Consider the following 65,746-nt stretch of genomic DNA (forward strand, 5'->3'; position numbering starts at 1 on the left):
CTGAGAAATGTTTAAGCCAAACATAAATTCTACTTACAAACATAACCGTAATCATAATCCTCATTTAAAGCTAAATCGTAAACCCTGATCAAAATCCTAACCAAGATCCTGAGAGAAAATGAGCAATTGTCGCAGGAGCTAATGTCGTGTTATCCAACTCGGCACACCGTTCTGAGAAATAGGAAAATGAATGAGTAATTAGGTCCTACGATCCAACCAAGTACGTTCACATTTTTATGGCATGAACATCGCATTTTAGAAATCGAGGTTCGATTGAATACAGGAATGAATGAATGAATGAATGAATGAATGAATGAATGTATGAATGACTGAATGGATGCCTGAATGAGTGAATATATAATTATTAATGAATGAATGAATGAATGAATGAATGAATGAATGAATAATGAATGGATGAATTAGTGAGTGAATGTATGAATGAATCAATGAATCAATGAATAAATGAATGAATCAATCAATCAATCAATCAATCAATCAATCAATCAATAAGTGAATGAGTGAGTGAATGAATGAGTGAATTATTTCAGTTTTACGAAATACATTCTTGGATGAAGTGCGCATGTGTTGGCAAAAACTGCTTAGAGCACAAACGTCATCTCATGCTATAGTGGGCCTGCTTTGTTTGGTAGAATCAGTAAAAATAAAAATCAAGTATAATCTTAGAATTTAGAATCCTGAAAGAAGAGAAATGCATCCATATCTTGACTCAAGTGTGCAGACTCATATCCAGTCCCTTTGCCAAGACATCGGAGCACCACACTACCTCATTTAAAAACAATTAGTATCCATATCATAATCAAATTAGACGGATGTCACAGACTGGGAACAGCTCAAGGTCGAATGTTCAAAGCCACTTGAAAAGGTAATGTAAGCTGGTAATGTAAACTAGCGCAATGCCATTATTAAAAAGGGGACAAACTTTAGATTGCGTGCTAGTCCAGGAAACGGATGTTCAAAAAGTGAACCTGCGTAGTAAGTCCTAACGTTTTAACTATTAACGAGTTTTCGAGGGCAGGGAATCATAAAGAAGGGGAAAGTGTCGCCCTTTCGGAGTGCGTTCCTGGTTGAAAGAATGAAATGACTGTGTAATTTACACTGTTTCAACTTTGCAGGTTTTTAATGTGTAATCTTATTGTTTTCCGTGAACAGAATATATTGTTTACCAACTAAAAATAATGAGAATCAAGTATACCAGAGGTCTATAATTGGTCTATGTGAAGATTGGGAAAATAATTTATGATTTTAAAACCCCAACAGTCTATTAATGTTGACCTTATAGAAAGTAAAGTACTTCAACGCTTTCACTGGGCTACCGTGTCATAATCTGACTTTTACCTTGGGCATTGTTGGGGTACATGAAGGACGCGTCAGGGATCCAAATGGATTTTCACCTTGATTTTTTTTTTTTTTTTTTGTCTCTGTGGGATTCGACGGGGAATATCCCTGAATGGTATCAGGCAAATACAGGGAAAATTGCGAGAAATTATAGTTTTTGGTTGACAAATCAATGGAAAATCCCTGATTTAGTGGCTTGATGTGTTAGATATGCCCTCTGGATAATATAGATGATGACTTAATTATAATTTTTGGTTGACAAATCAATGGAAAATTCCTGATTTAGTGGCTTGATGTGTTAGATATGCCCTCTGGATAATATAGATGATGACTTAAATTCATGTATTAGTGTATACTGCATTTTATTTCCTATATGAATTTGTCATTATCGAAGCAATACATTCAAAGATGTGTAATTCACGATGTCGCAAGTTTGCTTTCAATTATTTCACCTCATTGTCTTCTGTGAGCATACTGCATTATATACCAATAAAAAATTATGAGAATCAGGTAATATACCAGAGGTCTATCTCATCATAAGGGCAATAATGAAAATACTTTCTGATTTAAAAAGAATACCAGAAAAGCCTTCATACAGTATGACATCGATTTCGTCAATCCAATATAACTTCACGTTTTTCCCCCTTATCACCATTATTATCACTGTCATTATTACTATTTTCATTAAGAAAACAAACATCACTATCATCACCATTTCAAAGTGATTCTTGTTACCTCTGGCATAATCACCATCAATGTGACATCGAACAAATCGATAAAACCAGGAATGACGATCTGTGTATATAATCTCAATCTCAAATACACCATGTTTAGATTTTTTTCGACCTTGTAAATACATAACTAATAAAGAATTCTACAAAGGAGTACCAGACAAAACGGTCATTACATGGCAATTATTCCTTCGTTTGCATGTCTCTTGATATAGTCGGTTTGGAAATCAGTGTCCTTCCCTTATGATAAAAGGTAAAAGTCAGGCAAAAGAAAAAAAAACATTTCTTCTTCTTTTTGTTTTGTTATATAAGAGATCGGCCTTTTTTGAGCCAAGGGCATTACTTGCCGGAAATGAAGAGTCTGCTTATATTTTTGGTCTTTTAAGACATGCAAGAAATAAGCCTAGAATCCATCGTTTACGGAAGAAAACTATAGAACTTCCCACTTCCTCGATTAAAATCAAGCAGAAGGAAAATCAATATACATGGCATCTACCGACAATGACTGTGCAACTTTTGGCGCCCCTCAAGGTCACAAGGAAACAGACCCAAGATTTTGACGATGGAAGAATTTAATTCATCTCAAAATTCTGAACGATGCGTGATATTGTAATATCGTGATATGGCGAAATCTTAATCGGCTGGTATGTTGTTTTATCTAAAAGACACTTGGTGATGTTGATGACAGAAGTAAATCGACTTTATCATAGAAAGTGTAAAATGTGTGTAAAGCTATAGTTTGTGTGATATGGTAATTTTGTTAATAGTAACAGGAAAGAACACGGGCTAGTTTTTCATTACTAGTTCTACGAAGAATGGTATACTTACTCCTCTTTAGAAGATAGCCACATAATATGTCGATCTTCGATCAGTTTTCAAAATCAATGACAAGGGGGGATTAACCTGATGGCAAAGGGGCGAAGCTATAGTGGCCGAGTTGGGGGAGGATTACTCCCCATCCAACTGTACGGAATCTGTCAACATTTTTTTGTACCGGTATCGCATTCCTTTTTTTTTAATTATTATTTGCATACACATTATACACTACATCATCATCACACACACATATACCCATATAAGATAGATTAATGAATAATAAGTAAATAAATGAAAGAATGAATGAATGAATGGATGAATAATATATATATATATATATATATATATGTATATATATATATATATACATACATATACATGTATACATACATATATCCGCTGGGTATACATCGATTGGGTATATCCCTTGGGTATAGTAGTATCTCTCTCTCTCTCTCTCTTTTTATATATATATATATATATATATATATATATATATATATATATACTTATACACCATTGTCTGCAAAAATTATTCATACCTTTGAACATTTTCCTTGCTTTTTCTAGTAAGATAATGATGGAATGGTCATGCTCCGGTGTCACTTTGATGTATTCAGTTGTCATATACCAATTAAATTTAGATTTGACTTCATTCCCATAGCAATAGAAATATTGAGAATTCTTGGTTTTTGACTATCTTTAATTACTCTATTATTATTTATTTGTTTGTTGTTGTTTTTTACGTAAGAATTGCTGGAAACAATTCAGTGCATTGAATGCCGGTATTACAAACAAATGGTTTGTGATCAATATTGATGACTATTGATCGATTTTAGATAAAGAATGTAATGCCTTTAAAATGATGCACTTCGTTTGTATGCTAAGTAAATGAAATATAATGATTTTTTATTTGACATTGTGTAAGGTATCAAAGCAATCCCGAGTGACAATGTTAATCTCTTGTTTTATTAGAAATTGGCAAAATAAAAAAAAAAGGTATGAATAACTTTGCAAAAAATTTGTTTTTGTACGTTATAAACCTCCCATTTACCACCCATCATGAGACAATGAATTGATCAACTTGAATTTGTTATCATCTGGCCACAATGATTAACATCTTCTTTAAAAGATAATCATAATGACATAACTAATGTTAACATGACGAACTTAAGGTTTGGCTTGAAATATTGCTGGCAATATTGCAGAATATCACTCAAATGGCCAAGTTTTTACCCCTCTTTCACCTTCTTATATGATGAGGTGAGACGATTGACTACTAACCAGTTGCTAACGGCCAAATTTTACGACCTTAGGAAGTTAAGTACCTTCGATCTTTCACTCGGCTTGTGAGAATATTGCTGACAATAATTGTAGAATATTGCTTAAATAGTCTGGTTTTCCCGCTCCTTTGTGATGGGGTGAGACGCTAGACCACTAACGGCCGAATTTTGTTGACCATGGGAAGTTAAGTACTTCCAAGTTTTCATTTGGCTTGTGAGAATATTGCTGGCAATATTGTGAAATATCACTCAAATGGCCTGATTTTTCCCCTCTTTCACCTTCTTGTGAGATGAAGTGGGACGATGGACCACTAACGGCTAAATTTCTCGACCTTGGGAAGTTCAGTACTTAAAATCTTTCGCTCGGCTTGTGAGAACATTGCTGACAATAATTGTAGAATGTTGCTTAGATAGTCTGGTTTTCCCCCTCCTTTGTGATGGGGTGAGACGCTAGACTACTAACGGCCGAATTTTGTTGACCATGGGAAGTTAAGTACTTTCAAGTTTTCATTTGGCCTGTGAGAATATTGCTGGCAATATTGTGAAATATCGGTTAAATGGCCTGGTTTTCCCCTCTTTCAACTACTTTCGTGATGAGGTGAGAACACTAGCAACCGAATTTTGTTGACCTTGTGAGGATATTGCTGGCAACATTGTAGAATATCGCTTAAGTGTTTTGGTTTTCCCCCCTCTTTTTAAACTACTTTTGTGATGAGGTGAAACGCTAGACCACTAACAGGTGAATTTTGTTGACCTTGGGAAGTTAAGCTCTTCCAATCTTTCACTTCGGCTTGTGAGGACATTGCTGGCAATATTGTGGAATATCGGTAAAATGTTTTGGTTTTCCCCCTCTTTTTAAACTACTTTTGTGATGAGGTGAGACGCTAGACCACTAACAGGTGAATTTTGTTGACCTTGGGAAGTTAAGTACTTCCAATCTTTCACTTCGTCTTGTGAGGAGAGTGCTGGGAATATTGTAGAATATTGCTTTAATGCTTTGGTTTTCCTCCCTCTTTTTAAACTACTTTTTTGATGAGGTGAAACGCTAGACCACTTACAGGTGAATTTTGTTGACCTTGGGAAGTTAAGTACTTCCAATCTTTCACTTCGGCTTGTGAGGATATTGCTGGCAATATTGTAGAATATCGCTTAAATGCTTTGGTCTTCCCCCTCTTTTAAACTTTTTTTTTGTGATGAGGTGAGACGCTAGACCACTAACAGGTGAATTTTGTTGACCTTGGAAAGTTAAGTACTTCCGATCTTTCACTCGGCTTCCGTATCGACTTTAAACAAATGTTAGACGAGGAACATGACAGGAAATCAATACAGGTCTTCACTGACAGGGGATTTTAACACACATGTTAATTTTTTAATTCTTTTTGATCTGCGAAATCGAGGGGGATATCCCTGAATCCTATGAACGTAATCTTCCATTATAATTCGTTTCGGATGTTTGAAAAAGGTAACGATGTCGTTAGTGTGACTTTTAATATTGATCCAAATATCTATTGTATCGTCAAGTGATCGTCACATCCATTTCTGATTTATGATGAATTAGTAATTTTTCCCTCAAAATGGGAGTTTCCATGTAATCAAATCAACATCAAATTAGAGACATTGAAAAACGTAACCGTATCATCATTTTTTTTTCATTCCCTGCATGTTTTCTTGGACAGGACTATTGGATTTCCATCCCCAAAACTCCAATGCGCGTTCTTCCAACGTGTGATAAGGTTATTCTCGAAGACACCAATTCATGGAATGTAAAGGTGAAAAAAAAAAAGGTCGAGACTACAGGCATCTGTAATTTCTCGCACTGGTGATTTCATCTTTCAAAGATTGCTATGATGTTTAATAAAATTTCCATTTTGCTTGCGTTACTATGCAACTATAATATAAACAGTTTGGAGAGGTTTGCAGCCATCGAAGCCACGGTTTTAAGAACACAGAAAGACAACATGGACCAACTCAAAATTATGATCTTATTCCATAAAGTCTTTTCCAAACTTGTCCATTCGTAATTGTAATCATGAAATTAGATTTCATTGAATCCGAGCAAGCTGTTTCTCCGCGAATCTCTGGCACGCTTCTTCGTTCTAAGATAGCGGCAGTTCCGCAACTCGTCCCAACTGTACACCTCCGACGTCTCCTCCGAGGTTTCCAAGTCGACGGCCTGCCGAACCATCCGCATCGATTCGTCGCGTCTCCGCTGAAGCAGGCGACCGCTTGGGTCCAGGACCGGAAGCCGTTCCAGATTGTCGGAGGACGGAAGGAGTTTCTGGCTCTTGTTGAGACCCGGAGCGGAAAGGGACGCGGCAGCTGCTGCGATGAACCTGGTTTTAGAAGCGATGCAGAAAAGTATTTAGACATCAATTACAAAGATCGTGGTACATTGAACAAACGAATGTAGTATAATGAAAAAAAAAAGAAGTACTGATGATAACTTTTCATTATATTAATGTTCATTCACAGCGGATACCGTAGTCCCTTGTGCGTGGACAAGATTCTCCACGAAGGCCTTGCCATCGTTAATACTTTAGCATTGTTGCACCTGGGTTGAAAGGGGCATCATATCATAGATCAAACATCATAGTAACGTTACCACTAGACAGGACTAGAACAGAGTCTGTCAAGAGGCCTCCGCAATCTAACACGGAAACAGCAACTGCCCGATTTTTGCTATGGCGCGCCATAAGGAGCCATGTCTGGTTCTGTTAAAAATCAATAATTTTGATGCAAAATCACCAAAAATTGTACCCATATTTAAGATTAAGTGCAGCACATTCAGCATTTGAAGATTTATTTTGTAACAAAATTATGAGCGGGGAGGTGATATTGTAACCGACCATTGCTGTCACCGTGTTCGGTGTGCAGATGCCTTTATAATGAACATAGCATGTTCATTATATCAGAGTGGTTCCATACCCCTATGATTGCACAATACCTGTGAATAGCACATGAAAATCGTGTTGTAGAATGCACCTATCTTCGTGTCATAGGAAAGAAAAACCAAAAGAGTTCACAATAAGGCCTCTCCTGTTTATTTTCTTACGAAGAGTGGTGTATTGAACGTAATCAATTGCAAACAGGATTTGGGCGTATTATTATCTCAATGTGATAAGTTCAGAGAACAAATTAAAGGATATTCCTGGGTATCTAAAATCCTTCATGAGACTTACTTTGAGATCTGGCCTGCAGTTTTCATGTTGATTTTTGGGATGGAGCTTTGATTGGTCTTTGAGAAACCAGCTGCGTGGTTTTTTATCGGTTGGTCACCAGTCGTTTTCCGCCTGGCTTTCTCCTGAGAAATTTCAGCTTCATTTTTTGAACAGTCTCTTTCCATCAAGGGTGGATGTACGCTGGACTGGCGAGATTTGATTGCGCTTCGATCCCTTTGAACTCTCGTCGATCTATCGCTTTGTAGATTATCAACGCTGTCGGATTCGCTCCAAGAACGTGCGACCGATCCAGATTGACAACTCCGCGGCGATAAGAGGACTTTTGAGGGATTGTCCTCCGCATTGATGTAGAGAATTGGTGGTTTGCTCCTAATATTGCGAGGGGTACCGCCTCGAACGTTCTTCAATGGATTCTTTTTAGATGTGCTGAACTTATTCATTTTGTCGGCATCATTGGTGCTCTGTTGGGTTTCCTGTGCTTTAGTCCTGGCCTGAGAGTTGTCAAGCGTTTCTAGCTCTATATCCATGCCCATATCACGAGGATCCTCCTCTTCGATGGTGACTTCAGATAGCAGTCCTGTTACTGCGAGAGAGGAGCGCCTCACCATCAAATCTCCTGGACTCTGGAGGTCCAGGGATGATGTTGGACGATCGTGAAGGTCAGTCAACACTTGTCTGAAGATGGTGGAAGACGAGGGGAGTGGGTTTTGATGGTTTGCGAAAAAAATTGTGTCGTCTTCGCTGCCATCAAAGTCATCTTTGTCGTCGTGATGGTTGTCGCTGCTTTGAGAAGTGGTCGTTGATGGGGTGTCCTCCGACTGAGACCGACTGATAGGCTTCAGGCGTCGTGGAATTCGAGGACTTCGAGGGCTAATCATTGATGGCGTGAATCCAGGACTCATGAGGCTACTAGTAGAAGACGTTCGCTGTAGATCGTTGGAATCATCGTTGGGATGTTCTTTCATCGACAACTTCATCGTCGTCGCAGACATCGAGGATGATGACGCCAACGATGACGATGTCCGAAATTGGTTATCTTCGTAACACTCAGTCCTTGGCATTTCAATCTGTGCAGGCCGATATGACCTACCTGGTCTTCTAGATTTCGGAAGACGGCTCGACAAGAATTCGACATCGTCTGTCGCATTATGGCATACATTTTGTCCTTTGTTAAGAGAACACAATGTCATATCAGTTACCTGTCCTTCAAGATTATCTGAGATTTGTGTGCCCCATCTGTCTCCAAGCTCAGTCATGTCAACATCAAAATCTGCTTTCATTGCCATCGTGGCTTCTAGCAATACGAGTATAAGCAGTAACAAGCAGGAGGCCTACATGGAATAGTAGCAAGTCCTTTGGCACTTTAACCGTTCCTTTATTAGGGGGCAATCGTAAAGATCATCACAGGACCTATTTGTGAGGGGAGGTCCACAGATCCCATGGCTGTTATTTATCCTGTTTTCGCCAAAGACGGCTCAAGATCCAGGCTGCTTAATCCAATAGAGCCACTTGTAAACCTGCATTAATGATGAATGAAGGAAAATTCATTTTTACTTCTAAGCTACAGAACTTGGATTGAAGCGTCCTACAACAAATTAGTCATGGAATCGCTGAACAGCAAAATAGATGGCCATAAGCACAAGGTTGAGAGAAAAGAATACTGTTGGTTTCGAGGTAATTGACAAGACACGAAGAATAGAGCATTTTAGAATTGCTTATAATAACTACACAGTTAAATCAACGTTTCGTTTTCAAGATGAATTTCATTCGACACGTCCAACATACAGGGTGCGTGAATGCATAAACAGTACTACTCAGTTGAGAAACTACTGCCATGGTTCCATTGTCAATTATTTGTCCAGTACTCTGTTGATGTTTTTCCAAAATTGATACAACGGTATATGAATAAAGAACAAACAAACAAACAAACAGAAGATTGCATATTTCAACAAAGCGAAAGATGAAGACACGGCAGCCACAAGAAATGTGTGTGATTCCACATCGCCATATCTAGTTACAATCAAGTTCTCGTATTTCGACTGTCTTTTGATGGCATGATCGCTTCTGTGTATGGACAGAAAGATGCACAATGAGGTTGCAAATTTAGAATCTAAGTTGGGGATCATAATAATCAAATCGTGCACATTGAAACAAACAGCATGTATTACAATTGTAGTACATAAATTCTACTGATTTTATCAAAACGCATACCAATTCGAGTAAAATGTTCACTATGGGACAATGACAAACTATCTCAGCTTATTTCCACGACTAAGGAACACATTTTCAGAATTCGCTCCTATACAGTGACGGTTTTTATTCAGGCGGACACTATCCATTTAGAACAGGTGTATATACGGTCTGCTGAAAGCAACCCAAAAATAATGATGATAAATAAACAAGTGGCACCTCTTTATCTGTTTTAGTTGCAATGAGTGGTGATAATTCCAATGAGGGAGAATCAAACAATCTTATTGTACAAAACAAAAACTAATTATGCATGCGCCGACAATTAAAGAATGTAAATCCATCCATCGTGCAAGTAAATTCCCTTACATTCAAACCAACAGATCGGCAGGCGCTTACTCATCATCGAAATCGGACCTATAATAAGAAATTTACACAGATTTACTCGTTCTCAGAACACGGTGAAATTAGTGTAGGAATGAAATGTGCACATGAGAATAAGGTGATAATGTGACCCTGCGTCACAAATCTTCCATAAAATACCTTCACGCTAAATTTCATTTTTCTTTTACCTTTGTAAATCATCCTTCATATTAAGGTCTTGTAGCAATGAAGATTGTTACTTGACTTGTACCTTCTCTTCAAGTGTTTGCCTCACCTTACATCATGTATGTACGCCCTTCGACTGTACCTCTATAAGCACACGAGGACATCGCGTACAATTGGCAAGCTAATTTTGTCACATTACGAATAGCTATCGCCTGATAATTGAAAATGCATTCTTTGTATTAATGTTGTGTAGCAATAAGGATTGTTAATTGACTTGTAGGCCCACCTTCTCTTCCAGTGCCTGCCTCATGACATCCTTCCTGACGGGAAGATTTAACACAACGGACCCCCCCCCTTTTTTTTTCTTTTTTCTTTTTTTGGAGGGGGGATCATAACAGTAGTAAACTCCTGCGGCGAGCAGATGAGTATCTTATTCATGATATACCCAAAGTTTATTCAAATTCCTGCAAAACTTCACAAAATATTCACCTCACCTTGTTACCTAGTCGACGGCAGTTCAGAGGAAGGATTCAGAGATGAGGACATTCCACTGCGGCGTAAAGCACAGTACCACTGTGAGACTTCGTGATTTCTTGCTGCAAGCGAAGTCAAGAGAGTTGTATGTTTGCCCGGCGCAAACACCAAATAGGCGAGCTCCTGTTTGTCATTGCCGTAAAGGATGATTGTTCTCATGGATTTAGAGGTCCTGGTCCTATAGAAGGCGAAAGTGGCAAGAACTTAGAAGCCTCTCGTTGATCTGTTACGCGAGGATTACAGCTCAGAGAATCATTTTTCTCCTTGCCAGCATAGCACGGCTAGTTGACGTTCACTCTTCAAGACTTGTTTTTCTTCTCCCGAGCGATTCGCTGAGGCGATCTTCTCATTACATAAGAAATACCCTGCCTTCTCAGCAGACAGCCTTGCGCCACGAGGTTTTAACGTTTAAACGACAATTGCAGTACTTAAAAAAAAAGTCTGAATATTTTGCTGGATGGACGCTTCAAAAGAGAAGGCTGAAGGCTGATGCAGTGTCCATAGAAAAGATGATACTGCAACAAGATAATTTGAGTGAGGTCTACTCGGTGGCGTCTTACAATAAACAAGCTACATGTCCCGTTTGCCAGACACTTTCACGACTTCACGCCTTTTACACAGACCGCATCATCTTCTGCCTTGAGTGGATCAATATATGGGAGCAAAGTCAGGGTCCAGTGCAACGAATCGATGCTTTACTGGACAGCTCCTACCGGCTAGGGGCACTCTATCGTGTATTGAATTCGAGAGAAGGGTGTACAAAACGCCCCCTAATCCCTATGACGTTTTCATGGGACACGACCGAATGGAAACGGGTGTGAGCGCCGGACAATAGGGGAGGCGCGCCCCGGGACCTTTATGTGTTGTCACCGATCGATATCTCGAACAGCTTCTTCTTTTTCCATCCTTGTACATTCGGGTAACTTTGAATGCACCGGCAGAAGAAGTAGATACCAAGAAAGTGAGAAAAGGGATACCAGGGTTGTCCCTGGGAGAGGTGTAAAGGAGCCGCTCCCTGCATAAAGCATTCAATCACATGTCACACCCTTGATATGAGATGATTAGATTGAGATACAGACGCCAGACAACTTCTCCGAACTAATATTGATCAGTTCGGCATTGACTCAAAGGAAGTAAACAAAACAAGCAATAGAATGACGCAGTATATCATGTATCAACGTATCAGTTTTAAAGTCTTTTCTCAGATGAACATAGGCCCTAGTAAGGTTTTACATGTTTACTAATTTACGAATGATAAGCACAGGTAATGGATTGACGTGCATTGTGGTTAAAAACAACACAGTCTCTCCGTAATTGACATATTCAATGTGCATTATGTGTTGTTTGTAAAAAAAAAAAAAAAAACCCCGAAGTAAACAAAACAAGCAACAGAGTGAAGTATACAGTAATATTTCATATGTCATCTGTTTTAAATTCTCTTCTCAAACGAACATTGTAAGATTTTACATGTTTACTAAGTTACGAATGATAAGCACAGCTAACTAATATGGATTGACGTGCATTATGGTTAAAGACAACATAGTCTCTCCGTAATTGACCTATTTAGTGTACATTACGTTTTGTTTGTAAAACAAAAACAAAAACAAATCTGTTCTATTTTGCTATTCCTCAACTTGAACAAGCCGACAGAAAGCATAATGACTCTTATGTGTCAAAACTATACATGTGTGTGGTTAATTTAACCCTGCGTCATCGCAAGAATCAAAGAGATGTACTCTTAGAGAGAAGCTCGTCTGGACACCCAAGGTCTGGACTTAAAGCCAGAGTGATGTAACAGTAAATCTGGCCTCCGCGAGAGTGTAAATGTTACAAGCTTTATTGCATCCTACATAAGTAATATGAAGACCATGCAAGAGTGACGTAATATGGATTCTTATGATTGAGAATAATTCGGACTCGTCTTAAGAATAAATCTAATTTTTGAAACCACTGGCAAAACACAATACAGGGGCGTCACCAGCTTTTTTTCAAGGGGGGTGCGTTTTGACCCTAATGTAACGAGATTTTTTGGGGGGACAGACATTTGGAATATAGGAAGCTCTCAATCCCTAGACTTTCACTGTTGTTGAGGGAAACCAAGCGGGGAAACGGCACCGGCGTAGCTAGGATTTCATCTTTTACAGTAAAAAACTACCATTTGGAGCTATATTTTTTCGCTTTGGAAATAAAGGGGGGAGGGCGCACCGGGCGCAGCTGCCTGCAATTAATGGCAGCAACATCATGAGAAAGGCATAACAATTAAATGCGAGCGAGCGGAGCGAGCGAGCTTGAATATTTTGACATTTTACAATAAAAAAAAAAACCTGCCGTTTGTTGGTATATTTTTTCGCTTTGGAAATAAAGGGAGGGGGCGCACCGGGCGGAACTGCAGGCATTTACTGGCAGCATTATCAGGTGAATTGCATAACGATTAAATGCGAGCGAGCTTGAAAATTTTACATTTTACAGTCAAAAAGCTGCCGTTCTTAGCCATATTTTTTCGCTTTGGAAATCAAGGGAGGGGGGCGCACCGGGCGGAACTGCTGGCAATTACTAGCAGCAACATCAGGTGAATTGCATAACGATTAAATGCGAGCGAGCAAAGAGAGCGAGCTTGAAAATTTTACATTTTACAGTCCCAAAACTGCCGTTCTTAGCCATATTTTTTCGCTTTGGAAATTAAGGGGGGGAGCGCATGCCACGGAGCGCAACTGCTGGCAATTACTGGCACTGGCAGCAACATCAGGTGAATTGAATAACGATTCAATGCGAGCGAGCGAAGAGAGCGAGCTTGAAAATTTGGACATTTTACAGTAGAAAAACTGCCGTTTGTAGCTATATTTTTTCGCTTTGGAAATTAAGGGGGGGGCGCACCGGGCGCAACTGCAGACAATTACTGGCAGTAACATCAGGGGAATTGCATAAAGATTAAATGCAAGCGAGCGAAGAGAGCGAGCTTGAAAATTTTATATCTTACAGTCCAAAAACTGCCGTTCTTAGCTATATTTTTTTCGCTTTGGAAATTAAGGGAGGGGGCGCACCGGGCGGAACTGCTGGCAATTACTGGCAGCAACATCAGGTGAATTGCATAACGATTAAATGCGAGCGAGCTTGAAAATTTTACATTTTACAGTCCAAAAACTGCCGTTCCTAGCCATATTTTTTCGCTTTGGAAATTAAGGGGGGGTGGAGCGCATGCCACCGGGCGCAACTGCTGGCAATTACTGGCAGCAACATAAGGTGAATTGCATAACGAGTCAATGCGAGCGAGCGAAGAGAGCGAGCTTGAAAATTTTACATTTTACAGTCCCAAAACTGCCGTTCTTAGCCATATTTTTTCGCTTTGGAAATTAAGGGGGGGGGGAGCGCATGCCACCGAGCGCAACTGCTGGCAATTACTGGCACTGGCAGCAACATCAGGTGAATTGAATAACGATTCAATGCGAGCGAGCGATGAGAGCGAGCTTGAAAATTTGGACATTTTACAGTAGAAAAACTGCCGTTTGTAGCTATATTTTTTCGCTTTGGAAATTAAGGGGGGGGCGCACCGGGCGCAACTGCAGACAATTACTGGCAGTAACATCAGGGGAATTGCATAAAGATTAAATGCGAGCGAGTGAAGAGAGCGAGCTTGAAAATTTCACATTTTACAGTCCAAAAACTGCCGTTCTTAGCCATATTTTTTTCGCTTTGGAAATTAAGGGAGAGGGCGCACCGGGCGGAACTGCTGGCAATTACTGGCAGCAACATCAGGTGAATTGCATAACGATTAAATGCGAGCGAGCTTGAAAATTTTACATTTTACAGTCCAAAAACTGCCATTCTTAGCCATATTTTTTCGCTTTGGAAATTAAGGGGGGGGTGGAGCGCATGCCACCGGGCGCAACTGCTGGCAATTACTGGCAGCAACATCAGGTGAATTGCATAACGATCCAATGCGAGCGAGCAAAGAGAGCGAGCTTAAAATTTTTGACATTTTACAGTAGAAAAACTGCCGTTTGTAGCTATATTTTTTCGCTTTGGAAATTAAGGGGGGGGGCCGCGCCGGGCGCAACTGCAGACAATTACTGGCAGTAACATCAGGGGAATTGCATAAAGATTAAATGCGAGCGAGCTTGAAAATTTTGACATTTTACAGTCCCAAAACTGCCGTTTGATGCTATATCTTTTTTTGCTTTCGAAATTGAGGGGGCGCACCGGACGCAACTGCTGGCAATTACTGGCAGCAATATTAGGAGAATTTAAATGCGAGCGAGCGGAGCGAGCGAGCTTGAAAATTGTGACATTTTACAGTCCCAAAACTGCCGTTTGTAGCTATATTTTTTGCAGTAAGGGGGGGGGGGGGGCACCGGGTGGAACTGCCGGCAATTACTGGCAGCAACTTCAGGAGAATGGCATTACGACTAAATGCCAGCGAGCAAGCTTGAAAATTTTGACATTTTACAGTCAAAAAACTGCCGTTTGTATATAGCTATACTTTTTCGCTTTGGAAATTAAGAGGGGGCGGAGACGGCCGGTGCGCCCCTCCCCCTGGATCCGCCACTGGTAATCAAGGGTGTCGGTTTATGTTCATGACTGGGGGAGGTATGACCAGCGAGGTGGCGTCGAAGTGACCAAGTATGGGAAGGATGTCCAAAATCTACGTATATAGTCAACACTGTATAGAATACACTTGCACTAGTAGATAATTATGTATAAAATCAGTGCTGCCAGAACCAGGGGTGCGAATTGCTTTTGCCCACGATTTTTTCTTTTTTTTTTTGTTTTTGTCCCCGATACAAAATTTCAAAAAAATAAATAAATAGATAAAAAATAATAAGCATTTAGTGTCCGGCGTTGAGGTCGCTCGGAGACTGAAGTTTTTTTTTTTTTTTTTTTTTTTTTTTTTTTAAGGGTCTGAAGGGGGGTGCGTTCGCACCCAACGCACCCCCCCTGGTGACGCCCATGCAATAATAGAGAAATCACACAGGCTTACTTCAGTCATAATAATCCTGGCAACAAAATTGTGCGTCTTACATTGAACCCCTCGAGATATTTCCCCTAGTCATTTGAGTCGCGTATAGACTAACTCTTTCAATCTCATGAGCAAAATACTAACATACATTATGAAGAGGATTTTGGGATAATGGTAGTGAAGGGATTCACTAAATCGAAGTCAGTCTGGGTCAGCAGGCGAAAGGGATGGTAAAGGAACCTCTACTCTGTTCAAACCCGCGGGGAATCTCATTTCCTGCTTGAATCAAAACTGGTATCAAAAGACCCGAAAATGATCTTCAGACTCGGTACGTAAAAACGTTCAATGGTTTTGGCTACTGTAGCAGTTCGATATAACTAAACTTACCTTTTTCTTGAGGATTTAATCTCATGTCATATCGATCTAAAAAGTATTTCGCAGTCTGACAAGAGGAGTTGTCTGTCTGGGCTGACAGAGTTTTTCTAAGATTCTTATGTCACTACTGATCGATTGTCTTATTCACCAATCCTTTTCACTTCTGTTGCAGTCGTGAGTTAGATGATATTGATGAATCAAGAAGAAAGGAATACGAGGAAGTAAAACTCTAAGCAAAAATTATTCATCTTCCCCCCCCCCCCCTCTTGTATATTTATATGCATTGTATTATGTTTATTATACCAGGGCTTTCTATAGCTCAGTCGGTTGAGAACCAATCCAGCAGCCCGGAGTTCTCGGGTTCGAATCCCGATGGAAGCCCATTTTCCCTGCTCAAAATGTTCACTATCAAATCATATTTTTGTTCATGGTCAGTTTCCCCTTTGTTCGCTTTGTTTTTATATAGATACAATATTTGTATAATTATTATACATTCATACACATTATGTTTAGAGTAATCTACAATTGTATGTACAGAGAGAAATGAATAATGTACATATGTATATTATACGACATTATCGAAGCTGTTATTTTGATTGAGAGGGGACACGAGACACAGAAAAATAGTACAAGAAGAATACAGAGCGAAATACCTTCATCGATGAACAGATTAAGAATGCTATAACTGATCTTGATAAGACATCGAAACCGTCGAACTGTGGATATCCGCAATGTACAAACTGTTGCACACATTTACATTCTTTGTGTATTTCTATGACGTTTTGTCAATTCAAAGCTTGGTCTACTAAAATAGTATATCCTTTCTTGTTCTCTTCTCTGATCGCTCTGATTTATCTCACTCCCTCATCTCACTCTCTTTCTTTCTCTATCTCCATCTATTCTTCCTCTTCTCCCTCTTATTATCTTCCCTGCTCTCTCATTCTTCTCTCCTTCCTTGCATCTCTCACCTATACCTTCTTCAAGATTTACTGATTTTAAGAATCGCTGTGGCCCGCGTCGTCGACGATTTGATCAAGAGGAAAGGAGACATAAATAATGTTTACTTTGGGGTCACTTCAATGCCACGTTATAGCAGAATCACTTGACCACGGCGCGCCGCGGCGTAATCTTGAAGGATCTTTTCTTTTCATAATCTGTCATTACGTTTAATGCAATATAACTTCCTCCACGTACTCCTACGTCACAATCAAAAGCCGTGACGTAGTAAACTGCAATTACGCGATTAGGAATTGAAAAGTCGGTGAAACCTTTGTCGATGTTCTCTTAGGAAATAATCGCTTCGAGTTTGTAAAGCGCCGCGTGAAATCAATATTTCTACAAAGGCATCTCTCAATTAAGTAGCCAAACTGCGCACACTGAACAGCTCTCTTTCAAATAAAGTTGTTTTTTTTTATTCGTGTGTGTGCGTGTATGTGTGTGCACGTGTGCTGAGCCCATCTGATTATTATCTTATTTGTCCGTTTTGTTTTGAAAGGGTTGATTTAGCCAAATGCATGTATGTAAACAGCTCTATTATAAGATGCTAGATAAAACAAAAATAATTTCGATTTCACAACCTAACGGAAATATTTTTTTCTTTAATACCAAACACAATATCTCTGTACAATCTTCAGTAACCACAAAATGTAAATTCCTTTAAATTGGAGTTATACGTATAAATCAAGCTGACTTTACTGGATAGAGTAAAATTGGAACATGGGAACGGAAGAAGTTTCAATAGAATAGAACATAGAATAAAGAAAGTTTTAGGGGTTTTCAATTTCATGTAGTATTTCTTCCCAAAACAGTGGTCTTGGTCTAAGTCAAATAATGCGAACTTGGGGAAGTCATAATATCATCATCATTTGTGGTTATTTTGACATTAGTGGTCGATTTTGACATTTGCGGGCTCTACAGCCTCCAATTTACCTGTACACAAGTTTTCAATTAATTCATTTTCCTGACATGATTATGGAAAAAAAAAACAGCAAACAAAGTTACATTCTCCGCATCAAACTATTGTGGCGTCGTACTAACACAATTAGTGGCAATGAAAACAATGAAAACATGATTCAAATAAGATTATTTCACAAATTAATGAGTGATTATTAAAGTGAGGTTAAAGTATCATTGCTCATTTTGATTCGTTTATGTCATTATGAGGCGTTTCGCTGTCTGTTTGTTTGTTTGTTGCTGTTTTTTTAAGTCGAGGGGATGAATCAAAATGTTCTTGTTTTATATGCTGGATTTTAATGGAACTTCTAGCATTCAATTTTTTTTTTCTTTTCTTTTTGATTCCTAGTCAAATTAAAGTGGAGTGGCGTCCCTTTACGTCATGATTCTTTTACGTCAGGGAGAATAACATGCTTCGAGGTGTTTTTTTTTTTTCTGCTGTATCTAAATAACAAAGAACGATCACTCATCTGTACAGTCAGTACTAAATCTAAGTCCTGTCATGATCTCCAAATCTATTCTATCGGTTGATGGGTAATCTTTTAGAAACTTTGAACTCCAATATGAAAAATGTCTGCATTACTTTGGAAATTTTCCACTCGAATTAACTATTATTCTGGCAGAGTCAAGGGGGAGGTGCTTTCCACGAACCTATGTAAGGACACACACACACACACACACACACACACACACACACACACACACACACACACACACACACACACACACAAATGGGCCAATGACGAAGACATGGTATTACCCGATAACAGCATTCAGAGTTGTTGTTGTTGTTGTTGTAGACTGGTCTGGTTTCCGTTTTGAAGCGTCTGCCAAGGTTTCTCATATTGATATCTTTACCAGAACCAGTTATAACGAACACAACCTTTGTATGTGTATGTGTATGTGTGTGTGTGTGCGTGTGTGTGAATGTTTGTCCTTTTTGTCCCGCTTATGTCTGAATTGGTATATCCTCCATTCTTGCCTGATATTCGAAGGTTTCCTGGCTTTTGGTCATGTAGAGACACTGAGAAGAGCATGGAGACATCCAGCAGTAAATCGAACAAACAAACAAACAAAACTCAACATAAATAGTTGTTATTATGCCTATCTTTTTCTATCTCTCTCTTTTACTCATTGACTTTATTTCAGGAGTCCGAAGGTATACAGGCCTATCTGATATGCGCGGCTGAACGATTACCAGTATATTACAGTGCACTCCAGGGGTGGTGATAACGATAACACCAGTATAATAATGGTAGTGACAGTAATCATGATGATGGTGGTGATGATGGTGACAATTAGAATGATGATAATAATGACAATAATCATGATAATGATAATAATAATAATAATAATAATAATAATAATAATAATAATGATAATAATAATAATAATGATAATAATGATAATGACAATAATAAAGGTGATGAGAATGACCATGATTATGATGATGACAATAAAGCTTGTATTGATTATCGTCAATCAATCGATTATTTTCATACTCTGAAGTTATGAAACAGAGGTTTACTTACGTATATCCTATCAGGCCCGCGCCAGAAATGTCCAAAAAGCCTATGTTCTGTCACTATCAGTGTGCATGCATGTAATAATGACAGAAATACAAATAAATACACAAATATACATTACAAATCAAACAATCGAACTCTTTCATAACGTTTTTTGTACTTATGTATAAATTTAAGATATACAAATCAATTATATGCGTGACTATAAAATCGGGAAGTGTGTAATGATTATAAGGATAGTTTTTTGTTAATATTTGTTTTCAATCATAGCTCATTGATAATGACAGCTGTGTTACAATCATACCAAACGATAATGATGCTAAAATAATGTAAAACTCTTAACGACAAAAGATATAATAGGTAAAGATAATACTGTTTAAATACATAAAACGCCTTAGATTTCTGACTACGTCAACGGGCTAGTTCTCCCACCCTTTCCTTGCTTACCAACATAAATTACGACTAGTTCTTCCGTTTTTTGCATCCGCTTGTCCAAATCCTTATCTTCTCTACTTCTTGTTCGGTTGAATCTGTCTCACTTCATTTCCCCTCCGGTGTGTTGTGGTAATCAGAAGGGCAACGAATGGGCAAAAAACTCTTTACCTCTTGAAAGCAGAAGAAAAAAGGACAAACATTCACACGCACGCACACACAAACACACACACACGCACACACACACACACACACACACACACACACACACACACAAACACACACATACACACACGCACACATACACACATACAAACAGAAATTGTTGAATTATTGAATGACAGAAGATAAAGCAGTCGACAAGTATTAGTGTTAATCTGTTACTAATTAACTAACCTACCATTTCATTTCATTTCTGTTCATTTCATTTACAACACAGAATGATTACAACTTCTGAGTACACATGAAAACAAAACAATGCAATGAAAAACAAACTATGAACACTGTTCATTAGTAAATTTCGAGACAAATATAATAACCTCTAAAAATGTTGGAAATGGAGGGGACTACTACAATAAATAAACAAACGACAAACATGCCATGAATGAACAAGACATAAATGCAACTGATCGGCAAGTCAGATCACACAGACTCCGTCAACAAAAAGTGATATTGATTTTTACACTTCAAACCTTTGTTGTCGTTTATATGCTCATGTAAGTATGCGACAGTATTTTTATTTGGTTGGACCCGTTCTGAAAAGCAGCCATTTGCCACAAAAAGGGTAAAACCTTGTCGTTCTTCTCAGTCAGCAGCATCTAGTCTGTGAAATAATTTGACTTTAATAAGTGTGGCAAACTTGTCGATAATCATACAGTTACAGCAAATGATACAAAATACAACAATCGTGTCTTTGCCTGCCCTGATTCAGTCATTCTGTTGTTCTGAATTCCCGGCCATGTCTTCCATTTTAACTTTCCCTTCTTATTCTCAATTATTTACCTCTTCCATCTTTTACCCATCTACGTGTATTTATTTCAGGAGTCCGAACGTATAACTCTAATACGCGTGGCTAAAAGAATGCATTGCACCGGTATAGTACAGTGCCCTTCACTAATATATCGAACATGGTTATAGCGAAAAACCGGTTACAACGAAGTAGAACTTCAGGCCACAGCTTTATCCCTTCTGTATGTATGTTTGTTTGTTTGTTTGATTGATTTTCCTTTTTATTGTTTTTGCGGTGTTCACGAAATTTCGATAAGCCCGACAGAAAACTGTCGGGCTTATATTTTACTCCTATTTTATGTAAACAAATATATTTCTTGAGATGATTTGATTTGATTTTGACTGATTGTATTTTGATGAGTAAACAAGTGTGTAGATTTTAATGTTTACTGTTCAATGATGTATGAATGTTATTTTTGAGTTAAGATGAATATTTATGTATCTTTATCATGGGTAGGGCTCTCTGGAAGAGCAGCACCTGCTGGTCTTGATGAGACTACCTTGTGGAAATAAAACCGAAATAAAATAAAATAAGATAAAAACTGTCGCTCGATTCAGGGGACTTCGTTCTAACGGGAATCGGTTGTATGACTGATACGGCAGTAACATATATTCATAAGCGTTTTTCGTTTATCATGGCTTCGAAGGGTTTAATTCCTTACTCACCACCTCTCAGGTTAATCAATACAGTAGACAATTAACATGACGTGAAGAAATTTACAAGGTCTACATAGGGGGAGGAAAATCAGAGGTGGAATTAGTGAGAAAGAGAGAGAGACAGAAAAGATAGGCAGATATATAACGGAAGGGATGACAAGGAGAAACTGGAGGTAACAAAAACAGCTATAATGTTGAGTTTTGTTTTGTTTGCTGTTTGTTTGTTTGTTCGATTTACTGCTGGATGTCTCCATGCTCTTCTCAGTGTCTCTACATGACCAAAAGCCAGGAAACCTTCGAATATCAGGCAAGAATGTAGGATATACCAATTCAGACATAAGCGGGACAAAAAGGCACGCTTTCGCTGCCTCGAATTCAGAAGCCAGACTCGTGGGCCGAGCTCCTGCGCAGTGAATGGATCATAAAGGAGCGTCATTGATTTTTGTTTATCTATACAATTTGGCACAATTACGAAGAAGCATTTGTTATCCTGCCAGTAGTGATGCCAGACGCAATGGAAGAAAGACTCAAAGGGGGGGGGGGGGGGGGGGGGGGTAGGGAGGGAGGGAGGATCGAGGCGGCAGGGGGGGGGGGGTAAGAATTCGGTACATCTGTATGATCTCTGCTAGTTTCTTTCTGCGTACAGGTGTGTGTAGAAGTTCCCAAATTAATGAAATTCTTGCGTCGAGTTGTTTTTAGTGCTTCTGATTGACAAATTTCATTAAAGGACAAGTTCACCTTCATAGACATGTGGATTGAGTGAATGCAGCGATATTAATAGAACACATCAGCAAGAGTTTGAGGAAAATCAGACAATCCGCTTAAAAGTTATGAATTTTTGAAGTTTCTGCTTAGTCACTGCTGAATGAGAAGACTACTACAGCTTGTGATGTCACATGTGTACAACGATATATGAAGATTCAAGATATTTTCACTTTTCTCGCATTATAAAAGAACACATGACTTCACTCTTTCAGAAGGCAGGGGGAATAATATTACCCGTAACACATGTCAGTGACCAGTCGAGGAAATGTGCACTTTTTTTTCAAAAAGTGCAAAAAGTAAAATTTTGTGAAATTCTAGCTCTTTATATTTTCCTTTTATCGTTGTACGCATGTGACATCATACACTGTAGTAGTCTTCTCATCCAGCAGTGACTGTGCAGACACATTAAAAATTCATAACTTTTTGAACTAATAGTTCGATTTTCCCCAAACTTTCCCTGATGTGTTCCTCTGATATGTCTGCATTTACGCAATCCATATGTATATGAAGGGGGACTTGTCCTTTAAATTGAATGAACACGCAGTACCAGGTGCATGCTACAAGGATTTAGAACCAGAGCTGGCTGTCGGGCTGAAGCTCGGTGGTTTATGATCTATATAGTGGCTAAGACGCCTGTCCGGTGATCAGGAGGTCGTTGGTTCGAAACCAGCCCGAGTAAGTATGCCCATAATCTTTTATCATGGCTACTAGTAAAACAGTGACAAATTCGGTGCTTACTTTATACGTCGGTGTAGGGCAATTTGTAAGTTCATGCATAGAAGTGTGTTTTGTGTGTTAAAGAAGGTACACAGTATGGGTATATATTGTATTCTAATAATCATTTGGCGCAGAACAAGCTATTGCAGTACTCTACACGTTTCACAAAGCTTTAACTCCTTTATCCAATGCGTTTAAAGCATACATGTACGTCCCGACGGTGAACGAGAAGAAAAGAAAGTGAAATATTATGAAGGCGAAGTCTCCACCGGCAGCACTGGCATACATCCGTGGGTCAATTGACTCAAAGATATACACACGAAACAACCAGCCTATTATCAAACCTAGATCTTATATTTCAAAGGAAATTGGCAATCTGAAGGACAGAAGATCAAATAAACAGAGACAGACGGACAGACAGACAGACAGACATAAAGCGGGTAAAGACAGAAAGAGAGAAAGAAAAAAAAAGATGGACAAAATGGTGAACGATGAGGAGTAATTAATGACTAATAATGAACGAGGAAGGGAGAAGTGTTTCGTTCTACACGCTGTAGTTTTCCAGGTGACTCACACACTGCTCATTTTATAAGAGGTCACATATCAACAACTAGACAAACACACATTAATACACACACAGAAAACACGTCTTCTGTCACAGGCTTGTCATTTTGTTTGATGTGATCAGATAATTATTTATGAGAAGTACGTGAGACACACTTAAAATGGCAAAACAACCTTGGCACAGAAAAAACAAAAGAACCTACAAGCTCCGTGTTTCTTTGTTATTTTCCTCCTTAAGGTCACATATCAACGACAATGAAAACACACATTAACACACAGAGAAAACACATCGTCTGTCACAGGCTTTTCATTTTATTTGATGTGATCAGATATTCATGAAAAGTACGTGAGACACAATTAAAATGCCAAAACAACCTTGGTACAGAAAAACAAAAGAACCTATAAGCTCCATGTTTCTTTGTTATTTCCTCTTTGAGACGCATCATGAAAATGGCCATACTGCAATGGTGGAGTTATGGCTAATAGGAGAAAATCATTCACATGTTGAAACAATTCATATTTGTTGAAACATACAGTACCTTGTACGTGAACCCTTTGACTAGTTTACTTTCAACACTGTGAATATTCTCACGCGATTTCATTCTTTTTTTTCCACAGAATATCTACCATCAGGGACCAAGTGATCTGAAACTTTCACATGCAGATTTATAATCATGGAAACTGCTTATCGAGTGAAAAAAAATAAACACACAATAAAACTCATCTTTCCTCTTTGAAGGTGAAATATCTCACACACTTCTCTCAAATGTGATTTTACAAGCTACATCTGGAGGAAGACCAGAAATGATGTGTCTCCACCCAACTTAAAAAATGGAATATTTCATTATTGAAGAGCGAAACAAAATGAAATGAAACTGACGTGGGGAAAATGAAAGCCCTTTCTGGGAATTTCCCCCGCCCTCTTCCCACCATATACCAAATGAAAATATCATTCGGGATCAGAACAGGATGTCTGTATATTTAATAGATCAAGAAAAAAAGAATATGGATCCAGTTTCCTGTGACCTGGGGATAAGGTGATTTAAAGTGTTACTATCATTGAAACACAACCACAAACAGAATGGAAAGACACATTCATGAAAAGTTTGATTTGTTAATCATCTCTTCTGGCTAATCTTGCTAGATCCATTTCTTTAATAGACACAATACATTGGCAATCTTTGCATACGAATACAACTGTATCACTCTAAGAAATAACATTAAAAATGCACCATTCTTATCCTCACCATACCACAAGAGGACAATTGTAGAGCTACTTTATTTCTTTTTTAATGCCCACTTCAATCTTTGCACACAACTTCATAGTGTTCAGGGTGGTATCAAGATAATTGAAAGCTACCATTACATTCAAGATCAGACACGATATCTCCTCCAATTCAATAATCTCATTGGTGGGTGGGGTGATTACACTACTTAATGAACAAAACACAATAATAAGTTAATATATATGTTCGTCTCTGTGTTTGTGCAACTACTTTGGTTAATTTTTTTTTTCAAGAGAAGATTTAAGCATTTGCAATGACTGCACTTAGTCACAATCATAGACAGGACACTCTCTAATGATTAAATATATGAATTGAAGACTACAAAGGAACATAAAATGTAAACAAATTCTGCCGTGAGTTGTAGATCAAACAATAGATTGCACGTGATTGAATATACTTTGATTGAAGGAAAATATTTTCCACCTCATCTTTCTCCCACTCTTTCTTCTGATGTAAAAAAAAATTGGAAATTGATAATGATTAAATCAAATTGAAATCACTGAAAATGGTAACAGAAACCCAGACATTTTAAAATGAAATTAGAAAAAAAAAAGTACAGAATGTTGTCATTACAAAATCATACCAATATAAAAATTGAACAATTCCACTGGTATGAACGTACATGTATATACCATATTATCTTTGAGCCCACTACTATGGCAATGTGGTGGCTGAAGTTACCCAGAAATTAAATTAAAACTGTCACATGTCCTTTAACATTCCATACACTACCACTGAGGAAATGCACAGTGCATATTAAAAGGAAATATCTCAAAAAGGGTGCTAGAGGCGTTCAGGTGAAGTCTAAACATTACTCAGGAAGTGATCCAGAACAGATACGTTACTACCAGCTTTAATGACCTCATTGCATTTCAGACTACCAGAAATTTTACAAATTGCGCCAGGTGTCGCAAACGACTCTGCCAATCATGCGATGCACATCATGTGACACAGATATCTACGATTAGACATGATCACAGCAGCACCATTTGGCAATATTTCTGATGCCAGATGTACGGAGTAGCAGTGACAAACTGATGATTAAAAGAAAGGTGGTCCATCCATTGAGTGGGGATGGACAGGACCCTACTTTTTTTTATTCCATTCACAGAAATACTGATACACTGAGAAATAAACATTTCCTCTTGTTTTTACCTAGACCATTTCATGTTTACCACACTACACTTACTTCCTCCAACACCTCCACGCCCCCCCACTACCATCAATACATGAAGGAATTACAAGTGTATTGAGACTCTCATTAGTTCTGCGGTCACAGGACCAGTTAAATATGACGTAATGTGACAGGGAGTGCTGCTTCCACACGGGAAGTACTCTGGTGCTCTTGACAGGCTGGCGACAAATGTTCTGCCAAACTAAACCACATGTGACCTTGCATCACAAAAACACACACAAAAAAGAAGAAGAAAAAGGATACTCACACAGGATACTCAATAGGGAGTTTGATAACACACATTTGGGGCTCATTGATGTTGGTTTTCAATAATTTTGTTTTGATTTGTTTTGTTTTATTCATTGAGAATGTTATGTATTTCCTATCTGAATCTAAAAATCTGAAGCATAAACTTACGAGTGAAAGGAGAGTGCTTTTTTTTCCCCCTTAATTTATGAACATCCAATATTTTTTTTTTTCTTTGAGATACACTTATTTGCCCATATTCCACTCATGAGCAGCATGACAGAGTACATAAAAACAAAACAAAAAAATACAACACAGTCAGCAGCAGCATTGATACTTTGAAAAAATAAAAAAAAGAGGAAAAAAAACATAACAGAATGTGCTAAGTGAGTACTGGGTTTGCTTAGTGTCAAGGCAATTTGATAATCATTACATGCTGTTGCTTTGGAGTTTCCACTCTTTTAATATACATGTATTACACATATTTGTGAGTGTGTGTGTGCATGTGCATATGTGGCTACGACAGAGACTTTTTGATGCTACAATAGTCGACTGACATCAAAGCCTTTCTTGCACTCTCACAAATTGATTCTTATCACTAATTTCAGTTACAAACTTCCAGTGTTAATGAGTTGTGCATCATTTTCACACAGGAATATTGTGCTTTCAAACATAATGCAAATTTAAACTTCTCTACTAGTAAATCATTATTGGTTTTCTAATGCACAGTTCCATACATTCCATCCATTTTCAGAGCAGCACCACAGTAACTCTGATTAGAAGAGATGGGCTCAGTAAACACCAATCATTATCTTGGGAAAACTCATGACTTTTTCTTCTTCTTATACCACACTCAACAAAATACTTCATAAAACGGTTTCAACAATTCTACACTTTTTATCCACAATGTGAGCTAGCAGTTTACCACATACACATGGTGTACGTGTATGCTGATGCAAAGGCCTAACTGGTACACAGCACATTCATTTGAATGCACTTTTTTTTTGCACATATTTCATGTAAGTAATTCTACCTGTGTCATGTACATAAATCATGCACAAAATAGTCGCTGTTTTAACAGCTCTTTACAGTATATGATGCTCGTTTTGAGCATATAATGATAAATTTGACTTCTTTTCTTGTCACACCTGACATTGAATCAAATTCTCAAAAAACAAATGGTAAAATCTATTTTTTTGTTCAATTTTCTTGAAAATAGTTGTTCATACAAAAATTGCATTGTTTCTTCTCTATTACCCCACTGAGGACAAGTTGACTTACAGTAGCTTTAACACAATCATGAACATCACAAAAACCTCAAACACACACACACAAGGCAGCAAAAAGCTGTGACCACATCCACCTATCAGTGAAGGCTACAAAACACTGGCTGATTTGGCATGACAACAGGAAAATGGATCCATCACATCAGAATATAACAAGCTCCTCTCTACAAGGTGCACTCATAAATAATATCTATACCTGTGACTCTTAACAAAATGACTTGAAGATTGGCACAACTCCACGTGTCATATCATAAAATGTGCATCAGACACATCCAACATGATGCATGTGAAAAGTAGAATGTCATCCAGGGTGAAATCTGTTCCAGATTCAGTCACTTATCAAGTCCATGCAACTGCAAAAAGAGTGACATCAGAGTGACCATACTCTCTGTGGGTCTCTCTCTGCGGTCTCTCGTGTCTGCAGTCATCTTCCGTTGACCTTGGCATTCTCTATCGGTCACTCTACATGTCCAACTCACTGTACAGAGAGTGATATCAGAGTGACCACTCTCATATTGTCTTGTGTCTGCGGTCATCTTCCTCTGACTTTGGCATCCTCATCATTTACTGTATTCTGAACGTTCAACTCGCTCCACGCAGAGTGATATCAGAGTGACCGCTCCCTCATGCCTGCGGTCATCTTTTCCTGACCTTAGCATCCTCCTTGACCTTCCAGATCATGAGCTCCATGCAGCTCTTGGCGTCTTCCAAGCTGTCGTGGCCACCAACTGAACGGAGGAAAGAGGGAAGCCATTTTATGTCACATGGCAATGCATCAAAGCAAGTGCATCCCATTCTGCAATGGTGTTCTGAGTGTGCAATTCAACACAAAGTTCAAGTAGACTACACAGTGAATAGAGTAAAATCAGATAAGGAGAATAATGCAAGACTCATCAAAATCACCCTAAAACTAAAGAAGTTATGTAATGTTGGAACTCTTACGTGACTTCACAAAACGATGATTTTGATTGCAACCACAAATAAGCCGAGGTCATGAAGTCATCAACTCACAATTTTCCCATTCCATTTGGTTTGTGCACGCCAATACGACAAAAATTACATTTTGGGTTGATTTTCAAAATTTCCTATTTCTAATCTTCTTACCAGATAATGTTACCACTTGACATTCCTAGCTGCAGTTATGGCTTGAAAATGACATCAGTAACAAAATTACATAGACCATTGATTTTTGACCTCTGACATCCTATGACCATCAAGTACAGGCAAGTAACTGTCAACTAATTTTTACCCTGTGTACCTACTTATATCATCCATGAACATTCCTGGCTGATGCTATGGCTTGAAATGTCTTTTTTGTTCATTTGGTTATCTTGAAGGAAAAGTGACCTTTGACCTTGAACTTCAACCTTTCATCACTACAACTATTATGCAAGTGGTGATCAATTTATTTCTACCCTTTCCATAAACTTACATCACTACTGGACATTCCAAGGTAAAGTAATGGATGGGGATTACTTCTTGTTCCTTTCTTTAATGCAAAAGTACAGTGACCATTGACTCATATAATTTTACAAATAGCTGTCTATTAATTTCTACCCTATCTACAAAATTGCATCACAAGTAGTCATTTCTAGGTGAAGATACTGCTGAAAAAGAAAAGAATAACCAAGGTACAGCACCCTTTAATTACTTTGATGGATTTCCCCAAGATACAATCTGGACTTAAAATGGTATACATGGGCTAGGAACAATTGCACCACAAAAAAATGAGTCAAGCAGTTGTCCTTAAATCGCTGTGGAATGATGTGTGAGACAGATACATAGACAGACAATCCAAACACATAAAGCTCCCCTCACCCTAAACAGAGGCATAAAAAAAAAAAAATGTTTTGTTTAGACAAGGAAGAAGATAGGTACCAAGGTTCCATTGTCACTTTCTGGGAAACAAAATCACAATGTGGGATTTCTCAAACACATTTCACAATCTTTAAAAATAAACAGACACTGGGGTAATACCTTCTGCAAAAGTGCATTCAAGAGCACAGTACTTTTAAAAGTTAGACCTAAACAACGCGAACGCCAAGCAGTGTCTTACAGCAATGTCATATCATGGAATTTCTTAGACACATTTCACAATCTGTAAAGATAAACAGACAGGTAAAAAAAGATCTTCTGCAAAAGTGTACCCACTACTAAGAGCACAGTATACAGCGCACTCCCCTTATAACGAACACAGTTATTCCAGTTACAATTAAGTAAAAATTCAGGGCGTAGCATTATCCAATCCATGTAATTTTATTGTTTATTTGTTCGGTTATATAACAAAATTTTGATATAATGAAAGAAAACTACCGGTCCCAAGGACTTTGCTATAACGGGGGTCCACTGTACTTTGGATTTTAAAGTTAGACCTAACAAGAGAGCTCACATGTAAAAAGACACACAAAAAAAGCAAATAATTGTAATCTCAACTGTACTCTGATAATCTTCTCAGAGTCTTTTATCCTAAAATCATTGTCAATATTGTATGTGAACTTCAACTCGATGAAATTAATCTCCATGAATGTACAGAGCAGAGGGAGATCTACGGCCCATTTCGTAAAACTTGTCATCAGTGACAACTGCCACATTTCTATGACAAATTTGCTCTCAGCCAATCAGATGCAAGGATTTCAGTAGCTTGTCACATCTATGACAACTTGTCACTGATGACAAGTTTTATGAAACGGGCCCCAGATCATTAATATTGCTGTAATAAATATTCATGACTACTGCACTTGGAAAGCTTGATGTGTGACACTACAGGACAGAGGTGTGTTTTAACCCGTTGAGGACGAGTCCCGAGTATACTCGGGCAGGTGTCTATGGGAAATGCGTGTTGTAGCAAAATCAGTCCGTCTTCAACGGGTTAAATGGACTCGTACACCTGACTTCTCGAAGGTGGTTTAACCCATTCCTTACAGGAACCTGGTGGTCTGTGTATTAAAGTTTATGGGGATTTTAGAATTCAGTAGGGAATGGGTTTAATCTATTGAAATTTACCATCATCCTGGATCAACCTCTTGAGGAACTCAGCCATGAGCGTCTTCAGGGCCCGCTTGAAGGGCGGCCCTCGTCGGTGGGGGAACACCACGGACGTGTCCACCACGGTACTGTGCAGCAGCTGTGATGGTAGAGATAATGAGATGACACCGGAGGATAAAATGAACCAGTTCTTTTGAGAATGATCTTGTAAAACTGCCTCTCACCTAGCAGTTTGGTGAAGTAGTTGTGGGAATGGACAGAGAGAAAGAGGATTGACATATGTACAGGAGGAAAGGGATAAAAGATGGTAGGGGTTAAGGAGAGGAAATTTGGTAGGAATAGAATATAGAAGGGGTAGGATGTAAGCATAATGGCAAAGGTGGAGATGGGATACTGATGGTGTAGGGTATACAGGGTAAGGGGGTTGGTTAGGAATGGACTGAGGAAGGTGTACAGTGTAGGCCAAGGGCATACAACTTTTGATAGGAATGTAATATGGCAGCAGTCAGGTGTATGGATAATGAAGTTCAGGTTGAGTTGAAATACTACAGGTGCAGGGTGTAAAGGGGGCAAAGATGGGTTAAGAACTACAGGTATAGGGTGTAACGGGAAAAGATGGGTTAAGAACAGACTAGGGTAGGTGTAAGGTGTAAGGTGTAGAGGGCTAGAAGGGGAATAGGAAAAGACTGGGGATAGGGTGAAAGTGAAACTGGGATGAATGTGGGGTAGGAATGGAACAGGAAAGGTGTAGGGTGTATAATTTATGTAAGGGGTGAGGATGGGTTAGGAATGCACTAGGGAAGGTGTAAGGTTTAGAGGGCTACAAGTGGAATAGGAACAGAATGGGAATATAATAGAATTGAGTCTGGAGTGAATGTAGGGTAGGAATGGAATAGGAAAGGTTTAGGGTGTAATGGGGTGATCCGGAGGATCGGGCTATGAATGTAACTGAAAGGTGTAAGTAAGGTGTAGAGTGCTAACAGCAGCACAGGAAAAGAATTGGGATGTGATGGAAGTGAGTCTGGGGAAAGAATGGAATAGGAAAGGTGTATGATGTAGGAAAAGTGGGTGGGGTGGTATGAATTGGACTATGGAAAGTGTCAGGTGTACGTAGGAATGACAGGGCTATGGAAGAGATAGAACACAAACGGTGAAGCATGTAATGGGTATGGGATGGGTTAGGAATGGACTAGGTATGTTGTGTAGGGATGATGAAGTTTGGGTAGAAATCAAGTAGGGAAGGAGTAGGGTATGGGGGACAGAACTGGATAATACAATAGAGATAAGGATAATAGGATAATACAATAAAGATAATGTAGGTCTGGGATGGTGCAATTAGTGTTCAAGGGGATTGCTCTGGTGTACAAATAGCTATCTTTCACATAAGATACACTGTGTATGTATGAAATATTTGGGAGTCTAACAGTGAAAACAGAGCACATTTCCAAGAACTTACAATTAAAAGAATTAAATTATGATCTCCTGGCATTGCAACTGCAATATATCACAATAGCATTATCAGTACCTTGAGTGCAAGAAGGTCACTCTCGAGACTGTGTCCAATCAGGATGGTGTGCGCTGAGAACAGGTTGAGAAGAACCGCTTGGACTCCACGGAGCTTTGTTGTTACATGTTTCAGGTCATCTTCTGTTATACCACTGAACCTGAAAGACATAAATACAAACATAACGAATGGATAAATGAGTTCCTTAACCCGTTGAGGACGAGTCCCGAGTATACTCGGGTAAATGTCTATGGGAAATGCGTGTTGTAGCAAAATTAGTCCGTCCTCAACGGGTTAATACCGAATCAGACTGCCACATCAGACTAACAGTCGTGTGTTGTTTTGTCTTGTCTCGGTAATACAAAAAGGGAAAAACAATTATTGAAACCAGCAATAGAGAGCAACTTATTGCAAATTTGTGGTAAATAAAGCAAGAATCCATGGAAGCAGGAATGTATGTTACACATTCACACCCTCCTCCCCATCCCCCTTTTGCTACAAGCCATTATACAAAAAAAAAACCAAACAAACAAACAAACAAACACACAACAGCACAGAACTCACAGTGACATGGAAAAATAAGTAAATAAGGCAATCTGCATTTATTGTGTAAACCTTCTGGGAGGATGGGTAATTTTTGATACAAAACAATATTTGTAGACGATACAACATACAACATGCACATTTTTGCATATTACCAGTTGTGACATACAATGTAGGTCCCATGACATTATTGCTGAATTTACTACGAAAAAAAAAACAATCCAGACTCAAGCGTACACATTACCATATTCACACAAGTTGCCTATGTACCCTGTCATTCACTCGCACATCAATCACTTTCTTCAGCAAAAACACCCATATGTAAAATAGTTTGTAGACTTGGAGCAATTGAAGCAATCAGACAAACTTGCTTTCAGCTTGACAAATATGTACAGACACAAACAGACATATTAGCCTAAGTTAGTTTTTCTATTCATATCTGATTGCCATTCCATTCAAAGCCAGACTGTAACTGCCAGGAATATTTTTGACGTTGTTTTTTCATGAGCATATTCGTTTCTTCTTCAGAGTACTGGGATATGTGATTATACATTATTTCAATGAATAATGTTTACTATGATCTGCTCTACTGGTAAGGATAGCTGGAAAAAGGACTTTGCCCTACAAGGGAAGTGCAAAAAGTTGTGGGATGAATGGAAAAAGACTGCATCAAACATAATTCATTTCATGTGTGCTACAATTGTATACGTAAATAATCATTCATCATCACAGGTGTGCTTTCAGCAGGTCATGTGCAACTATTGGAGAACATCAGACGCACACAAGAGCTACATAAAAGAAAACGATTATGTGCAACAACAAAAAAAATGTTATGCAATTTTGTTCTTATCTACTAAAAAAAATGTCTGATGGACAGCAATGCATTTCAATTCTGACGCTGTATTGGGCAAAATTTAAGAAATGATTGGATACAATGTGTATCATCAATTGTCTCCTTTTTATTTCACAAGCACTAATTGTTGGAATTATTTTCTTCAAATCTATAATCTTGTGAAGAGTGTGCCAAATTGACAACTGGTGAAACGGATGTTCTGCGATACCACAAGCTTGGATGCTGGGCCTGGACAATAAGTGGGATTCTCCCACTATTTGCCCAAAATTGTATAACCCCCCCCCCCCCCCCCCCCATCCTTTTGACATAATTTGCCTTTCACTTTCTTTCATTTCTGTTCATGTTCAAGGCCAAATAAGGGAATGGTCTTGATTACACCATCTCGTTCTCACAGTGTTTGGAAAAGAAAGTGGCGTTCTGCAAGGATTAAACAGGCAGCTACGATAGAATGGGCACAGGAAGTGTCGCAAGAGCTGACGCTGTATGTAATCACTACACCGCATCATACTTGGGACTGCCGAGGGTTTTTTTTTTTTCGGGTCATGTGACAGTCAAGGCAGACAGACGCCAGGGTTGACAAGCTGCCAGGAGACTGGATAATGGTCAAAGCGTGGAAGTGGACACTCGGCTCCCGGATTTCTTCCCTACTTTAGATATCAAAGGCTCGATATATATAGCATCTGGGAATTTTCAGCAAGGTCATTGAAAGAGGTTCTGGGCAAAGTGGAAAGATAATTTGCAGAGCTGGTCCACCACTTCCTGGACTTTCTTCCTTTCTAGATACTAAACACTGGTGGGAAGTCTGCGGCAGAATTAGGGTCAGGGTTAAGGTTAAGATTATTGCATAGAATACCTGGCCATATACAAAATATTAATGAAATATAAAGACATCCTGTGTCCTAGATTCATTTTACTTGCTACACAGTTGCCCAAATATTTAATTTAACTGTACATACCTAGTCTTGACTTTGTATATATCTGAATTTCATATAATTAGGTACTCCCCCCCCCCCCCCCCCACACACACACATACACACTTCTACAAGTAATTCCTGTGTTTTATCTATTTCACAGGAACCAGGGCTGCCTTGTGTTAAAAAAGCAGTCAATACTGTTTCCTGTTTGAAAATCTGAGCTACACTGTACATGCTCCAACATATCATACCAGAGCCTAGATGTTTTTTTTTTTTTACAAATTTGGGGAAATTAGGGGGCAAAAAAATTTAGGGTAGAAAATAAATGGTTAATGCTTCAGCATGGTAAAATCTGTCCATGACCAGAATGCATATGCAGTTTTCCCCATACAAAGGTTATCAAAACCATTCAGTAAGCATACCATGTATGAAAAGCATGGTGATGTTGTAAAAAAAAAAAAAAAAAAAAAAAAATCTGTAGCTCTCTTTATAGTGACAAAATAATTCTCTTTTTCTTTTTCTTTTTTGGCTGGAGCATTTATCATGAATTTGAATGACATTCTTCAGCAGAGTTTGAAAATTTTCGCTTTCAAATTGAGACATCGAAATGTTTTATAGAAATGATGGGTTTGACTCTCTGAGATTTTCACCAATTCTTGGAAGCAATTGGGAGACAGTTTGAAAGTGGACTGTCTCACCACATTCGTACTGTTTTTCAGACATAGAGTAAAATCAAATAAACGGTATGGTAGGCTTCAAGTAAGATCTGACACATATAAAAAGAAAGGTACAAATGTTTGTTGTACATCTAGGTTTAACCTGTTGAAGACCAGTTCCGAGGATACTTGAGCAGGTGTCTATGGTAAATGCATGTTATAGCAATATCTGTCCGTCCTCAAGGGGTTAAAGGGTATGTACAGTTCTGGTCGAGGTGAGGATTTAGCTTTTAACATTTTGCGAGATATTCAGAGACCACTCTATGAGATATCGAAGAGCATGCAATTCTAAGGGGTATAAAAAGTTTATTTGATAAAAATCGGTTTTGAAGTGGCCGAGATATCCAAAAACAAGGTGAAACAAAGAGATCCTAATAAAGTTGTGGCCTGTACTCTTTTATTATTATCACTTTTTTGGATACCTCGGCCATTTAAAAACCAATTTTCATCAAATAAACGTTGAATCCTTCTTAAAATTACATGCTCTTTCATATTTCATAAGAGGTTTCTCATCATCTCACTTAGGAATGTAAAAAACATAAATCCCCACCTCAACCAGTACTGTACAACCCCTTTAAAATGTTAATATTCTATTATTTCTTTTTGTAAAAAGCAATAGTACTGGTCACAGTCACATTATATGCAAATGAAATGAGAAAATGTGATCACCTGGCTAGTGTCAAAACAGCCAATGAAATATCATTTTGATACACTGTCAAAACAGACCTAGAAACAATGTGGTGCTCTGGGAAGTTCCCTGTAGTGTTTGGGGAACATAGGCAAAAAATCCGAGAAAGAGTTCACTGGCAAGACATTCTACACAAACAGGAAGAACATGTGATTCAAACTTTCTACTCTCACTTCATCTGGCTACTCCAGATTGAATTGCATTGAAAATATTTGGATGAACGACTCCCGGATGCAACTGCATAAAACATAATACAGCAGGATACAAGTCTAGTGGCCTTGGAAAACCGATTATCCTGAATTTGTGACATATTTCTTCAGCCACGAGGACTTGGCATGTTTGCTGCACCACTTGGATAACAGCTTCATCGACTGATGTTGGCAACTGTGCAATGTCATGAGACATTGATAATTGTATGTGTTGTGTGAAGGATTGAATTACATTGCTTTGTCACATAATATGAATAGACATTTCTGTTCAGAGACAAGCTCCATAAAAACTCTAAAACCCCCTCCTACTTTTTTCGCAAATCTGAAGATTACCATGAGTTTTGATTTTCTTCTTGTAGAGACACCTTTACTTCACTCCCTTGCCTTCAACACACACAAAAACACACATACACGCACATACAAATACCACATGTGAAATTATAATGCTTTATTCAAGGGCGACAATTCTTAATGATGACCATTTTCACTGCTTAAACGTTTCTCTCGAGTCACTTTCTGAATAAACTAGTGGCAGTCAGATACCTGCATGCAATTTGGAAACAGATGGCATTTGATCAGATCAATAAAACAAAGAACCTGAGTCCTGTTCAAGTGCATAGTGCATTACACTCTTATTACCCAAACACACCCGGACCCAGCACTCGGCATTACTGACAAAAGGATGCATCTTCAACATAATAATGAAGGTATCAATGGGCACTTTGCAGTGAAGGTGAACGTACATGTGGCTAGATATGCCATGTGTGTGCTCAGTAAAAAATGGCAGCCTCCCCTGTTGGCTTGGCTGCTTGGCTCCCAAAGGGGAGGGTGTGATTGTCCTGGATTGTGGCACAGGTTCTATTCAGCTGACTATTAAAGATGTTATACTGTAAAGTCCTTTGACCACCCACATTGTGGTGAAAATGTGTGATACAAATGATGTATAGTAATAATCTTCATTGTATTGAACAGTGAAGAACAAAATAGGCCATGATTACTCAGTCAACAGTGAATTAACCTTCGCAAGATATTGCAACATGCAAGAGATCAACATTTTACTTGCATCACGTTCACATGTAGGTCACACACATACAGTATATCAAGTTCATTGGCATACACTTCAAACCAACACAAGAGGGCAGAGTTCCACTTCACACAAATCTCATGAAGGCTGTACATTGCATGAACCAGCAGCGATCAGTCCCCTTTGTTTGTACAGTTTTCTGCTATTGCAAAAGCATTTGGAGTCTCATTTCTCTACAATTACATGTTCTATTTTCATGACATAATTGCTATTCATTTAGAGGCTATCCAACACTTTGAAATTAAATGGTAACATACATATACATTATATCACACATGCACAAAATGAAAAAGTGGGACAAAACATTTCAATGAGAATTGCAAACTGAGAAAAGACAAAAGTGATAAGAAAATAAGGATGAAACACAAAGTAGGCACCCTTGAAAACAGTGCCTCTACATATTTTCTAGGCGATAGATATATTTTTACACAATCCATTCCTTGGGTGTTGATTTTTTCCACCACTCAGTGGACTGTAAAGTATTTGAAAACTCACCTTGTGTTGTAGTCTACCACTTCATTGTCGGGTTTGACCAGGGTGTCGTAGACCTCCTCCAGATCAGAATCAACAATCGTTACTCTGGTGAGTTCCAGTCCCTTGGAGGTGTAACACTGGAGGTAGGGGAGGGATATTAAACTGACTATTATGAGGGACTGCTAAAACCACCAAAAACTTCATTAACCCGTTAAAGATGAGTCCCGACTATACTCCGGCAAGCGTCTATGGGAAATGCGTGTTGTAGCAAAATCAAACAGCCTCAACGGGTTAAAGAAAAGGGTAAACTATAAAATCAGGGCTGGCTTTGTCCGCCTGTTTTGTTTACCTATTTGTTTGTTCTGTACAATGCCTATGAAAGTTCTCTCAAAGTTTTAGACTTAACACAATGCTAAAACCACTAAAACCCTTCAAACACTATTAAGAATCCTTTAGACCTATGACGCCGGAAGAATACAGGGAAACGTATCAACTGCTATCTCAAAGGACATCGATATAATAAATTCAAGCAAATAGGGAAATTATCCTGAAATACAGTGTACATACTATGAATGAAAATGATCAAATAAAATGAGATTCCATCAGGATGAGCATTTTCTTTGCTCATATTTCTTTCAAAAACTAACAAAGAACAAAATCCTGTGAAGATTATTTCTTCACCTGCCGTAATCACAATTTGGTGATGATTCTTGATTTACTTGGCTATTCATTCAAATATGCATACCTCAACATGGCAATGGTATGATTGTAAGAACACCATGGAAACACAGTTTATTCCATTAATGGGGACAGGGAGAGACAGACCAAAAAACACAAGGTAAGGATCATATGCTGGTGTATTCATCTTTGAGAGAAAGACAAAATAGAGAGAGATAGAGATGTATCTGAGAGAGAAGAATGAAAGACACAGAGTGGGACTCACATGCAGATGTGTTTGTGTGTGAGAGAAAGAGAAAGAGAGAGGATATATAGAGATATATCAGAGAGATAGACACAGAGTGGGAATCACATGCAGATGTGTTTGTGTGTGAGAGAAAGAGAAAGAGAGAGGAGATATAGAGATATATCAGAGAGAAAGACACAGAATGCAGAGCTAAGGGGTCATACAGGTACGTAGGTAGGCAAGTTTATGTGTGAGAGAAAGACAGACAGGGGATATAAAGACATGTGTGAGAGAAGAAGAGATAGACAGGGGATAGATAAATATCAGAGAGAGGGGGGATATATAAATGTCATATAGAAAGAGAGAGATAGAAAGACTGAGATAGAGGGAGAGAGAGAGAGAGAGAGAGAGAAAGGAAAGGAGGTGGGGTAGGGTGGAGAAGAGTTGGATGAGGGAAAGCCACACACTGCCCTTACCATTTCACAGTCCAGGGCATATATTCCAGGATGTCCATTTCTGGGAGGAGATTTAGGAATGGTCTTCATGTACCCTGAGAGATTACTTGTCTTGTCCTCTGTCACATGGAGCTGTTAAACATGGATGAATAATTAAAAATAAATCAAAAGCAAGAGCAAATATACACTTATTTAGCCTTACGGTTAATAAAATTTCAATTTGATTTAAATCCAGAATTGACCTGTTTCAGATTCATACCAACAAATCAACGTTGTTGGGTTTTTTTTCAAAAATATTCATATCAAACCCCCTCAAGGAAGACAAGCATATGATGAAGCAGAAAGTTATAAGACAAATTTACATGTTTGTTATGTACATGTCTTTAACAGTAACTGACTGTTCTTGCAGACTTGACGTAATAAACTAAAACATCCATGAGGTGAGACAAATTCAAGGAAGGTTACGTACTTTAAGCCATTGAAAACTAGTCCCGAGCAGGTGTCTATGGGAAATGCATGTTATAGCACAATCAGCCTGTCCTCAATGTGTTAAAAGTGAAATAATCCCAATAAAATGATATACAACATGTAAAGATAAGATGGTTTGCACTATACATGCAATGATAGTTCTTCATTTCAATGAGCACAGTAGAGAGCATTGCATATTTGGTTTTATATTCCACATACTAAAAATCTTGCTATAGGATTGGTCAAGAGCTGATCACGTGATAAAGCGTAGTTTTGCCCATCACATCACCTGAGAAGAAAAGTTCGTTACACTGTGTTGATAGTCATTTTTGTTTCGCTGATCTCTAAGTCCACAAAGTCCAAACGCATGATAAATACAGTTTTGAGTACGCGCGAAATAAAAGTGCGTTGCACTGTGGTCTATCATTTGACCTGGGTCAAGTGATAGACCACAGTGCAACGCACTTTTAGCGTCAGTGAGGCGACGCTGCGGTGCGCGTAACAAATTTGTGTAATCGCCAGCTTGACTCGTATGTTTACCTTAAACTGTGCGTGTACTAGTAGTACATAGTCTAGTCGCCTTGCTCGTGTTTCAGAATGTTCAGCGTTTTTAGCACCAACATGATTGGTAAGAGAACGTAAAGATACCTAGAGTAGGCCTACCTAAGATAGGTCTAGACTCTCTGACTCTCGCTAGAGTTAGATCTGCAGTTTTAGTGTTTTTGGTCTTGGCGTTAACGTCAGTCTAACTGACGTTAGAATCTAGATCTAATTTGTTAGCTGTGTTGTTCCCCCCCCCCCCCCCCCCCTCCCCCCAGTTAAAAAGATTTCAGATGTGGAATTAAATGGGAATATAGATGTGGAATATAAAGCAAATAATCAACTTTGGGTTTCAGGCAATGAGACAAACTATCACTTCCTCGGCGATCTGAATGCGTACGCTATCTTTCCTCAGCTGCGCTTTGGAAAGATAGCTACATCCAGATTGCCTTGGAAGTGACAGTTTGTCCCATCACCTTCACCAACGTTGATTCTTTGCTTACTATTTGTAGTTGTACACTTTATACTTCTTTGTTTGTTGTTGTTGTTTTTTCTTCAAATTGAAGAACTGTTTCACAAACTGTATTTCTTACTCTTGCTGAGGAGCATCCCTTGGCTTCCATGTCTCCGGAGCAGCAGGAGAAACGGCTTTCAAGCACGCCAGCAACTAGGGCAAGATAGGAGATTGAGGTGGGAGATGATTGCTTTGTAACTATCATCATCATCATCATTACCACCATCATCATCATCATTATCATCATTGCCATCATCATCATCATTACCACCATCATCATTACCATCATCATCATCATTACCATCATCATCATTACCAGCATCATCATCATTACCAGCATCATCATCATTACCATCATCATCATTACCAGCATCATCATCATTACCAGCATCATCATCATTACCAGCATCATCATCATTACCAGCATCATCATCATTACCACCATCATCATCATTACCATCATCATCAGCATCACCAGCATCATAATCATCATTTAGCATCACCAGTACCAATATCACCATCATCATTACCACCATCATCAGCATCACCATCATCAGCATCGCAATTATCATCATCACCAGTACCAATATCACCATCATCATCTTACCAGCATCATCATTACCATCATCATCATCATCACCAGCACCAACATCACAATCATCAGCATTATCAGCATCATCATCAGCATTAGCATCAGCATCACCTTACTATCATCATCTCTCACCACCATATCATCATCATCATCATCATCATCATCCTCTTCCTCCTCCTTCTCTTCACTATCATCAACCTTTTCCTCATCACAATCATCACAATTGACATTATCACTTTCATTATAACATTATCATGACATATTATATACAGCCCAAATGGGCATACAGCATTGGTTCCTCTACTGTGTTGCCTTGATCTACTAGAACATCCATCTTAATACTCACACCAAGGGCAATCATTTCTAATGTTCCCTCAAACTACAAAGATATGTTAACCCATTCCCTACGGGAACCTGGCGGCCTGTGTATTAAATCTATGGGGATTTCAGAATTCGGCATGGAACGGTTTAAGTTCAGGCAATACGAAAATTGATCACCGCAACATTCATAAAAAGCCATGTCATTCTGTAATCTCGTCAGTAATTACCATTTGGGCATGTAACAATCATACGTGAATATTCATGACACTATGATAAACAGTATTGTTCATAAAATGAATATCCATGAGGACCAAAAAACAAAACAAACAAAACAATAACAAAACTGTAATCTCACTCCTGCGAGTCCACAGTCTGCCCCAGTGATAGGTACAGGGCTCCTTGGTGATATACTGCCCCGTCGGCCGCCTCAGGAACGTTGCACCACAACGACAGCACACTTGCTGGTTAGCTGGTGTTCACACATGTACAGTATAGAGAGAAGTGGAAAATAAACTTTCCAGTTAATTTTCTGAAGCCAAACTGAATGCATCTTATAGAGTACTGAAGTGATGACGTCAGTCTTTTGTTACAGCATGGGTTGGAACCAAATGCGCCCATAAACACTAGGGCCAGGTGAGGTTGCTTAGAACCAGTTTCCACGGTGATGAATGGCTATGACATCACATTTTGGTATGAATGGCTTTGACATCACAGCTTGCTAATCTACACTGCAGGTGGGAGCTTTCCACCTACCTGTATCACATGAAATGTTAAGAAGGCATAACTGTCAAACCTTCTAAAATCCTTTTCTCTCAGAAATGTTCAAGATCTTGCTGTTTTCTAGCTGCCTAACAACTACACAACTTTTCCATCAATGCAATATCTAATAAACCAGGCATTTCAAAGATAAATATTCAAGTTATACAACAGGAACATAGCTTTTTACAACTGATACTTGATAGTTCTCCCCAATGTTTCTGTTGGAAATCAATCTACACCCATGCAATCAAACAAGAAGTCAGTGTGTGAATTCTCAGATGCCTGTCAAACAAGCAGTGCATGGCCTAACAGGCTTGGTTTGCACACATGACAAATAATTCTGAGCGCAACATTGAGAAAACACCATGAAAACAAAATGTAAAGATATGAGAATGGCAATGGAGAAGAGCATGCATTTGATCAGAATGAAGAACAATAAATAGAAATGGATTGAGCATTATCATAGCGGAATTCCATCTTGATGTCATGTTGCTTTTAGTATAAAAACAGGAAAAAAATCAGGAAATTAACTCATTGAAAATTGGGGGAGGGGGGAACACACACACAAATACATTTATGAACTGCTAAGGTTTATAGAGCAAGACATATTGGCAAATCTGTGTGACATACCAGTAGATGTTGAACAGCTCTCTTTTCTGTTTGTACACATAAGTCACAAATTTTCATTTTTCTCAAGGGAAATAATTTCTTCAGACCTGTTGCTGGTATATGATAAGAGTAATATGATTTTGCATGTCCTCCTCAATGGATAAGTTGTGTCTGTGCCAAAATATTTGAGAAAAATGAATTCTATTTAGTTAAATTTTGTGCACAAAACAAATGGAGAGGTGCTCAACACCTACGTCATACAATGTCTATTTGTCTTTCTGCCTAAACTTTATCTGATCATAAGCATTTTTTGTGTGTCTGATTTCCCCCCCCCCCCCCCAAAGGTTCACTGATCTACTTCTCTGGTTTTTCTTTCATACGAAGCAACTTAATACAAGGATGGACCTTTTCCTTCCAGCTGGCATTACTCACGGTCACTACTGGTCACTTTCTTGGTCTCCTCTTCCTTGTAAATGAGGACATGTCCCGATACTTCTGATGGTCGAGGATAGCCGTTCTCTCGCAGCAGCGTCTCAGTGAGGATGAACGGTTTCAGTCTCTCGTAGAGCTGTGCTCCTACACATGATACAAGTATCAAAAGTAGAAGCTTTGGTAAGGCTTCACAGGAGAAGGAGATTGTCACTTCCAAAATTCCTCCAAATCGCTCCATATTTCACATGGTTATCCTTTTTTTTTTCAAATATCCTTAAATCAACAAAGGCTAAATTGCACAAGATTTTATCACAAAGTCATCAACCACACAAGTATTGAAAAAAAAAAACTTCCTAAAAACAGAAAATACTCAGGATGTAGAAGTGGCACTAAATATGCTTTTACAAAATAGCAAAATCAGCAATGAGAAGGCTCTATATTTTGAATTCCAAGCATTCGTAAAAAATCTTGTTCGTAACTCTTCTTTTTCTGACATGGTAGTGCCTACAATCACACAATTCTTAACCTTTTTTAAATTGCATATGCACCTTTAACCATCCTTGCTTTTACTCATAAATATCTCACTTTTATTTGTGATTGATATAAGATATAGTATGGTATGATACATGATATGATATGACATGACAATATATGATATGACATCATATCATATTAAATACTAGTATATTAGTCCATTTTCATCTAATGGCATTCCATGGAAGTTTTCTATGAGGCAAACCACAAAACTAAAGGGTTGTGTTCTCACCAGTGAAACTCTCCTTTTCTTGGCTGTGTGAGCTGCGATGGATACTGAAGGAAGTCTTGGCCGCAAGCTTCCCTCCCAGCACCGCCTCGTGCGAGATCACGTTCCGGGCTGACATCAGCGTCGGGGTGGACGGCGGGGAGTCCAGCTGGCTCGCCGTGACGTTCTGCAGTTTCTTCAGGGCATTCACACACAGGTTGAGGTAGATGTTGCGGCTGGAAGCCCTCTGGTAGACGACCTTCTCTTCCTCCAGTCCCTATGGAGAACCAAAGTGTGATGTCACAGCCATTCATCGCCATAGAAACTCGTTCAAGACAACCTCACCTTTTCTGGTCTGTGAACACTATTTTTGCAAACCATACTCGCACCTGGTTCCAAAACAAGCTGTGACAAGAGACTGTAACATCATCATTTCTGTATGCTATAGGCATCATCAATGGTTGGTTTCAACTACACCTCACAGACAACAAAACCTATCTTCATCAACAAAACAAAACAAAACAAACTAGAAATGTTGCTATGGCGACTGGTATGCCTCCGCCATAATGCATGATTCTCCTAATAGGTCCAGATAGTACATGTGGACAATGTGTGATTACATTTTCACAAAATTGGCAAAATATTAAAACGACAAGTTTGTCACAAATGTGTTAAATGTTCACCTTCCTTGACCTAGGTTTAATTGGATGAATAGGAGAGCATGTATTTGGGAGTTAAGGACTTTAACTTGACTTTGACCCATTCATAGGTTTATGCATTGAGTTATTTTCAAGTGCAGAGAAAAAGTGCAATTTCTGTATTGAATAGTAAATTGTTACCATTTTCATCTGGCCTTTGACCCTAAAATTAAAAAAATAATCACCGTCAGGCAGAACATGCATACAATGTAAATATGTAGCACGTTTCAAGATAACTTGAGCCACTTCCGAGATACATTGTATGGAGGAAAAGCTTAGTTCAGCACTTTCACTTGATCTTTGACCTTTTGACCTTTGAGGCAAAAACAAAAGAAAAAGAAACTTTCCAAAGAATCTCTGTTAGGTTATGCATGCCTACACCAAGTGTTAAAGAAATAATAATCCTGCCAGCATTGCATAAACATGACGGAAATAGTAAAATTTTGAAGTGTTTCCCTTGACCTTTGACCCCTGACCTTTGACCCCATGAACCCTAAATTTTCTAGATAATCACTGCCAGTCAGTACATGTATATGTACTATGCTCTATGAAGATACCTTGCACAATTTCAAAGGTACAGAGAAAAGAGGTGAAGTTTTGATATTTTTACTTGACCTTTTGACCTTTGATCTTCGACCTCATGACCCAAACTTTCACCAGAGAATCTTAATCGGGTAATACATGTATACACTAAGTTTCAAGAAAATATCTTCAGGCATTGCATAGATATGGTGAAAATAGTGAAATTTTATGTATTTGACCTTGACCTTTTGACCTTTGACCTTGAGCATGTGCACCCAAAAGTTGATAGGCACAACTTCACCCCCTAATACACATACATGCCAAGTTTCATTAGGATACCTCAAAAGGTTTTGATAGTTACCCTGTCCACAAAATTCATTACGGATGGACGGAAGGACGGAGGGACAGACGGACAACCCGAAAACATAATGCCTCCGGCACCACTTCGTGGCGGAGGCATAAAAACAGAAATTGACATTTGTCACTATTGTAAAAGTGGAAATTTTCGCGGTGTTGAAATTTTTGCGCATTTCACGCAACCAGAAGCTAGCACAAAAATTAAATGCATAAAAATATTTTTGCTTGCCGTATGTTCCAGTGGTTGATTTCTTGATTTTGCAGAATTAAAAACACGCAAAACTCATCTTATCCGGCCGAGCACGACAAATTACTTGCACCAAAATATCCACTTTTACAGTATTACAGCACATTCGCTCAAGTCCTACACATATTTGGGGTCGTAACATGATGATGCTTGCCTATGTTAAATTTTGTAGAAGAAACATAGCAAAGAAAAGAAGAAGTAAAGAACCCACGTCATAAAATACCAGCAGAGCATAGGTTGGCTTTATCATAAGACAGTATGTCCTGTAAGTTCCTTATATATTTTCTGTTGTCTGAAATTCTCACTTCCTTGTTTTCACCCCTCTACCTTTCTCCTCTTTTTTTCTCACTTTCCATCTTTAACCTGTTGAGGATGGACTGATTTTGCTACAACAGGCATTTAACATAGACACCTGCCCGAGTATACTCGGGACTCATCCTCAACGGGTTAACTTCTTACTCTTACTAGTTCCTTCTTGCATGGTGCATCAGGCCACACTGTAGGAGTTCATCCTGCTCTTTCTTTCGATTTTATCAAATAAATCATACTTCTTCTTATCATGGTTTACCATTCCATATGACCAATATTCACATTAACACAATAATCCCCATTGTTATTCATGACAGCATGTTTATATCCTTGATTTTGGACAATATTGAATTTAACATTATATTCGACATTGACGAACGAGACAATTTTACAGACATAACTCCAACTTTGACAATCATCATAGATTGTGTGTTACACCCTACAAATGTTGGGACGAAGAACAACTTTTTTTTTTTAATTCATTTCACTTTCATCATCTAGACCTTACTTTCTCGGCCAGTGGCCATGCTGGTCCACAAAAGTATGGACAGCTGTGAAACTTTTTGCAGGAAGGTAGTCTTCAATCAAGCCCAATGTCACATATGTGACCCTGCACCTCAAAACAAACAAAAAGTCGCCAGATATGAATTTTTAGTTAAGCCCATATTCTGAAAGAGCAGACTTTAAGCTTAAAAATGATGTATAACTCAAATGAAATGGACTCTCCTAACCTATCTAAATATTGGAAAGAAAGCACAAACTCAGGAAAAGTGTGAACTGAGAAAAGAGGCTCTGAAGTACAGTGTCTATTCAAGCACTTAATCTTTACCAAACCGTGCTGGCTGTGCGATGAATGGGACAAAAAACAGGAAGTAAACCACCAGAGTAACAACAATGAAGGGATTATCAGATTAAACTGAAATTAAGCATGATTCATGAACACATTCTGTCCATAATTAATGCCAACTTTCAAAGCAGTAGCACTATCCTCTCAAAAGTTATTAGAGTTGAAAGTGAAGAGTGTGGACAAGGTTTTTCAGAAATGAAAAAGGGATTCTAAAGACACACATAATCACACTATTCTACCAAATATGTTCGAGATAAACTGCTAAAAAAACACACTTTCCTGCCCGTTTTATGATACCAAATTTTAGCAAAATGTAAAAGAAGACCCGCTCTTTCAGAAAATATGAAAAAGTCAAGTTCGGCTAGATTGACCCATTTCACTTATTTTCAGTCCTGCATCTATTATGTACTCATCCTGGCAGTTTCCATGAATTTGTCAACCATGTTTGTTCACAAGAGTGCTAAAAACAGAAATGACATTCCTATGTAGAATATGTCATCATTTAGATCCCATGTGTCATGCATACAATAATTACCTTCTCAAAGGCTTCTTTTTCTGTCCTGGCCGTTTTGACGATCTCGTCGATGAATACGTTGAGATAGCGCTGCCTGATGTTGGTCGGCACCTTGTTGCTCCGGTCCGGAACCACCATGGGTCTCTTGCTCGACTTATATAATACACAAAATAAGACAACAGGTGCATGGGCGTGTCATCAAATCTCTTTAAGTTTCAAATAAAGATATGGATAGAGTATAAAAGGAAAAGAAAAGCGATAAAGTTATCTCTATTGTTCTTTGTCCTTACTATCTTTGTATGACTACCTTTGCTACTATACATAGTACAATCATTACTATTCTGGCTCACATTATGTAAGGAGTTCTCTGAAAAAAAAATGCAAGTATGATATAAGCTTAACTTCTCTTTCTTTTTATGAATTGAAAATTCTCACTTTCGTCTTCATTTTCATCACTTCCATGGCTATAATAATTTCAAGTTTTACTTTTACCTTTATAAACATAGTCATAACTATCTGTATCACTGACTCCTCCATAACATTTCTATTATGTCTTAGTCAAAGACAGCAGATTTACTATGGAGAGTAGAAGAAAAAGAATATACATACATTCAAGTGCAAGTGATATGGGTGAATTCACATTGCTAAGAAACCAGTTGATTCATTTAACATGAGACCCTTAGATCTCTATAGATACACTGTGTGGTTCCATGACATTTGCTCTAGGGTCAATTGCTCCCATGATGCATCTGCACACTAGGCCAAACATAAATTCTGCCTACAATCACAACCCTAACCCTAATCCTCACATCAAACCAAACCTAAAACCCTGTCTTAGGCCTAATCCCAGGTTTTTGGAGAAAATAAGAGCGGAGCAATTGTCCCAGAGCAAATGTGTCACCACACTTTGCACAGGATCATCCAGTTTCTATAGACCGATTCGGATTCGTTGAGGGCAGCAGACAATTTGTGGCACTGGGCGCAGCCATAAGCTCAAATTCCGGTGTCCCAGCCTACCCCCCTCCTCTCCCCCACCCCACGGGCAACATGTTTATCGCGCACTTGTAGCAGGAGTATGTGCACTTGTTACAAAGGTTCGCGCACTAAGCAAGCATCCGCGCACTCAGTACAAGACGCCTATTGGCTAAAGCAACCATGCATCAGTTTTTCATTCCGTGCACGTGTTAATATAGGGAGGAGGTGGGGGAGAGGGAGGGGGGGTCGGCTATGACACCGCAGTAATGGCGCTGCCAATGCCGATAATACACATAACGCGTCACAGAATCAGTCAATAGACTCTTTAATACTTAAAACATCTGAAGGTTACACTCACTGATTTGGGCATATGAGCCACCCTCTTTGCTGATTTTGCGTTCGACATCGCTGTCGTCTTGTTGGATGGGTTTGATCCCATTGTGAGGCGCTGTAATGTTGAGTTGGTTGTCCCTTAATTAAAGTGACAGAAAACATTGCAGATTTTAGCTACAGTGTGTTCTCTGACAGCAATAGCTGTCAGAGAACACTTGTGATTTTGTTTTCCGTTAAACATTGTATTATAGATATATTTTGTGTCATTACAATGTAACAATTTCATTTGATTTGTCTAAATTAAGGCTACAAAAAGCGTCAAAAAAAATAACAAATTTGATTCATGTGGTTAATTGCAGTGTTATGTAATTTAATGTACAAAGAGTGCAACATAAAATATGTTCATCAAATATCATCTGTAGGTGAAATATCATGGGTAAACTGGCCAGTCTTAAAACAAGACCGACACCATAACAAACAGCACATCAAAAACCTGCAAAATGTTGAATATCTTGCAAAACTGTGCCTATACAATGTGATGTTATATGTGCTGTTGAATTGGAGTCTCAGCACTTGGGCTGTGTCTACGAGAATGCATCATTCCTCTGTATGAATACCTTCACTGATTCCATTATGCAGTTAGATGCCATTTACTGGTAAGCTAAGCTTACCTAGCCATCTTCATGGCATTCAGGTAAACTCTTTCAAACACTTGGCCATGATGTAAGTGAGACGAACTCACTTGAGATAACAATGCAGTGAAGTCTTGCATGAAGGCTAGGAAGATTAACAGATTTCCTCCTCATTGACAGCTAGTTTCAGGCACTATGCAGAGCAGCAATGAAAGCACTCAAGTGGATATGGCAAAGCAGAGTGAAAGTTAACCCAAATGCCACCAGGAATTAGACAAGCCATGTATAGGCTCCTATGGTGACTAGCATATCTTGGGAGGTAAGGGGATAAATTCTCCATCAGAGCAGTTTAAACTCCTGCTTTCTATTCAGCACAGATTTAGTGTGATATGGAGGGGGGGGGGGGGGGGGGGGCTGTCACTACAGAAGCAAATGATCCTTGCCTATCACCAATGTCCTTCTTACAGAGGAGAAACTTCCCTGATGTTTTCTGTAAGTGGAGCTTTGTGAGGGTAGCATTAAATTACTGGGATAATTACATTATTTTTTTTTCTCTCTTTCTAACATGACTGAGACTGCTTTACTGATATATCATCAAATAACACACTTGACCGAGAATACAAGATTGCAGCAATATGTATGGAGAGAATGAAAAAGTAAAAGTTACAGCTCACTATTTTTTCATAAAGATTTTTAAGAAGATTGTTATTGATCAATGGACAGCAACATGTACAATTCAGCCTCCAGCTGTGAAAGGGTGAATATGCGGTGCAATTATCAATTTGTGTAAACCAATATGACATATTATGTTTTGAAATTAAAGAAAAAAATTTATGTACCATCCAAACTAAATACATCTTTTAAGATGAATCATCTTTTTCTAGAGATGTTAGGAAAAGGAGTCTCATCATTTTTCCCCTTTTCCTCTACTTTCTCCCTCTTCTTCGAATTTTCTTCTGCTCTATATCATCCTCTCCTTTCTTTCTTTTTCTTCTTTTCTTGTTTCTTCTCCCATTTCTATTTCTTCTTTTTCTTGTTCTTCTAATATCTTTAGTGCAATGAGGCTATTTCCATCATTACAAATTGGAATGGATTTTTTTTTTTTTTTGTGAATGAAATGGAATTGGTTCTATACCTGAAATTAATGGAATCTATAATCTATAAATGGAATCGGTTCTATACCTGGCTGGTGGGCAATCCTCTTTCTCCCCGTGATGGACAAGCCCTCCGGGTTCTGCCGACCTCCGCTGGCCTCCTCCTCCTGTGAGGACCTCCGAACCCTCTCTTGCATCATCTGGTAGCGATTGTAGCACATCTGGGCGGGGCTGGGCCTGGCATTTGCTGCTTTCTTGGGCTGCTCCCTCCTCCTCTTTGGATCCTAGAAGTTAATTTTCCATGACATCCAGGAAAAAAATACTGCAAGTCCAAAAGTAGCCTTTATGGTATTTGTATTTAAAGCAGCACTCTTTTTTCTTTAATCATTTTTTTTTCTTCAAAGCCTGTGTTAAAAATCTCACTGCAGTTAAAAATGTCATGTCTTTTCCTATGGGCAAAAGCTTACATGTATGTAAAAGAATATAAAAAAACAAACAAACATGTATACTCACAGGGAAAAGCCTACTTTCAGAGAAAGATATTGCAATGATAGCAAAACATCTATACGCAATATATCAGTAAACCCATGGCCTAAATGTAACAAAATTGAATTTCATAATGATTTATAATATGTTCTGTTCAAAGCATTTCCAGTAAAGCAAACTGTTATTTGATATCTTGATCCTGCAACTTGTGGGAGAAATGAATCTGTGAACATAAGCCACAGCTCATCAATTTCACTGACATACATCTATACCAAAATGTGCACCGAGTTTACACTTGAGTATTACCAGTATGTAACATTTAACAACAGAGGGACACATTTCCTGCAAACGTGAGACACGACTGCAGCAGTCTTAGAATGAATATCTACCATATGGGCAATTCCACGGTAACTGACGTTACGCGTAAGGATTTTCATGAAATTGTTTATGTTGTAGTTTTGTGAATGAAAGCACCTGGGGCTTGTAATTAGCATTGATGAATGAGTTCATGAGAATGAAGAAATGGGTGGAAAGTTTTTCTCTCAAACTGCATTTCTTATCACATAGCAAGTGAAAATGTGTCGGTAACTGACGTTACGGAAAAAGGACATGGGAAATTATGGAGTAGATTTAAATGGAAATATCTCATGTCCCTGACATCTAAACTTTATGTGCTTTATATGGCAATATACCTAGGTTCTTGGGAACAGGTGTGCAAAATAATGTGCACTTTAGATATTTCCTTTTAGCACCATGCCAATTTCAATGAAGGCATGACGGTAACTGACGTTACGTAACTGACGTTACGCTTACATTTGCCATAGGGTTTACACATGGAAAATCATGATTAGGAATAGTTTTGTGATATTTTATAATTCTGACCTTTCAGAGTGATTTGTTTGATATGGAATCATAGCTTGGTTCACCAATTACAAATACCCAAATGAAATGAAACATTAGTCCATTTTCTTTGTGTTTAATGAAAACTTAAAGGGAAACATGTCAGTAACTGACGTTACGTAACTGACGTTACACATACTTTTGCTATGGGGTTTACAAAGAACTAACTTATTTAACAGGTTATTATACTGCTGCAGTATACCAGTAACAATCCGAGGCATTTACTTAGCAACAAATTAAAACAAAATCTAAAGGCACAAATGGGGTGGGGCCCTTAGGGGGCAAGCTCCCCCCCCCCCCCCATGCCATAGCACAGTTGAGCAAAAATAATGTAAATGCACCAGAGGATATTTCTTGACATTTGTCTTAAGATTGAAATTTTATTCAACAGTTATGATTACACAGAGCCATTTAGATTCAGCAGTTCCAAGTATCTAATATTGACATAACTAAGGGGTTTTTTTGGTTTTTTTTTATGAACAGGAAAGTTTCTATCTAGAGTACCCCACCCATAATGCCCTGAAGTACTACACAAAACACAGATATTTTTGTGTGTGAAAAAAAAAACCATATCTTTCAGGTCATGGGGAAAAACACATACAAATAAAAGTATTTAAGTGAAATCCACTGTGATATATTCTTTCTCCTTTTCTTTATTTTACTCCTTCTCCCTCAAGGCATTGTTAGGGCCACAAATAACAAAATGATCTCCATTATCAATAATGATTTATATGATTAGTGTTACACTTTTAATATTTTTTCTGTGAAGAAGAAGCATGCTTTTTTGGTCAAAGGGGCATTTGTTTATTCCTTGCTTGAAGGAATGTAATTGTTTTTCTTTTCCTTTTCACTGGTATATCAAGGCTTGCAAATACATCCCAGATACCAAGAAATAGGACTTTGCAATGAAAGAATTTTAAGATCAATATAAACGAATCTTCCTGTTCATAATTATCATGTATTACACAAATGTCCCTGCATGAATGAAATAAAGTAATCAACAAATATGAACAGTTTTTTTATTTTACTCTAGAATCACCTCTCACTTTGAGCAACATTATTGTTAAACGTTGAGCAACATCAGTGTTAGTTTCAAACAGTAATGACAGTACATGCCTTATGTCAGGCCTGCTTATGTACCATTTCAAGATGTGCCATATTAACTAAACCAAACATATAAGTGCAAGCGAAGAAATATATCTCTTCCTGCATTTGCATTGAGGTAGAAACTTCACTAAGCTTCCAGAAAAAAAAAAAGAAAAATGCTAGCAAAAGTAGTCATTAGTAAAGATTATGAAACTGTTGGTATACAGCTGTACACAAGCTTTTTAATAGAAAAAGGTGGTTACCATGCAACCACATAATTGATTAGGCCTACAAATTTGGTAGCTTTATCGTCCCGTAGGACTGTGAATGTACTGTATAGTAATTTGAGTGCATTATATATTGCATGTGGTAAACCTAAACTTCCAGATGATTTAACCTTAAACTTGTGCTGAACCGAAAATCAAAAGCTCAAGCCCCCTCCACCAAAAAAAATATAAATAAATAAATAAAATAAAATGAACCACAAAAAATGTATCCATGGACATACAGTGTACCATGGTGATGACGTCATTCCCTATCAAAGGGATTGCTGCTCTTTGTTGATAACCTTTGACTTCCCAGGTGTATTGAATGGCCTAAAGTCAAAAAAATTGCCTAAGTTATAATTACTGTCATGGTAACTGACGTTACATACTGGTATATGATGTTTCGGTAACTGACGTTACACATTTTGATGTGTTCATTTGACTCTCCAGTATGCCAAGTATCCTTATTTTCTGGTATTGAAAGGAAGGCATACGGGCATACATTAGAAATCCTAAGTTACATCATACAGCTCACTTTCTTTGATGAATAAAGTTCAAAATTCCTTGTTTTTGGTAACTGACGTTACATCCATCATTGTCAAACTAATTAAAAGTTTTTATGAAATTCTTTAACGCAACCAGCTTTTTCTTTCTATCATGTGGTAAAAGACATGTCTGGTAACTGCATACATATAAAAGATTGTTGTTTAGAGTACTAGTAAAGTGGATATACAGAGGGTAAATTATGTGACAATACACTCTTTCTCACCATTGAGTTATAGGCATATTTTGGCAGCCATTTTGAAAATCAAAATGGCCGCTTTTATTGAAAAAAATTCTGATTCTTAAAACTTCAACTCAAGTATTGTCTGAAAATGTATGGTGTTTGAAACAAATATCATTTTGAATTTTCGGCATCTGTGTCCTACATACCGTGGAATTGCCCATATGGACAAGACAATGACATTTCTTGTGCAGAACAAGACTTAAAATTCGAGAGCATCATTTTCCTGTTAAAAAGGTATGGTATAGTTTTTTGTTGAGATGGGGCTTCAGGTTTCCAACTTTTTTTTTTGTGAGATAAAGAGAAACACCCTATGAAATATGACAGAGCATGTAATGCTAAGAGGAATTCAAAGTTCATTTGATGAAAATTGGTTTTGAAATGGCCGAGATATCCAAAACAGGGATCCTAATAAAAGGATCTGCCTGACCGAACTTACGTACCCCAAACTTGGACTTGTGGGCAACTCTTTGTTTGCCACTCTGCGCCGAGGTCTCAGCATCTTCATTCCTAGTCTGTGATGTTGATCTCTGTATATAGAGTAGAGGAGTATATCCAATACCACCGGTGTCAAACTACTGAATAAGCAATACAGCTTACTTCTTGTATTTCACAAGCAAGAACTTTCCGCTTTGAAGATAAACTGCATGGTGCCAGTGCAGTTGTGCAGAGCATGTCATTGATTCGGTAATTTGAAATGTTTAAAGATGTTTCAATTTTTATACATTTATTTATTTTTTTATTTTTTTTTTTGGGGGGGGTGGTGATTCTTGGAAACAAGTGAAATACAATAATATCTCACTTTCACATCATAAACATTTCGAATAATCATTGAGTTCATATCTGCTGTGTGTAGTGGAATGGCAGTCTTGGTATACAAATTGAAATATTACCTACCTCGGTACTCTGATATTTGTTGTAACACATAAATTTGGTATTCATATAGAACTTGACAGCAACAAATTTCAAGTTTCAGGCTGATATAGTATCATTTGTATGTGAGTGTGTACACCTTTTATCAAGAATTTAAAATAATACATCCTCAGAGAATGACTGAAATGGCCAAAGTCTGTAAAAGGGACAGCATTGATTTATTCAGAGGGGTGAATTTTTGACATTTTTTTTTTTACCAATAACGACCAGCAGCAGTGTTTCTTAAATCCATAATTTGTCCTTGACTCTATCAAAAACAAATTGTTTCATCATTGATCACTGAAATAGAAATAAGGCTGATATCCCTTCTACAAAGTGTTTTTATGTCACATGAGCTCCCATTGTAACATTGCTCCCTTGCAACAGAAAATGCTGAAAGACTGTACCATGTATTGAATTCTCAATACCACCAACAGCAATGTTGCATAAGATGTCAAAGAGTAGGTTTTGCTGTGAGGAGTGAAGGGCTTACCACAAAATGAGATTTGCTCTGCTCCCTCAAACGCTGTCCATCCTCTTGGAAAATCCTCAGGCACTCGTCAAACGTATCTTCTTCAGAGCTATCTTCCAAAAATCTCTTCAGGTCATCTCTGTCATCACCTACAGATTCACAGGCATCGTCTTCAGAGTCACTATCATCATCGATGTCGGATGGTAGATCCCTGAGAACATCAGGGTCATCCTCATCGGAGCTGGATACCACACCCCCTCTGATCTTCTTGCCCAAGGTGGTGCGAAAAGGCTTAGTCTCTTTCAGGGGGCTCCTTACGTCCACTGAAGGTCTCCTCGGCAGGGAGGTTTTCTTGAGATGTGCAGCATTGGAGCCAACAGGAGCTTTGCCGCGCTTTTGTTCACTTCCACCAAGTCCACTGGACTTGGCTTTATTAGGCTTGTGAATGAAACTATCATGTGGTCCTTTATTTTTCACTGGACTAAAACTAGACGTGGATTTCACTTCCTTCTTCACACTCGGTGGTTTCTTACTGCTTCCAATTGACAGAGAATTTGATTTTTGGACACTACTCTTAATAGTTGCCTTGGGCTTTGGTTTCAACTGTCCATCTGGCCTTGAATTTGAGTTTCGGACTTTCACCTCCTCTTCTGCTTCATCGCTATCATCGCCGAAGAGATCAAGTTCAACGAGCTTACTATCTTCGGCAGACCTTGACGAGGAGAATGTTCTGAGGCGCTTTGCAGCCTGGAGGTCACCCTGGGAAGCCGACCTCTTTTTGATGGCTAGAGTATCCTCCTTCATTCTCTGCTTTGCCTTCAGAGGGATTGATTTTGAAGCAGCTGATGCTCCGGCAGAACTTCCCGATGGCGCTTTTGAAGATTGAGGCCTGCGTGACTTTGGCTTATCATCATCATCATCTTCAACTTCTGAGTCGGAATCATTGGCAATGGCAAAAAGATCAAAGTTGCACTCTCTAACAGAAGGTTTCTTTACGATGCGCTTTTGCGATTTTTCTATGCTTGCAAACACACTGCGATCACTCTTCATAGTTTTTTCCACCCGCACCGCGTTTTCTTTGTGTTTACTTGACATGGGATACTTTCCTTTTTGCACAACATTTTTCGCTTTAGTCTGATTTAATGATGGCTGCTTTTCAACACTATCTACAGAATTTGACCTTGGCTTTTTACTGTGTACCGTCGATATTTCAACAAGGTCAGAGTTGTCACAGTTCTTTTCATTTGCCTTCACGCATTGCTGCTCCTTTTTCACTTTCTGCCGTTTCTGAAAGAAATCTTCGAGCTGTTTGGATGACACTTTTGTTTTGGGAGTACTTACAGATTTCACATTACCACCGTCATGTAGACTGATTGACTTTGCTCCCTCCTTTGTGATGGCAGCATGTTTGTTTGCACTTTCAGGCATAATTTTCCTGTCTGTCATGGGCTGAGGATGTTTATTTGATGACTGTTTTTCTTTTGTCTCGCTTAGTGCTTCACTTTGCAATTTCTTACTTTTACTTGACTGATTCATTTCATTTTTCTCTCTTGATGTAGTCCTTTTGACACTGGTCTTTTCTTTGCTGGGGGAAGTCTTCACCATGACCTGTTTGTTTTCACTTTTCTGAACTAGTTTTTCCTCTTTCTTTGACTTAGAATTTGACAAATTTTTTGTTATGTCAGCTTTACGTGATTTCATTTTGAGAATCTTTCGACTTTCAGCATCATTTTTGCTCCAAGCTCTTTTGTCGGCTTTAGAGGGAGACTGAATGTCATCGTGTTCCCATTCATTGTCGACCCCACTCGGAAATGGCTCATTTGATGAAGTTGAGTATGTAGGGAGATCCCTCTTCATGTCATGTGGAGCAGAGAAACCACTGCAGGGGTCATACTCTAACTGCAGTTTGGAACAACTTTGGTCACCATGAGAGTATTGAGGAGAATACTTGTTCCTTTGGTATTCTTCTTCTCCAAACAGAGGTATGCCAGCAGAATGAAAGCTGGTAGTTTGAACATCGAATTCAGTGTCATCAGTTGAAAATTGATATGAATTTTGGTCTCTCTCGGGATCTGGACTATAACTGTCACACTGGTTGTCTAAAAAATCTCCTGGAACTTGCGAAGTTTTTGTGGGGACATAGGAGGGCTTATCACAAACACCTGAAGAATGATCATCAAGACCTGCTTCTTCTTTTGATTCCATGCATGATGAGAATGGGTCATACTCTAAATCCTCCTCATTCCCTCCACTCAACTGCCTACACAGACTCTTTGGAGTCTTGGTTGTTATAGTAACACCACCATATGAATGTGTCTCAATGATGACATCTTCACTGTCAGATTCAGGCATCCCTGACTGCAAATTCCTTCCCAATCCTCCTCCTCCTCTTCCTCCTCCTCCACCTTTTTCATGGCTTGTATGATGAACAGTTAAGCCATCTCCATCTACATCAACATCATCAGCAATAGTCTCCCCAGCCAGAATATTCTTTTCATTATCATCATCATCACCTCTGTCACAGGAATCATTTCCTGCAGCCCCCATCGCCTCTAATTCTGCCAGTGGAGTTGGGGTGTAACTTGATCGGTTCAGCCGGAGGTCAGTTTCCAAGTCATCTCCAGCTGACCCGCTCGGGTCTCCCGTCTCCTCTGCATCATGGGATGAAGAGTCTGGGTCAGGCTTCTTGCACAGAAACAGTGGCGTGGGCACATACCTGATAGGCTTGGCAGTGGGTTTCCTATCTTTATGTCTGCGGTGGGAAGGTAAGCTGCCACTCTCGAGTGCTGGCTTTGAAGATCCCTTTCTTTCTTCAGCATTCTTGACTGCCGGAGTGTCTTGAAGTGATGGAACTATATCATACAACCCACAGAAATTAGAAATATAAGAAAGCATTTATACAAGAGCATAAAAGAGGAGTTGTGTTAACATTCACAGACACAAGAGGTTGAGGAAATAAAACACCCAATGCTTCAACAGAATTTGAATTGAGCCCATAATGGGTATGTGATGAAAAATGTCAGTTTGGAGTAACATATTTACTCATCACTGTCAAAGTTGTGGTCTTCTCCAATGCTTTCCTTCACTAGATTTTAGTACTAGTAGCACTCACAACTATTGAACTTTATAATGAAATGAGTACCGGTATTTTTCTCACATTTCCTCTAGTATCACATACCACGAACGTTACCAGGTGCCACAATGCAATGACTGCACAAAAGGCATTATATGTAAACATGTACAGTGTAAAATACAAATTCTAGAAGTAGGCACTTGCCTCACTTCACCTCATATTACAATCACAAGTCTGCATTCTACACACCATTTTTAGTAGTTATTCAAGTAGACATAGACAAGATAGAGTCTATTTACTCTAGGTCATAGAGGTCTATAATGATTTCTTACTAGGTATCTACACTGATCTCGACTAGTTTATAGGGCAACAAGTGAACTTGAGTTGAGTCAATTGACAAATTCTTACTCAACTGACTGTATTTACTCTAAGTCGATTTCTTGTTGATACAAACTGAGAAAGTAAATCTAAGTACACTGTGTACTTCGTATCGTACCTCTTCGAATGTGTCTAAAGTGGCAGTATGGACGTTTGCATCTGTTTTCTGCATCATTTTCTGGACACAGTACGCCCCGAAAGAAGCCAGACGTGGCAAACATGCTGTATAATGAGGTTTGCCGTGAGTTCTAACGTTACGTGGTTGTGCTTGAAGTGTCCCCTTGTCTTTGCAAAGGATTCATCGGATGTGAAGACAGATGGAATTTCAAAATCCCAAAAATGTAGAAAGGCTGTCGTTGCAATGCTGTGTAACATAACAGATCCACTCAGTATACGAAAATCTACAATCATACGTGGACGGATGTTCACAGCCGTGTGTGTGTGTGTGTGGTGCTGGTGGTAGCGGTAATCCAAGCCGCACTTTTCCCGTGCGATGTCCGATGGCTGTCCGCTCTTCAGGTCACCGGGATGGAATGGGGTGAGATCCTATTTTCGGGAGGTGCATCAAGATGAGTAGTTGCTTTCAGATGGTATTAATACATCGGTTTGTTTAGGATATAAAGTATTTTCATAATACGAAGTTTACTTTATACCCACATCCATAAGCCACAAAAGTTCATCTTGACAAAGACTCCGGCGTGCACCTATACAACTCCTTCTCCTTTACATAAATATTGCACCACAGACAGTACAGATGCACTGTACTCACGCTCGTTGGGGGCCATTGCCAGTGTACATGGGCATTTCCGTGAGTTGTGCGACATGACCACCAAAATTTTACCCGCATATTTCAGGACAACTGATAATCTTACTTTGTTAGCCATAGTTTGAAGTGTGTGAAACCAACTTTACCTTTAAGAAAAGTTCCCTTTTGTACATTTTTATACCTTTTGAAACCAGAAAAGCATTTTTTGACCTGAAAATCCCTAAAAATGCATTTTTGTTGCTCTTTGTGATTATTTTTTATATTTGAGGCTCAAATCAAACTTTGTTTGGTTTTACAAATCAAAAATATATTAATCTAGCAGTAAATAAAGTGGAGTCCTCGATATAAGATATGTACTTCGGACACCAGCGTGCTCTTATTGTACATAGCTCGAGAAGCTGCTGTAACGTGAGTTACCGAAACATGAACTTTTTAACCTAGCAATTTTACTATGCCCAACTGAGACATGGTATTTTGGATTATCAAATAACTATGCAGCACACATCCAAGAAATATGATGGGACTTATAGTCTTTGCTTCAAATTCTCATAACAGAGGTCTTAAAATTGTAACGTGAGTTACCATGTAACGTGAGTTACCACAATGTAACGTGAGTTACCAACATGATTTCTCTTTAATACCAAGAAATGATATGAAGGTTGTGATTGTAAGTAACCACTGAGTACATGATTACTGAACTCTTGTATTAAGATTCTATTTTCAGTAGATTGTTATTCTCTTGGTCTCTCTCTATTACCAAACTAACTGGTCTACATGTACAATGTATTAATTACACATGTTCATCACATGTTAACTTCTGAAAGAAACTGTTCCATATTTACTATTTAATATTACAGTGCATGTATACTGATCTGTTACAAAAGTTGTTAAAAGACATTTCTTCTAAAGCTGCATGGACCTTGTTCCAGCAAATTATCAAAATTTTGTGATAACTATTAATAGCCTCCTGATTGGGATAATCACTGCATGATTACTCTTGAAAAGTTCTTGTTTTTGTAATTCAAGTGATTACTATTTGACATTTCATAGTTTATACCTACCTGTATAGACCAAAGCCATTGTTTATGAGGCTGAAACATTTACATACAGTATGAACAGAATTTTAAGATTGGAGCTCGCTTCCTGCTGTTTTTTTCTGAGATCTTTGAGAACTGAACATTGCGAATTTCACACGCTTATGTGTTTTATACTATTCTACTCTGAGGTTTTAGCTATATTGTTGCAAAATCCTACAATGAAACTCTTCCATGTTTACTATAATTTACTTCACATGCTGATCTATTACCAAAAACTTGTTGAATGTGAACCTCATTATTAGACATTTTCTTTAAGAGCTGGACAGTCATGTACCTTAAAGCAAACTACCAACATTTTGTGATATTAATAGTTAGCCTCCTGATCACAAAATATTTACTATTCATGTGTTTCATTAGGATTTACTGCTTCAGTCTGCCTGATTACTCTAGAAAATACTGGCATACTTTTTTACATGTATGTACAATTTAAATAATGGCTACTTGACATTTCATAGACCAAAGCCATTGTTTTTTTAAGGCTTAAACATTTATGAACATGTTTTATTAAACTGATCAAACTGGTAGCAGATAACTAAAATTTATCTGCAGTTTCTTTAATTCAAGTCTAATTTCTGTACCAGTTTAGTATAAGAAGTTGTAAACAAATCAAACATACAAACAATTGATTATTGAGTAATTCAAACAATTATCAAATAATTGGAATATAAATTGCATTGTTTATAAAAGTTAAAAGACTTATGGAAATATTCATTTCTGAACCTTTAAACTCTCCACAGACTACATGTACAGGTCTCTAATCTCGTGACTCAGTATATTAAATGGAATAGTTTATGGATGACTTGTTTTATCTAGATAGCCTGAAATCCATTTAAATCTAGTAAAATAAAAAAACAATCAAATCAAATTAAATCCTCAATTTCTGATGCATTTGTTAACTGGAAAAGAGTGTAATTTAATGAAATAGACTCTGTTTCATATCATTTTGTTGAATACAATTTTTGTCTCAGTACAAATGAAAGCTTGGAAAACGACTCAATTAAAAATGAAATTTATCTTCAAGTTGGTATTCTGAATGTAAAGTTTCCTGCCTTTTGGTAATCTCATGGATAAATGGGATTAATTACTGTCAGATCAATGTTCAAATCAATTTAGATTCTTTATTCATGGAGTTTGTTTGTGAAAAAAAGTTGTCTTGGCAAGTTTTCTTTGGATTATTAAGACAAAAAATTGTCTTGTGATCATGTGGACAAACTGTAACGTGAGTTACCGTAACGTGAGTTACCGCTTCACATGACGATACCTGGAGAATGTAAGACAATTTGAATTTTTACCATACTCGGTGATGTATGTTGTTAGTCCATGACTTTGACACAATAGACTTTAAAGTCTCTCTGTTTCTTGTTTGAGGAAACTTTTGAATATAAGACATGCCAAATTTTTGCATGTCCAAATTATGTAACGTGAGTTACCGACATTTGTAGTGTTTTTTCTCATAGTTCTCATAAGAGTCTGTGGATGTAATGTTGCTGTGAGGTAGGATGGAGGTGCATGATACTCATTCACATATAGTAACTCATATCACTAATTAGGTTTTAAGGATATTGATCTCAACGACCTAATTTTGAGTTCAAAATGTAACGTGAGTTACCGTGGAAATGCCCACATACTTTTCATTGAGCGAGCGGATTGCTGACTGCCCGCTCAGGTCAGCAGATTTTAATTCCGTCTTTTACCTTTAAACCAGTCCACTTTAATACGACAAAGCACAACTTCAAGCCCTCTTTATCCCAAATTGAAATATGATAATGTTCCGGCATTACATGTACACATAAGGCCATAATATTGCGAGGCCCCAATCTAAAACAAGGCAAAACGGACAAAAACTTACAATTAAGTGGATATTTATATGAAAGCTAGTGTGAGCCCGTATTATGGACAGTTCATATTGTTTATAAGAGGTCGATCCTTTTTGCCTTTGGGAACAGCGATTTAAAATCTGTGCAAGATATCACATTTGATGCATATGTGTAGGTCTGTTGTATCACAAAACATCCTACCATATAGGATTTTTGCAATAAGACCCAAAATATTAGGAGATATCAGTACTTTTCTCGATAAACCATAACTATAGACGGTTTGTTCTGGAAACATTTTTATTGTTCACATTTTGTGTATTAATTTTAACAATACTTTAATAACATCGATTACATGGATTAAATTTTTACAGTGGTTGTTTCTATCCCTAACTCGCATTTTGAAACCATTTTAAAGCACTAACGCTGGGTTTTATTATGCTTTTATAAATGTATTATTATTATTAATATCATTATTATTATTATCATTATTATTATTATCATTATTATTATTATTATCATTATTATTATCATCATCATTATCATTTCTATTATTTTGATTCATCTGCAAAAATGATGCCTTTAACAACCAAATAGGAAAGGTGCAATTATAAAGCATAAGCGTGACTGCTACCAGGTTCTCATCTTATGCCTGAGAGTATAAGGAGAATCGAAACACATAGTTTAACTCAGGTTACATGGGCGTCACCAGGGGGGGTGCGTTGGGTGCGAACGCACCCCCCTTCAGATCAAAAAAAAAAAAAAATTAGTCTGCGAGTGACCTCAACGGCGGACGCTAAATAATTACTCTTTTCTAATTTTGTTTATATTTTGCACCAGGGACACACACACACACACACACACACACACACACACACACACAAAATCAATTCGCACCCCTGTTTCTGGCAGCACTGATTTTGTACATATCTATTACTATCCTACAGTGTTTACTATTTATCGACCGTACTATAAATCCGTACGATACGGAGCACTTATACACGTTTGCCCCATCCCACATAATCATAATATCCGCGATGAAAAGATTTTCTTGCTTTTTTTTTAGAATTCAAGAAATCTGTCCAATTATTTCACCCAAAAGCAGTGGCGTAACTACGGAGCGGGAGGGGGGGGGGGGAGGTGGGTGCGCCCCCTCCCAGTCCGCTGGTTAAAAAAAAAAAAAAAAGACTTACCGAAATAGTATTCTTCAAGTGTTAGTAAACTGCTTTTGAATGAAAGGGTGATCAAGAAATAAGATATTTTTCTATGATTTCTTTTAACCATAATTAGATAGGTATATAGTGTGAAACATTGTTCAAAAAGCCCGGACCCGACAAAAGATTGTGATTCAGCGTGATTCCTGGTTGGCATTCTGCATATAAGCAGGATGTGCGCAGTGTACTCAGTACATCCGAACGAAGAGTCGCTACAATGTTGCGCAATGTGATGTAGAATGTACACTTTTGTACCTTACGCTTCGTTATATCAAAGCTAGATCATTGATTTTGCAGTGTTGCTTTACATACTAGTCTATGTAAAAATGTCTTGCATTGCCAATAAAAAGACTTGACCTGGGCTAATTCCTAACTTTTCCATGTACATTACAAGACACACACACAAACAAACACGCACAATTAGTTTAGGGGATGCTCTAAAGTGCAGATTTTGGACATCCTTTCCCCGCTTGGTCACTTCGACGCCACCTCGCTGGTCATACCTCCCCCAGTCATGAACATAAACCCACACCCTTGACTACCAGTGGCGGATCCAGGGAGATGGGCGCACCGGGCGCACCGGGCGTCCCCCCCCCCCCCCCCTCCCCCCTCCCCCTTTAATTTCCAAAGCGAAATATATATATATATAGCTTCAAACGGCAGTTTTTAGACAGTAAAATGTCAAAATTTTCAAGCTCGCTGGCTCCTCTCGCTCGCATTTAGTCGTAATGTCATTTTCCTGAAGTTGCTGCCAGTAATTGCCGGCAGTTGCGCCTGGTGCGCCCCCCCTTAATTTCCAAAGCAAAAAAAATAAATAAATAAAAAAAAATAGCTACAAACGGCAATTTGAGGACTGTAAAATGTCAAAATTTTCAAGCTCGCTCGCTCCGTTCGCTCGCATTTAATCTTTATGCCATTCTTCTGATGTTGCTGCCAGTAATTGCCTGCAGTTGCGCCCGGTGCGCCCCCCTTAATTTCCAAAGCGAAAAAATATGGCTAAGAACGGCAGTTTTTGGACTGTAAAATGTAAAATTTTCAAGCTCGCTCTCTTCGCCGCTCGCTCGCATTTAATCGTTATGCAATTCACCTGATGTTGCTGCCAGTAATTGCCAGCAGTTCCGCCCGGTGCCCCTCCCCCCTTAATTTCCAAAGCGAAAAACATATGGCTAAGAAAAGAACGGCAGTTTTTGGACTGTAAAATGTGATATTTTCAAGTTCGCTCGTTCCGCTCGCTCGAATGTAATCATTATGCTCTCCTGATATTGCTGTCAGTATTTGCCAGCAGTTGCGCCCGATGAGCCCCCTTAAATTCTAAAGCAAAGAAATATAGCTACAAACGGCAGTTTGTTTGTTTTTTACTGTAAAATGTCAAAATTTTCAAGCTCGCTCGCTCGCTCGCTCGCTCGCTCGCATTTAATTGTTATACGCAATTCTCCTGATGTTCCTGCCAGTAATTGCCGGCAGTTGCGCCCGGTGCGCCCCCCCCCCCCCACCTCCTTTATTTCCAAAGCGAAAAAGTATGGCTCCAAATTGCAGTTTTGGGACTGTAAGATGTCACAATTTTCAAGCTCGCTCTCTTCGCTCGCTCGCATTTAATTGTTATGCCATTCACCTGATGTTGCTGCCAGTAATTGCCAGCAGTAAGATGCGCCCGGTGCGCCCCCCTTAATTTCCAAAGCAAAAAAAAAATACGGCTACAAAAGGCAGTTTTGGGACTGTAAAATGTCAAAATTTTCAAGCTCGCTCGCTCGCTCGCTCGCTCGCATTTAATTGTTATGCAATTCTCCTGATGTTGCTGCCAGTAATTACCGGCAGTTGCACCCGTTGCGCCCCACCCCTCCTTTATTTCCAAAGCGAAAATATATGGCTACAAACGGCAGTTTGTGGACTGTAAAATGTCAAAATTTCCAAGCTCGCTCTCTTTGCTCGCTCGCATTTGATTATTATGCCATTCACCTGATGTTGCTGCCAGTAATTGCCAGCAGTTGCGCCCGGTGCGCCCCCCTTAATTTACAAAGCAAAAAAATATGGCTACAAACGGCAGTTTTGGGACTGTAAAATGTCGAAATTTTCAAGCTCGCTCGTT

At 38.5% G+C, this 65,746-nt stretch overlaps 1 protein-coding gene across 1 annotated transcript; it reads right to left on the minus strand.

Moving 5' to 3' along the window:
• Positions 1 to 27,554: 27,554 nt before the first annotated feature.
• On the minus strand, positions 27,555 to 59,016 carry LOC139742646 (uncharacterized). The gene is made up of 15 exons (XM_071653172.1): positions 58,888 to 59,016; positions 55,340 to 58,170; positions 54,370 to 54,464; positions 50,501 to 50,685; positions 48,712 to 48,824; positions 47,400 to 47,531; positions 43,909 to 44,161; positions 43,143 to 43,286; positions 41,698 to 41,811; positions 40,509 to 40,582; positions 38,929 to 39,039; positions 37,570 to 37,685; positions 32,089 to 32,227; positions 30,582 to 30,702; positions 27,555 to 28,306 (listed from the first exon to the last, which is right to left on the minus strand). The coding sequence occupies exons 1-15, from the start codon at positions 58,988 to 58,990 to the stop codon at positions 28,215 to 28,217; spliced, it is 4,623 nt and encodes a 1,540-aa protein (XP_071509273.1). The 5' UTR covers positions 58,991 to 59,016; the 3' UTR covers positions 27,555 to 28,214.
• Between the last annotated feature and the right edge of the window lie 6,730 nt (positions 59,017 to 65,746).

The sequence above is a fragment of the Diadema antillarum genome, unplaced genomic scaffold (assembly GCF_040938485.1).
Source record: "Diadema antillarum isolate AM-2024a unplaced genomic scaffold, OU_Dant_1.0 seq00001011_RagTag, whole genome shotgun sequence".
Lineage (NCBI taxonomy): Eukaryota > Metazoa > Echinodermata > Echinoidea > Diadematoida > Diadematidae > Diadema > Diadema antillarum.

Coding starts and splice junctions, on each gene's coding strand:
- LOC139742646 (XM_071653172.1), bottom strand. CDS start 58,990: ATGTTTGCCACGTCTGGCTTCTTTCGGGGCGTACTGTGTCCAGAAAAT. Junction 50,686..54,369: donor TCCAAGTTTGGGGTACGTAA/GTTCGGTCAGGC, acceptor GGATCCAAAGAG/GAGGAGGGAGCAGCCCAAGA. Junction 44,162..47,399: donor AAAAAGAAGCCTTTGAGAAG/GTAATTATTGTA, acceptor GGTTCTCCATAG/GGACTGGAGGAAGAGAAGGT.